The 70,081-nt window shown below is 44.8% G+C and overlaps 7 protein-coding genes across 7 annotated transcripts; 3 read left to right on the top strand and 4 right to left on the bottom strand.

Moving 5' to 3' along the window:
• Positions 1-75: 75 nt before the first annotated feature.
• On the bottom strand, positions 76-2,366 carry LOC127760214 (gibberellin 2-beta-dioxygenase 3). Its single transcript, XM_052284434.1, has 3 exons — positions 1,814-2,366; positions 1,366-1,711; positions 76-678 (listed from the first exon to the last, which is right to left on the bottom strand). The coding sequence occupies exons 1-3, from the start codon at positions 2,206-2,208 to the stop codon at positions 436-438; spliced, it is 984 nt and encodes a 327-aa protein (XP_052140394.1). The 5' UTR covers positions 2,209-2,366; the 3' UTR covers positions 76-435.
• Positions 2,367-24,708: 22,342 nt separating this feature from the next.
• On the top strand, positions 24,709-25,867 carry LOC127765278 (uncharacterized). Its single transcript, XM_052290146.1, has one exon. The coding sequence runs from the start codon at positions 24,862-24,864 to the stop codon at positions 25,441-25,443; it is 582 nt and encodes a 193-aa protein (XP_052146106.1). The 5' UTR covers positions 24,709-24,861; the 3' UTR covers positions 25,444-25,867.
• A 163-nt stretch (positions 25,868-26,030) lies between these two features.
• LOC127765268 (potassium channel KAT3) lies at positions 26,031-28,760 on the bottom strand. Its single transcript, XM_052290137.1, has 9 exons — positions 28,513-28,760; positions 28,187-28,402; positions 27,923-28,078; positions 27,761-27,818; positions 27,329-27,646; positions 26,999-27,238; positions 26,821-26,919; positions 26,703-26,735; positions 26,031-26,592 (listed from the first exon to the last, which is right to left on the bottom strand). Exons 1-9 carry the CDS (start codon positions 28,701-28,703, stop codon positions 26,395-26,397), a joined length of 1,509 nt encoding a protein of 502 aa, XP_052146097.1. The 5' UTR covers positions 28,704-28,760; the 3' UTR covers positions 26,031-26,394.
• Positions 28,761-36,443: 7,683 nt separating this feature from the next.
• LOC127771597 (protein DUF642 L-GALACTONO-1,4-LACTONE-RESPONSIVE GENE 1-like) lies at positions 36,444-40,551 on the bottom strand. Its single transcript, XM_052297530.1, has 4 exons — positions 40,282-40,551; positions 37,883-38,050; positions 37,451-37,786; positions 36,444-37,322 (listed from the first exon to the last, which is right to left on the bottom strand). Exons 1-4 carry the CDS (start codon positions 40,382-40,384, stop codon positions 36,730-36,732), a joined length of 1,200 nt encoding a protein of 399 aa, XP_052153490.1. The 5' UTR covers positions 40,385-40,551; the 3' UTR covers positions 36,444-36,729.
• Positions 40,552-46,718: 6,167 nt separating this feature from the next.
• Positions 46,719-51,471, top strand: LOC127771587 (la-related protein 6A). The gene is made up of 10 exons (XM_052297517.1): positions 46,719-47,112; positions 47,235-47,316; positions 48,700-48,794; positions 48,932-49,003; positions 49,096-49,175; positions 49,284-49,368; positions 49,676-49,723; positions 49,815-50,042; positions 50,291-50,390; positions 51,007-51,471. The coding sequence occupies exons 1-10, from the start codon at positions 46,831-46,833 to the stop codon at positions 51,150-51,152; spliced, it is 1,218 nt and encodes a 405-aa protein (XP_052153477.1). The 5' UTR covers positions 46,719-46,830; the 3' UTR covers positions 51,153-51,471.
• A 5,094-nt stretch (positions 51,472-56,565) lies between these two features.
• Positions 56,566-57,760, top strand: LOC127768977 (uncharacterized). The gene has a single exon (XM_052294653.1). It carries the CDS (start codon positions 56,830-56,832, stop codon positions 57,379-57,381), a length of 552 nt encoding a protein of 183 aa, XP_052150613.1. The 5' UTR covers positions 56,566-56,829; the 3' UTR covers positions 57,382-57,760.
• A 1,486-nt stretch (positions 57,761-59,246) lies between these two features.
• Positions 59,247-61,904, bottom strand: LOC127768333 (basic leucine zipper 6). Its single transcript, XM_052293892.1, has 4 exons — positions 61,152-61,904; positions 60,931-61,021; positions 59,864-59,990; positions 59,247-59,705 (listed from the first exon to the last, which is right to left on the bottom strand). The coding sequence occupies exons 1-4, from the start codon at positions 61,577-61,579 to the stop codon at positions 59,554-59,556; spliced, it is 798 nt and encodes a 265-aa protein (XP_052149852.1). The 5' UTR covers positions 61,580-61,904; the 3' UTR covers positions 59,247-59,553.
• Between the last annotated feature and the right edge of the window lie 8,177 nt (positions 61,905-70,081).

Raw genomic sequence — 70,081 nt, 5'->3', positions numbered from 1 at the left:
ACGAAATACACGCACACATAATTAATGCTCAGAAAGCATGACGAGAAAATCAAAGGCAAGAGGAAAAAAGAAACAACCAAAGGAAGAAAAGAACCCCTTTGTTGTGCTATATTTGGTTAACATTAACTATTGGAGGCTGTTCATCCATCGATCAGCATTCCGAAACAGGAAAGGAGCCCACCTCACCACACACGGTGATTAGCCACACGAGAAAAATCTAGCTATCCATCCAACCTGGCTGTACATTGTGCATCTTGAAGTTATTATCTTCTTCCTGTTTTTATTTTCTTTTCTTTTTCTCTCTTAAGCAGCTTCATCTTCTCGTGGTCATGGTGTACCGTACGTGTGCGTGAGACATAGCTAAGGTAGCTAGCTGCCATGCAGTAAAGTCGTTGTTGCTTGACCGGCCAGTTCTGTTGCTAGGCATCTAGCTAGCTACTTCTTCTCAAACTGGGCCAGCCTGTTGTCTCCAAGCCTTGATTTGTAGGCAGCCTTCTTGTACTCATCCCATGTGAACTCCTTGTACAGGCTCTGCTCTCCCTCCCCCAGCAGCTGTGGCAATGGTGCAATCCTCTGTGCTAACGGTGGCCCTCCAAAGTAGATGAAGGAAACCCTAGACTTTAGGCTGTTGGCCACCACCCTGTGCTTCACGCTCTTGAACCTCCCATTGGTCAGAACCTGTACAGGACCAAGAAACCACATGTATATCTATCAGCATATGTGTAATACGGTTATAATCAGCATGCGTAATACGGTAATAGTCAGCACGAAAAATTAATCAAACGGATCTGTGCTTCTTGTGCTAACGGATAAAGAAATATTGTCCATCTGTATATGGGAAGTGCACAAAGTGTTTAAGAGTGTGTGCATGACGACGCAATGAGATGCCACGCAGGCATAACAGAAGTGTTCATGCCTAACACACACACATATATATGTTCATGTACTGAATCTGCTCGTTAGTGGCGGCAGTTATTGGGTCTCGAGTGTCGTAGTTATCTACGAAACCCAGTCCCTGCCGTGTGGGGCTGTGGCCATCGTACCATATGCTATCATGCAGGTGAACCCCTTTCCTTTTCTTGCTTGTCTCGTCTTAATTGGGTTAGTATATTCGTCCAGATGATGATTCTTTCTTTTTAATACCGATGTGAACTGGAACGATGTCCCGGTTGACCCGCTCACTAGGCGCAGCCATTTCAGCCGTGTCCACGTCATTTAATTTAGTAATTTAATCTACACCATCTAGTTTAATGGGAATTATTCTGGAAAAAGGAAAAAGTATGGTAAAGAAAGAGGAAGGTAGCGCGTCGATGGAATTGGTGTCACGTGGCAGCGCCAAGGGTCGGGGCTGTACCGCGTACGTACCTGCAACGAGTCGCCGACGTTGACGAAGAAGGAGTCGCGGTCGGAGGGCACGGACACCCACTGGCCGTCGCGGAGCGCGATCTGCAGGCCGGACGTGCCGTTTGAGCGGAGCACGGAGACGAGCTGCGGGTCGGTGTGCTCGCCGAAGCCGGTGACGCTGCAGCCGAGCCCCTGCAGCGCGCGGCACGGCGGGTAGTGGTTCACGCGGAACACCTGGTCGCTCCCTTCCGCCGTCACCAGCGCGCTCAGCGCGTCCGCCTGCGCAATGCCCAGCCCCTCCGACATCGCCTCCATCACCCGCACCGCCAGCTTCCGCACCCCCGAGATGTACTCGTTCAGAGCGGCCCTGCATGCATGACGCGCGCGCACCATGTCAAACACTAGGTAAAAAACCGAGAGAAACGGACGGGGCTGATATTATATATCGCCGTCGGTTTTGAGGGCTCACCGGAAGACCGCGCAGGACGGGACGGTGCAGGCGTCGGCGAGCGACGCGTCGTCGAGGGCGAGGAGGAGGTACTCGAGCCACCCCATGTCGCCATTGAACCCGATCCGCTTGCTGCCGTACCCGAACGGGTAGGCCGGGCCGGAGCGGTCCTTGTCGGGCTGCGTCTGGGAGAAGAACCTGACGGCCTCCGACTCGGCCTTGTCCATCGTGTCCGTGGCCACGCCGTGGTTGACGACCTTGAAGAACCCGTACCGCTCGCAGGCGTCCACCACGGCCCTCGCCGCGCCGGGGCTGCCGAGGTCGACGACCGGCACGCCGGAGAAGACGTCGCCGGGGTCCGGCGACCTCAGCAGCGGGATGTGATCGACGGCGGGCGGGCCAGCGAGAACCACCATGGCCAATAGCGTGTGCGAGGGACAGAGGCTCTCACTTAAGCTCACTTCTCCAAGAAACAGGGCAGGAGAGCGAGCGAGAAGCAGGGGAGAGGAGGTTGATGGCCGGTGGTGCGTTGCTGTGGTGTTGTACCACTGACTGCAAGTGCATGTGGGGGAGAAGTGGGAGAGGTCGGGCGTATATATAGAGCGGGGGAGGGCACCTGCCGGTTGGGTGGGCCTCTCCCCCTGCGGCGCGGGTCCCCGCGGGCAGAGTCACGGAGAGGGCGAGACGCGAGAAACGGCGGTTCGGTTTGGTGCTCTGGTTTCTCACGGCGTCGCTCGCTCGCGCGCGCGCGCGCGCTGCTCTGACTCGCCTGGGGGTGGGGCGCATGCACGCCTACTTTATCTGGTGGTGGCAATGGAGCCAAGGCCGTCGTGGAGGGGCCGCGACGTGTCCGAACACGATCCACCGGGGAAACGGCCGGCCCATGGCTGCATTGGTGCATATAAGGTGATCGCATATGCTATCTAGGCAAGCACATCTTCCTCACGTGAAAAACCCACTAGCCACAGTGTACGCGAACACGCAAAAGAAATATCTTTGGTCGAGTATGGTACGGGATATTTGTTGTCAATATTGTGGTTATGCTAAATATTTTGGATATTTTAAAAAAATACAGCAACTTGGGAGAACAACTTTATATTTTTTTAATTTTGATCTTCAAAACTATTAGGACTCCATTGGCTATTGGTGGATCCAGAAAAAAATAGCAGTGGGGTCTGAGCAAACTAGATAGAGTTACAGTCCCCCTCCCATCTACATATGGTCAAAAATTTTAGTGGGGTCTTTATGGGGTCTCTCATAATCTTCACGCCAGTAGTGGGGGCTCGAGACCCCGCCGCCCCTATGCTGGATCCGCCCCTGCCATTGGCTAATGCTAATTATAAGCTGCATGACTAATTAGCAATAGAATGGATGAAACATATGCCTTTAGTGATTTAAATGTCAAATGCTAAAAAAATATATTTCGATGGAGAAAATAGTAATCAAGTTTAAAATTTAAATTTTAGAAACAACTTGTATAACGTATGGTGAATTTCAGCATTCAAAATTAGTTAGTTTGTTTTATACTCCCTCCATTTTTTTGTTTGACGTTGGTTAGCTAAAAATTAAACTAACCAACGTCTTACATTTGTGCAAGGAGGTAAGTAATACTAACCAACGTCTTATATTTGTGCAAGGAGGTAAGTAATACAACAACTCTCATTTAAGTTACAAGTAAGTTTCATGAGAATATGCTTTTAAAACTAAAAGGGTTCTAAAACCAATGAAATTCTGCTTCTGGATCCATCCAGTCAATAACTACATTCTTTTACGTTAACGTGAGAACTCTCTTGAAGTATCCGATTGATACAGATAGATAGATTATTAGCGGCAGTAGCTCACACGCACGATTAAAGCATGCATGGTACCGCTGTGGTCTAGCCAAAATTTCCGGTCGATCTAATTTGGCAAAAGTAGTTTTGATGAGATCGGCGAACGTATGAGAGAGAGAACCCCGCCGATTTGTGCTCAGGTCCGATCGATCCACTTCATTTTCTACTCCAAACCTCACATCATACGTGCTTTATTAGTCCGCACTTCACACTCCACCATACCATTACCGTCCGTGCTTGCTTAGTTAGGTCACCATGCATGCATATGCGTCGTCTGCCTTGTCTGTCTTTTTAAAGGGTTTTCCCTCGTGCTAGAGCCTGCTTTAATCTCTTACTCCAGCAGATAATTAAGCATTGCCGCCATTGCTCTCTTCTCCGGTTCTCCCCGTGGATAAACGATGGGGGTGAAACCTATGGAAGAGATAAAGAGGAGCAGGCAAAGCTTTCTTTCGAAGTAAGTAAATTAATTGACTGCTGATTATATATTGACAGACCGAGACGACCGTACCATTGTTGTGCTCACCGTCTCGCGGTCTCAGCATGAGGGCCGCGAGGGTCACCTATGCTAGGGTGGCAATGGCATCGGGAACAGGGAAGCAATGCTGACTTTGCTGAGGGAACGGTGGACTTCAATAATAGACGATCGGATCGGTTCATCAGTCACGGGGGCGTTCACGTCCATGCAGATGCAGAGAGGCTCGTGAACGATTTCTGCATAATCCCGCTGATTCGGCACATAGAAAAGCAAAGACGCACAGATCGATCATGAGCGGCGCCACGGGCTCGCGGCTGACATCCGTGCCACACGTAACCTTTGTTAATCTAATCCTGCCTTTTTCGCGGCGATCAACGGTGGCGGCCTGCCTGCCTGCAGGCCAGTTGGACACTTCGATCTCATAAAAAAAAAAAGGTCGCCCCTAGTCAATGCCGCTGAAGCAACTAGGCCTTTTTCTCACGCTCTATGGGACAGCCTTTTGGATTATAAAACACATCTGCTAGTACTGCCTTTTGGATTATAAAGTTGGCTACGGTATGTTCCTTGAAGTTGATACGTTCACACATTACATTATAGCCTCCATTATTGTACTCCTCCATTGCACACCTGCCAGAAATGCATGTCTAGCACGCACACATGTAGTACAACCAGACATTCCATGCAAAGTAATCCCCAAACTGCCTTCGTTCGAGATTCCAGTGGTACAGGCCGGGGAACTGTCGTTGACCATATTCCATTTCGAATGACTAGATCTGACCACAGGGGGGACAGAGATCAGTTGGCCAGGAAACCACGGTGTGTACAGTATATTGCATCACTAACTTCTCCTGACGTGGAGTTCTTGGGCCTTGTGCGATCTCATGTGTTCATGAGACTCAACAATCAGCTGGACACCTTCGTTTAACTGCCCTCGTGATTCGGGTACACCTCGAGTTTATTTTCACTACTTTACCGAATTAGTATTATTGTGATATTCATGGGTTAAAAACATGTTTGCTTAAATAATTTTATAGTATTGTATTGCTTAAACCACTCTTATTCTTAATTCTCAAAATATTATTTCTTTAATAAGTAGATAATCTACTGAATCCGTTCAATAATAGATATACATATGTCAATAGCGGAGCCACTCGTCATCACTACTATATTGACTAAAAAAGAGACGATACTATAGGTGCCGAAAAGTCTACAACCGACATCTAAACGCGTGCCTGCGAGTGGTTATTTGAGAGAACCGACACCTATAACCCCTTGTAAGTACCTTTTTTAAAAAAAAAATCGGCACCAACGATATTTGTGCCTTTTCTATAAAAAAAGCTCACTCATATGTAGGACATTGGTGTCGATTTATTAAAAAATCGATCTCTTAGAGGGAGTCGAGCCCACCAGACAGCCAGCTGCCCTACTTTTTTAACACGAGACTCGATTGCATCCACGCGTGACTCGATCACATAATCCGCCTCGCCTCTCTCCCTCACATAGCGTCGTCCCGGACGCGTCCTCCCTCCTCATCGCATCCACTGCCGCCTCAAACCACTCCTCGCATCCACCACTACAACCACTTCTCGCATCCGCCGTCAGCATCGCCTCCTCCTCACTTCCTCATGCCAGCTGATCCGTCGCCACAAGCTCGAGGGCAGGGAAATCTGCTGCCACAAGCTCCCCGTCTCCTTCTCCCAGTCGAGCGCTGATGCAAGCTTAATTAAGGCTAGATCCGGACTATAGCGGATGGGACCACGATGATGGAGGCAACAACCAGCAACAAGCGACGGCTGATCTTGAGGATTTGGGGATCTTTAGTTTATTCGGTTCTCTTATCTGTTAAGGATTTGGGGATGTTGTTTTTCCCTTTGATGCTGCAATGGATAGTTAGGTATTGGGTAGCAGATGTATTCTAATTTGAGTATTATTGCATTATGCCAAAAATTTATGATTCATTTTGTGATTTGTGATGTTGATAATAATAATATGTTTGATGAAGAAAAATTTGGGAAATATTTGGGCTCGAAGCATTTGTTCAAATCAAGCTAATCCAGTTTTTTTTTTTTCAAACCATGCACCTCATCGGTGCCGGTCGGGGAATCCGGTATCCATGTGGGGTTTCCAATAGGCACCTAAGTAGGTATTTTAGTAGTGCCTATTCATTATATGAGAATGGTATAGTGGCAAATGCCTCCCCAGTTTCTAAAAGGTGTTGTTCTAAAGAAAGAACTTCATATATAGTATAAATTACTTTCGAATAATTATCGGAAATCATTCACTATTCATCATTTCATTCTTGCTTTCATCGTAAAGAAACGCTGTAAGATATTTTCTTTGTTTTTCCAGACACCCTGATCCTTAGCGGTGTACTATCGTAAATAAGAGTGAAGCAACATTGTACTACGAGGCTGTGGTTGAAGGCATGAAACGTGCATGTAACAATATCTGAGAAAAAAGCTAGTAGCCCGGATCATCTCTTGACTGCATGCAGAGGAAAAGGGGGTTTCTTCACTGCAGAAATGCGGTGCTCGCACCATTGTTTTATCCGCGGTTCAAGAGAACAACGGATCCGATCCGTGGAACACGTAATCGGACAGCGTGCATGCAGTGTACCGCATGGAGTACAGGTCTAACTAGTGTTTGACTCCGTTCTAATTAAACGCGTGGACGGCTGCCTCTACGTTTCTCGAGGAGACACTACACGGAAAAAGAAATACCCGTACGTTGTGTCGTCGAAGGCGCGTGCAGCTAGCCTCGTGACGGCAACTGCATGCGACCCGTGCCCGAGTGGAGGGGTGGAGCCTGAGTGGAGAAGTTTGCATGGTCTTTGGAAGGCTAGCTACGTACGTGCGCCACTTGATGTTGATCGATGTGTGTATTAGTGTATATATGCGGAGCACACAAATTTTTTCCATCTCTGTAAGGAAGTCCATAGTTCAAACCATCCTCGATCTGCAACAATTTGATAGTAGTTTTAGCGGGATTTGAGAGAGGAGTCCCGGTTCGCGCGCGTATTTAATTTAGCCTTGATTTCGTATAGAGGACTGTCCCTACGTTTAAGATGTGCCACCGTACAAGATCCTTAAAAATATAATTAGGGCCCCCAAAATTATATATTTAATTTATGTCAATGATATGCTTACGATTTCTTTACTCTGTTTTTTTTATATATACTAGCAAAATGCTCGTGCTTCGCTACGGAGCTATGGATAAAAGACAAATAAATTATTTATTAGGCTAAGTATTGATCAGAATATCAATTGGATAAAAACTACTATTGCATATTGATATACTCATATTCTCATAATACTCGCCCTTTCTCAACTATTGTGTAGCATTTCTAAAACTGTACGCGAAATCACGTGCAGACCGATCGTGTCACGCGTAAACGACGGATAGGTGATCGAGGGAGGGGACCAGCAGGTGCCAGTACCTACCCATCATCGACTGAGAGATGGGAGAAACGAATAAGGGATAAGGGTGGAGCAGGTGTGTGCATGGTGAACGATTGGATCGAATTGGTAAGTGGATAGCAAGGCGGGTTAATTCCTTCTAACTTTCGGGGTCCTTACCGAAGCGATTTAATGCGTTGGATGACTCAATCGCGTGATTCAACGTGGTCCACGTAGCCGACAAACAAAATAAAACGTGACAGTTGAAAAAAATATGTTTTTTAAAGTAGGGTGGAATAGAAGTTCTTCAAGCAGTACTCGACCAGAACATCCTTGAATGAAGAACCATCAGCATCATCAACAAAAGCTACCCCGTCCTTCCCGTGTGTTTGGTAGCTCATATCTCCTTAGCCTGGCTTATCTCCCTTATACAACCCGAGTTTAACATGGCTAAGAGGATACGTATGCCTCCTTTGTTTGGTTGCTTGTATTTATTAGCCTGAGTTTGATATGGCCAAGAGGATACGCATGCCTCCTTTATTTGGTTGCTTGTATTTATTTAGTCTAGCTAATATACCATTTTATTTAGTTACTTCCATAAGAGAAACGGTCTGGAAGATATTTTGTTTGTTTGGTTTTATGGATTTGTGTATGAGCACATTTTATTTAGTTAGGTGAGTTATCTCTATACTATCATATAAAATATCATATTAACATTTGAATTAGTCAATTAGAAGTATTCTTATACACGCAAACATGCCGTAACAAAAGATTTTTCTGAAAAGTACTAATCCACGAATTAATCTAATGTTCATATGTCACAATTATACTTTAAGCAGTAAGAGAAAAGAAAAAAAATAAAAAAAAGAGAAAAGAAAAAAAAAGAGCGTCGTTTCTTCGATGGGGTGATTCCCGTCAGCTCGCTGCCTCCGTCCTTATCCGCGTGAGCGTGAGTGGTTAGAGAAAAGAAAAAAAAAGGAAAAAAGAAACAGAATTGCCGCTCCGATAATTTATCGCGTGAGCGGTTCGTTCCCCTCGTCCTCTTTTCTCGTCCTCATCGCCGCCGATATTCCCCTCAGCCCGCCGCCACTAATGCATCCATCTGCGTTGCTTGGTGACTTTGGATTCATGGCCAGCCGATCTGGCAGCCGGAGGGAGGAGAGGATGCCGAATCCAGTGCATGGGATTCTCGGAGCTTGTGCAGGGAGGCGGTGGGGCGGCCTGTGAGAAGACGACGCCGGTAACAACAGGAGAAGAGGAGGAAGATTATTGCGGCGACGGCGGCGTCTCGAGCTTTCGGATTTGGTAATCTCCTCGAGCTCTCCTCTCTCCCCGCCCTCTTCCTACCTTCCGAACTTAGCCGACCGCGAGCTTTTGTGGCTGGATCTGGCAGCTGGAGCTCATTGGTGCCGGTTGGAGTTCTGAATAAGAGGCGCGTTTGTGGAGACTGGAGAAGATTGGATCGGACGGGGGCGACGTGGATCAAGCCCGGATTGGGTGCTGATGGCACGGATCAAGCGAGGGCACTCCCTGTGTGTCCACCCCAGAGAACAGAGCGATTTCCCCCTTCTACAGGATCAGTGTACAATTTATTTTTTCTCTTCTCCGACTCCATTTATCTTTATTTTCTTCTTGATCTTGATTTTTCAAGAAGTTTTTGTTCCGATTTTTTTTCATATGATTAGGCTTTGGGTAGGGAATTTGGGTTGATTTGTTCATGTGTCCGTGCTTGTATCTGATTCGATCCGTTTCTCACGGAGAGAGGGACAAAAGTTGTGCAGGGGACGAAGGGGATCGTGAGCAAGGCGGACACAAGCACGGAGTAATTTTTTTTTAGTATATACGGACGAAAAATTAGCGCGTATACTGACAAAAATTAGGTGACGATTGGAAAAATTCAAATCTTTTAATTAGTTAAGATTTTGCCTTTCTGCTCTATTGAATTCTGCTAGAACGGGCTTCTCTTTGGGATATTTAACTTTTTTTTTGCGGGGATATTTAACTATTTGCTACTTTTAAGATGTGATATTTAATAATTTGCCGCTCATAGTTTATAACATGTGGACTCTCGTATATGTATGACATGTGGATTCGATGATAAATCGTTAAATGACACATATAAGACTGGCAGATAATTAAGGGACTGTTTGGCACGGCGCCTTCAGCTCCACCCAAAATAAAAGTACAGCTAGATCGAGCACTCTTACAAAATAAAAGAGGTGGAGCTGGGTTTAGGCTGCACCATTACTCCACTCCTGCACTTGAGAAAATTTAGGAGCTGGGTGCTACCAAACATGTCAATATATGTGTTTTTTCTTCACTCCAACAAGTGTTTAATCATAATTATGGCTACTTTGAAGATATACATTTTTTATCTTGTATGCAATAACGTCTATTTCAAATAATAAAAATTTTATTTTTCTACTTAACTACTAAGAAAAATTGATGAATTGGTACCACGATTCTTATTCTACCTAGGCAGACGTCATTCGTAGATTCGTTTCTTTGATATAGCTTTTGCTGTGTCGCTAGTACATATACTGATTTATTTTATATTTTGCACAGGGCCCTATATTTCTATGGACAGCCCTGCGTATAGGAGAAATTTATTATGGTTAAACTGACTTGTATGTAAAATTATGTAATATATTCCTGCATTTCCAAATAGTCCGCAGTGACGACTAAGAGCAAGTATAATAGTAGGCTATAAGCCGGCTAAATACTGAGTTGGAGGAAAGAAGAGAGGAGAGAGAGGAGAAGCGGGCTGTAAACTAACAGCTGGCTTGAATACAAGAACCAAGAAACTTTGTGAGAGAGACAAGTGGGCCATATATTAATTGTGAAGAGCTAACTATCATATGGGTAGACTGAGAGAAGGCTATAAAGAACCTTATAGCCAATAGGTCGGCTGTATTATTAGCCATGATCTGATACATTTGAGCTGGTGAAAGTGCTAGCCATGACACTCATGCATGCATGGTCACTGCGAAACACATATGTTGAAATTCCAGGCAAAGAGGCACTCGAATTCCAACGGACGGCTAGCAGAGAAGCTTTTGGAATTAATTCCAAGGTGGTGCATGCACCATGCATGGCCCCGTGACCGTCTGGACGTCCAAATCATCTAGAGAGCAGCGAGATATGGGGTACGGTTTGACAAACATGCCATTCTCAGCTGGTCAAAGAATTAAAAAAAACAGAAGAAAAAAATAAGATTGGAGCGAGGATACATTTTTAGAGAGACGTTAAACTTAACGCCAATCCTACATCCCACAGCGGAGGTCATATGAAGAGTACTCTTCTAATCTAACAACTCTAATTAAACAGAGACCTTTTATAGTTCGAGTAGAGTGGGGTGTGAGGTTTTAAACCTAATATTTCGTTTTCAGTCTCCAACAGTTCACAATTTTTTCTTAAAATTATTGTTTAGAGAAACATCTCTTCCTCTAAATCTTGTCTTTAGGAGGTACCATATCCCAATGGTTCAATTCGTGTGATCTATGGACTAGGAAGGCTTGTGTTTATTGATACACACTATGAAGGAGTTGTTTGGGACGACACGATATAGAGAGAAGATGGGAAATAGATTAGGAAGACGTCACGCGTATCCACGTCGCTATATATCACGCGGGTTATTTCGGCATTCCAATCGTAACTTTTGTGAACGGACGATTGGATCAGAGTACATGGTAAAAAATCAATTGGTAAAATCAGTCGATTAAATAAGAAATATCGTAATAAATATACTGGAGCAGTGTAGTACTCCCTCCGTCTCTAAATATAAGAGATTTTAGTTGGACGTGACATATCCTAGTATAATAAATCTGGACAGGAGCTTGTTTAGATTCGTTGTATTAGGATATATCACATCCAACCAAAATCCTTTGTGTTTAGGGATGTGGAGTACTACTATAAGATTGTTCATTAATTAACATGCTCTTTGACAGATCAGCTTGTTGACGCCGATGTCAAATCAATGGGCTTGCTTGCTAGGATCACCGATTGATCCGAGTACGTAGACAACTCTATTAAGTATAGTTAAGTACTCCGTAAACATGTCTATTAAATGGCGTGGCATTAGCTAACTATAATTATCAGTGTTAGTTTTTGACTCTAATTAAGCTGGGTCTCACGGGTGATACGTATGGAGCATGACCACTCACCCGTGAGATAAGAGGATCACAATAAAAATTGGCTCTTGTTTGGAAAAGAGCCTGTTCTTGCGCAAACATTTCTTCGATGCTTTTCGCAATCTAGCGCGTAGCTGGTGTGGAATATCGACCCTTTTGACTATGTCACTATAGGAAACTATTTTAAACGCTCGGGTGGACGTCCACCCGTTTCTTGCATGTCATCTAAATGGTTATGAAAAAATTTTAAAAAAATTGACATGATAGGTTAATATGTAATATATCACTTCACAAACATGCAAGTCCAAATTCGACTTCTACAAGTTATAACAAAAACAATAAATTTAACTATGAATATACGTATACTAGTTAGAGTTTGATTTGTTATTTTTGTTACAACTTATAGAAGTCGAATTTGAACTTGCATGTTTGTGAAGTGATATATTACATATTAACCTATCTTGTGAATTTTTTTAAAAATTTTTCATACTCATCTAGGTGACATGCAAAAAACGGATGGACGTCCACCCGAGAGATTAGAATCCATCCTCTCACTATATTATTGTTGTTGCACTGCATGTAAACTTATGCATGTGGTGCTTTAGCTTAATCTAGCGCTAGTGGCTCAAGATGAGCGCGACCCCGGCCGTTCTGATGCTCAATTGTGCTTGCGCCACAACTAAGTGGACGATTATATTTGGACTTGGAGGATTTCCAAACTGTTGCTGAGTCGTTTTTTTTTTTGTTGCCCCGCTAAGAAAAGATGACTCTTCGGTATAGAAGAAACATGCTAAGATAGTACATTTTGAAATGCCTCTCGTCCGGGGAAAGGAAAAATAAGGAAGACGTAAATTTAACCTGCAGCTGTATTTGTACATCACAAAAAGTAAAAGAAAAGAAAAGAAAAAGTTATACCCCATACCAAATAGCTGAAAACGTGGTTGTCTGCATGGATCTCATCATCAAGTAGTGTTCGTGACTAAATGGGCACGCACAGTAGATCGAGCTGTCGCTGTCTAGTGGCGACCAGCGCGTTCGCTGTTGCGATCATGCGTCGCACACGGAGGATACGCCGCAAAGGAGGATTCGTCCAGGTGCAGTGCAGCTAGCTATTGAGGCATAGACCGCGCGAGGCCGGCGCCGGCGGGGCGCTTTCCCGACGGGACATCTGTCTCGCCGCCCGCGCGCGCGAGCGGGGCCGGCGATGATTGTGCCATGCGGCGCCGCTCTCTCACCACCTCGCACGCATGATGCCCGTGTCTGCCGTGCGCGCGCGCCATCGATCACCCACTGGAGGCGTACGTGCGCGACAGCACCGATCGATCGACGCGACGCGGGCGCGCGTGCAGGGCAGGGCGGGCCGCGGGCGTAGTATACATCCCGCCATGACGCCATTTCACCATCTGTGGCGATGCACGGGCTGGAGATGGCGAGAGGGCGACGACTTATGCCTGCCACTAACTACTACTCCTACGAGTGTGTGGACGATTGGAATCTCAGCGCGCATGCATGGAACACCACGGGCGCGTGATATGATGTACCCAAGCCATCATCGCCATGCCGGACTAAGTTGAGATGCGAACTACTCCTACCTCGTTAATGCACGTAGCCGACCAAATGTACAGTTCGGTTCGATATATTAGTTCAATCATTACATATACGTGTGTTGTGTGATTCGTGATCGACCCGGAATTGTTCTCTCTCGGAAAGAAAAGAAACAGAAATTCAGCCGCGCGGCTGTTTCCCGATACTAATGACTGAATCCGTCGCCTGATCAAAAGATCCATCACGCTAAGTAGAGATTTTTTTTCCAAACACCTCATAAACAGCTAGCAACTTGCAGATGCGCTCACTCTTATGAACATACCATACCCTACGCATGCATCTCTCGGAGGCGGACCGATACATGCTGAGATTGTGAAATAACAACCACCACATATATGCATCGCTATATATGGATAAGACGATTATTATAAAAAAATAATTAGTCGTAACTACAAGCATTCATGTTCAGTTCGATTCTAGGTAGTTGATTGTTTGCGTGCTTGTGATCAACTATCTTTAAAATAAATAACGTGTTTTCTATAATTGCATAAAAAAGTGAAGTATGTTGAAAACTCTAATATAAAATTTGATGGAATTCAAAATTGATGTTTATTGTTGAGTTAGTCCATATTAACACCCGCCTCCAATTATTGGGGTAGTCTATATTATCCTCTAAACTAAAATCAGGTATTCAGTAATTTTTAAGTTTGTAAACCAGACAAATAACCATCTTGAGCACCATCTTGGGCGGTTTGCTGGATTTGGCCAGAGCTAGCATATATAGTACCATGTGACAATCCAATCAACAAAATAACAAAATATTTCATAGGGCCCACATGTAAGATATTATTTCATCCCTCTCAATGTCTCTTTGTTGAGTGGAGGCGGCTAAAAGCTGAGGTCAATTTATAGTCATAGGCTGGCGATGTAGATTGAGGCGTTGAGCTCATTGAGTGGAAGTTAGCGCTGGAGGTCACAAAGTCTTTCTGGGACAGACATAGTCCTATCTCTTCTAAATTATAATAAGGCTGTGTTCGGAGGTGGGAGTTGGGAACCCATCTTCTATACACAAAAAACGGAGCGGTCCATTAGCACGTGATTAATTAAGTATTAGTTATTTTTTTTAAAAAAATAGATCAATATGATTTTTAAGCAACTTTCATATAGAAACCTTTTAAAAAAAACACTGTTTAGCGGTTAGAAAAACGTGAGTACAGAAAACGAGAGGGAAGAGTTGAGAAAACAGATTACCAAACACAGCCTAACTCCTATATATACCTAGACAAGTACTTTATGCCTCAATACAAACATTGCAAATGCAGTATATCGACCTCTATGGTCGACACGCTTCTGATTTGTGCCGCTTCGCTGAGGCAGACTCCAACTACTTTAGACTTTGTTGTTTATTAATTACTACTCCCTCCGTTTTAGTTATAAAACATTTTGACTTTGGTCTACGTTAAATTGTTTTAAATTTGACTAATATAGTAATATTTATAATACTAAATTAGTTTCATTAAATCAATAATTAAATATATTTTCATAATAAAATTGTTTTAGGTTAAAAATGATACTATTTTTTTATACGAACTTGGTCAAACTTAAAGCAGTTTGACTTTTACTAAAGTCAAAATGTCTTATAATCTGAAACGGAGGGAGTACCGGATAAGCTAACAGACAAATCATATCTACAGAACAAAACAAAGGCAACGTACCATGCATAAGTATGAAAAATGAGACCGGGAGACTTGTTCCACGAGATTAGGTAGTAGCTACCATCTTCTATTATATACTACAAGTCCATTAAACTTCCTACAAACGCTCTCAAGCTACCACGTGGCACTACTACAAACGATCCTAGACCGCCATGTGGCAATGTCTAATCTCGCCGTCGATTTTCACTTAAATTGGTGGATCCGATAATTTAGACCATTAGATTAGATTAGATGTATTTTATTTAAAAAGAAACTAATACCTTACTGGAAAAAAACATAAATACTCCATAAGTACGTACATACTATATAGAAAACAATAAAGCTTAACTTCTCTTCATCGGTTCGCTTGGAAAAGAGCGGCTTACTTACGAATCTACCATTCGTGAGGGAGGAAAAAAAACGTACCAGCGTATTTACGATAAAATAAATAAAGCCAAAAACCACGTGACACTACTACAAACGTTCCTAAACCGCCATGTGGCAATATCTAATCTCGCCGTCGATTTTCACTTAAATTGGTGGACCCGATAATTTAGACCATTAGATTAGATTAGATGTATTTTATTTAAAAAGAAACTAATAGCTTACTGTTGGCAGGGAAAAAACATAAATACTCCATAAGTACGTACGTACTATGTAGAAAACAATAAAGCTTAACTCCTCTTCATCGGTTCGTTTGGAAAAAAGCGGCTTACTTACGAATCTACGATTCATGAGGGAGGAAAAAAACGTACCAGCGTATTTACGATAAAAAAATAAAGCCAGAAAATAGAATTTTCTACTTATAAAAATAAAATATATTATTCCACAAATATGCATCAACTAGACCCGTAAAAAATATAAAATATCAAATCTAACTGTCGATTTTCACTTAAATTGGTGGCTCCTATACCGCCACATGCCGCTCTAATAAATTTAGAATTCTAAAATAAATTTAACAGTTAGTTTTCATTTAATCTGGTGGACCCATTATTTTTTACCATTTAATTTATAATAAAAATAGCCAAGCCGATTTATCTCAAAAGGCCCACATAACCCACATAGGTGCATGTAAGTACGTACGTACTTCATGCATGGCCCCACGTCCATCTTATCTCTTTTCTTTTCTTTTTCGCTCACACCAATAAAAACCAAATTAATTATTCCAACTCATATATATTAACTCCAATCTATATATATGTAAAAATATATGTACGTACCAGTAATATATTATATTTTTTTTTATATATTATAGATATTATTTAGTACGTTGGGCCACACATCCCTCTTTTTCTTTTTTTTCTTTTTGACTCACATGACATAAAACCGAAATTAATATTAGTAATTATATATAAAAGTCTATTAGACTTTCTACAAACGCTCCTAAACTGCCATGCGGCATCTTCAAACGCTCCTAAGCCATCACGTGGCACTCTAATAAATTAAAAAAAACTATAAATCCTGAGAAAAGAAGATCTAACATCCACTTTCACTTAAATTGATAGGCTAATTATTTTAACCATCAGATTTAATCTCATATAAACAAAGAGATGGAAAGAAAGACCACGTACCTTCCCCACCTCTCTCCTCAGTCGTTACGTTCGCCCTCTCCTCACGTATGCCCATCTCTCTCCCTCCCCGCTATGTATAATTCCTTTTTCCTTGTATTAGCTAACAGGGGGAATTCGATTAAAAAAATTTTAACATTCGTAACACCTAAATCATATACCTAAAAAATAAACATCTAACCTTAATTTTTTTTATTAAAATTAGTGGACATAACACTTCAAGCCATTAGATTAGATTTAATTTTTCTCATCCTTAAAAAAAAAGACGTCCATCCTCCCCTCCGTTTTCTTTTAGGAAATCCTCTACGTTTTTTTCCTTCCATTCTCTCTCTTTGAAAGCTTTTGCAACAATAAATTTTAAATAAGCATACTTCTAAATACATATTATTTGCAACAATAAATTTTAAATAATACTAACTTTTTAACTTTAAAATTATACGTTCAATTTTTGATCTATTTGTACAATTGTGTTATTTATGATTAAAATCACAATTAGAATTTAAGACACATGTTGACTATATTTTAACTTGTAAAATTATATTCATTTAAGTTTTGTTGAGACCCTTTACATGTTATTCAAACATATATGAACAATTATTAAAAGAAAGTGACATTATATACTATTTCATCATATATCACTTCACCGGCATGCATAACTAAAACAGATTTATGAACTTCAAAAAGTTCTAAAAATTCTGAATTATGAGAAAAACAAAATATAGATTATACCATAATTTGATGCATCACAAAACATGCATAACTAAATAAGATTTACTTAAAAAATAATCAGTCAGATCCTAGCTGTTTGTCCACCTATATATCATTCAGAGCTTAAGATAGAAATGACCTATTATGTACCAAATTCTACTTGATAAGGAAATAGATATTATATGGAAGTAAAGATAAAGCTAAATTTTCTTTCTGTATAACATGATAATATAAAGGTAATGTTCAACTTCGGAACAAGCAAGCAAAAGCTGCATGTGCATTTGTCCTGTGTACCTATATATTATATATGAAAAATCCATTAAACTTCCTAGAAAACTCTCAAGCCACCACGTGAGACTCCTACCAATGCTCTTAATCTGCCACGTGGCACTATAATAAATTAGATAGAACCTTACAAATTTTGAGAAAAAAGAAAAAAAATCCAACCCTCGATTTTCATTTAATTCGGCAGACCCACTATTTTTAAATCATTAGATTAGATTTATTTAAAATACATCTCATTCTCACATGTACAATACGTACTACTATCCACCGGATTGAGAAAAAAAATCTCCCGAGCATGTACATACTACGCATCGTCCACCCGTCCCTAATAAACTTATCAATAACTAATAAACTTATCAATAATGTTGGATTATTTCTTGAGAAACAAAGTGCGCTCACAACACACGCACACTCACCCCTACGAACGCACACATGCACACTTTACACCCTATGAGTACCTCTGAGAGATTGGGCCGACATATTTTGAGATTGACAAAGTCACCATGAGTGCCTCGCTGTCGATGGGTACGTTGTCTACCACTGAAAGAATTTATCAAGTCTGGGACTTGAACACAAGTGGGCAATTTCCACCACAAGGAACCTAACCAGTTAAGCTATGTTCAATTCAAAATAATGTTGGATATTAAAACAACCATGATTTTTAAGCTATACTTTTAGAATACTCCTATACCTTTTAAACCAGTGAAACCATTATTTTTAATCATTAGATCTATCTTATATAAGAAAAACAAGCGCGTATTCATGGTACATCACATTTCAAAAATATTATTGTGCAATTGTATTCACGTTAGATTGCGTAGAACCTCTTACCCACTCTACATGAAATGTTTATAGATGGATTGTCTCTCAAACTATATCAATTATATTAGGCTATATAAAATTTAGTGGAGCTTTATGTCCCACCAAATTCATCCTCTAATAAACCATGATAATATATGTGTAATAAAAAAAATAAAAACACACTTCTTTTGCTTTACACTTACTTTTACTTTCGTTGAAATATTTTCAAAAGAAAATAAGTCTACTTTCTTTTCAAATGATGAAGAAGATTATAAATAACTAATATTACTTAAATATGATATAATATAAAGCTAATAGGTTAAAAATTATAAAAGTAACTAATGCTAACAAAAACAATTTACGGAGAAATTGGGGTAGATGTTCTCCGGTTAATATATCGCTTTTAGTGTCTCAAACTTAGCGTACGACGCATGCCCGTGTATTTGCGCGGGCTACCTTTTAATAATTAATGTATATATCGTGTATTCCTTTTTGTACTACGACTACCAGAACGTACAAGTGGACTACTTTGGTCTAATCACTATGACTGACGCACTGGGTGACATAGGAGTCCTGATTCTGATGGTTTGATGACTTGATGGTATACAGGGAACTGGATATTTCTCCAAGCACTAGACCACAAGCTGATTGCAAAAGGCACGGTAGTGATGTTTATTCTGACATGACAAGCTATAGCTGACGGTGATAGTTTTCATAATTGTGTGGTGTGAGGAGCTGCTGATTATTCAGTAGATCATCCAGAAGATAGAGAGATAATCATTAAGCGAGATCTAATCTACCTGCTCGATCCAGCTTTTAAGATTAGTGCGTTTTTTTCCTCCTCGCATGCACGTCCCGAGCTCCTCGGAGAAGACACTGAAACAGTGGTTCAGATTCCGGTTAGATACGTGAGCTTCTCAGGTGTGACATCTGAAAACGACCGAGATTTCAACGATTAATTACGCTCTACTCTGATCTCTCATGAGACGTAACCTCAAGACATCTAGGATGTGTTCTTGATCGCTGTGGCATGCATATTTGTAGACATTGTGTCGACCTGTTGTCTGAAGCTCTGATCAGTGCGCGTGCAACTGCTCATCAGTGTTTCTGATTCTTGATAAGATTTGTCGTTACTCATTCTGATGGAGTGCGAGCGCTACGCTACGCTTCATTGGTTCAGACACGGTACGGGCCGGGCAATGCAACTTCCTCCGGTTAACATCGCACGGGAGTCTTGTCTGAACTCTGAAGGAGAAGTGGCCGTCAACCCTGTGGTCACCAGCTAAACTCCTTTCCTCCCTCGAATCGCCAGTGATGTTTATGGCGACCAGTACCGTCAGAGATAGGCTCGAGGCATGATAACCAAAGTCATTCGGCGATCCCATCATATCTGTTAGGGAGTATAGTATATACTACTCCTATAATATATCATCATCGATCTTGATCCGCCCCTGCTAGCATCAATAATTCGCCATTGCGATCGATCGTGCTCCCGTTATCAGGACACTGTTAGGCTTCACTGCTGCTGGAAGCATCAGTAAATAAGTTAGTGGCCGAGGTCTAAAGAATCCCCGGAGATGTTAGCGATGGCTATCCGCGTTTTGCTGCCTACCTGTTGCCGTCTTGTTGGGTGCGATGATTAAATCCATTTGTGATCTCTGCGTGCTAGCTAGCTAGTGGTGACATATATAGGCCAACTGTTATAACATTTAGCTAGCCTGACAAACAGTGTATGCGTGCCAAAACTTTCGTTACAATAATCCCGTGATCCCGTTGAGTAGTGCATTGCATGCGGCTGAAAAGGCTTGCTGCAAATTATTGGTGCGCCAGGAAGGAAGAACACGAGCCAAGCAATTAAAGTGTATCTGCATGAGCGGCCGGGCCGGGAGTCCGGGAGTGAGCGCACGACACTTCATCAAGGCATATATGCATGCGATTGTGGTAATTGATTACCAATGCATGAATCTGAACGAGTACACTAGCTAGCAAGCAGCTAGCAGCTGAATCTGAATGAGACTAGTAGCTAGCAAAGCATACATATATAGCATAGTACAGTATAACACAGTAACCTGATCTGAACTTTCTGGTGATTATCACTACGCGTCCATGCGTCAAATGCGTATGGATATGCTAATATAATATAGGTGTCCAGGAATATGAGATAGAGTTCGCTCACGTGTAAAAAAACATGTGGACGAGTGGAGAAATCAACAGGGCCCGATTCGTTGGAACAGCTGGTGTGCATCTCCTGAAAGTTGCAGCTGCCCGCCCGTTGCCAAACCAAAAACATCGCAACTTGGCAAAGTGGCAGTCCTCGATCCGATCGGCCCTCCAGTACGTACGTATGCGCGCGATTCGTCACAGATAGACGAAATAACTAGACCGTGTCGACCGAAACCGAACGACCGAGCTAAGCAGCAGTGGGGGAGCACAGGGCGAGATCGTCGTACACATGGGGTGTCTCGTCAGCGACCGGCAACAGTACTGGGGGAAAACAGCGGCCGGATATATGAACAGGAGTCAGGAGATGCACGGGGGAGGTGGTTTACTGCTAGCTTGAGGCGCATCACGATTTCGATCGCGCGCGCCAATGCGTGCATGCACAGGTGTTGCGCCGCATCGACGCGGGCACGTGTGGTTGCTATCAAGCTTTGGATGGTGGGGTGGGACGGCCAGGAGAGGGAAGGCGGCCCCGGCTTGATCGGAAGCTGGAATAGCTGGGGCCTGGGGGAGGGGGACGGGACACCACCATCTTATCCTAAAGAGATCCAGAACAAAAGCGCGTTCAACAAAAGGTGCATTTGATCTGATGGGCGATCGCAAATTGGCGATCATCTCTCCCTGTAGATATGATGCGTACAGCCATACACGCTACACTCGGGCCGAGGCATGTGTTTTCATAATTAAACGGGCCAGTCTGTGGGCTTTCTTCTGAATGAAACCGAACAGAAAGTGGGCCGTATGTGCCACGGGCCAGTTGGGTCCGTTGGAGAGCTTAATGGGCCTCCTCTAAAAGAACAAGAGAAAACGGATCAAATTGACAGATCCTGATCGTCCTCGTGTAGTGAGCAATGTTTTTTCCGAGGGAATAAGTTCACTTAGTGACCCTCAAAAGTGATCGAAATCTAATCCGTGGCCCTAAACCACAAAATCGGATATCTCAATCCCCAAACTCTTAAAACCGGTGCAATTTGACTCCCTTGGTGGTTTTGGAGAGCGGTTTTGCTGACGTGGCGCCTACGTGGCGGTATTGACCGGTTCTCCTTTACACGTGGCGTTGACATGGCATTTAGAACTAAAAATATGTGTGGGACTCATTTGTCATTGACACGCAAAAGAATTTGTGGGACCCACGTGTCCCTTCTCTATCTCGCGGCGACGGTGGCGAGGGCCGGAGCGGCGGCGGGCAGAGACGGCGGTGAGCGGCGGAGGCGCGGGCATGGTGCGGCGGCCTGCGAGTAGCAGGAGGACGGGGGGAGGCACATGCGGCGGGGTCGATGACGACGATGTCCTCCACCGTCACCGCCGCCGCCCACCGTCACGCGACCTCCTTCTCCACCTCCTCCGCTTCATCACCATCCGTATCAACATCAAATAGTTACTGCTAACTCTGCGCATTTACAGAAAAAATAACTAATCTTAGCATAGTTGCATCACCCCTCATCCAAAACCAAAATCTACTCCTCACCTTTACATGGACAAATCATTCGCATGCATAAAAAAGAGAAAAGGAAAGAGAACAAAGGAAATAGATCCCCAAATGCTATGCATCTACCAAAACCTCCCATTTGCAGCAAAGCAAGATTCAGTGTATTTGTGGGACAGAAATATCTGGCAAGATGACAGCTACTAGCCTACCGCTGCGGATGGCCGCCGGATCCAATGAAGTAGCAGAGCAAGCTTGGAATTGAGAAGAAACCATTTCTGCGGTCCAGCAAGGGCGACGCCGCTGGGCTTGCTTGCCGCCTCCTGCTCGCCGATGTCGAGGAAGGGGCACCAAGCAACAGCCGTCGGCTTCCGCTGCTCACCGCTTCCTGCTTGCCGCGGATCCTGCTTGGTGCGGCTTGGTCGGGTCACCAATGACGGCTGTTGCTTGCCACCGCCTAGCTGGCGCACCGATGCCTCCACCGTCACCGCTCCAGTGCTTGCCGCCGCCACTCCCGCGCCTCCGCCGCTCGCAGGCCGTCGCGCCACGCCCGCGCCTCTGCCACTCGAGAGAGAGAGGGAGCGGCGAGGAGGAAAAGGAACAGGAGGGAGGGGAGAGAGAGAAGGGACACGTGGGTCCCACAAATTCTTTTGCATGTCAATGACAAATGGGTCCCACACATATTTTTAATTCTAAATGCCACATAAACGCCACGTGTAAAAGAGACCCGGTCAATACCGCCGCGTAGGCGCTACGTCAGCAAAACCGTCCTCCAAAACCACCAAGGGAGTCAAATTGCACCGGTTTTAAGAGTTTGGGGGTCGAGATATCCGGTTTTGTAGTTTAAGGTCACGGATTAGATATCGATCACTTTTGAGGGTCACTAAGTGAACTTATTCCTTTTTCCGAGTGCAGTACCAACGTATTCCGAGTATTTTTGGCCCTTTATGAGCAGTTTTTCTGAGAGTGCACAGGACAGAGCTTATAAAAGAATAGTAAATGAATTGTATTATTCAAAACCATATTCCTCTCTTATACAGGCAAAAGAGAGATCGGCAGTACACAACACCTCCATAACGGACTAGAACAAACACGCCTAAAATAACTATAGAAACGTACAGCAATAATCTCCTCAGATAAACACCAAATGCTACCGCTGCAACGGAAATCCAAACCACAGGATTCCCGTCCCAACAGATTCCGCAAACTACCCGCTGCGCCCTCTCAGGGGTCGAATCTCATCTCAATGCGCGAGGAAGGCCAGGAGCGAGACGACCGCGGCCACGGCCCACGCCCCCGGCGCGACGGCGCCCGCCGCGTTGGCCGGCGCGGGAGCAGGCGCGAGGCCGCCCAGCTCGACGGCCTCCTCCTCCAGCACTCTCACGGCCGCCGTCGCCGCCACGAGCGCGACGAGCACCGCGAAGAGGAGAGCCAAGGCCTTGGTCGACGCCGCCATGGAGATGACGAAACGAGGATGTGTGGCACGAGACACGATCGAGAGAGGGAAGAGCAGCGAGCTGCAAGAAGCCGAGGCCGCTGTGACTTGGCTGAAGCTTCTCGCCGGGCGCCGCTGGACTCTCTCTGTGGTGTTCGTGTGTGAGTGCAAGTGTGGGAATTTCAGTGCGGGGAATGGGCGGCGTGGTGAGGGGGAATTTATAGGTGGGATGTAGCCGTTGGTGGTCGCAGGGAGGGCGAAACGTTCGAATCCCCGGTGACCGGGCGGGCGGGGCCCAGCGGGGCCCGTTGGCGGGCCGCTTTGAGTGGAGTAGCCGTTAAAAGTTAAAGGCGGTCAGGAGTCAGTCAGTCAGTCAGCAGGTAGCCGTTGGTTGTGCTGGAGGCGTCATGCGTGCCGGCGGAGGGAATCCAATGGGGGACTCGTTGGACTCGTTGCCGCGCAGCCGAGGAGGAAGGGGCGTGCGGACGAAGTGGTGGCGTGCGGACGGAGTGGTGGGTGCGCTCGAGTGGCTTCCAGTTTCCGTGGTCCAGTGCCGTGGCCGGGCTTCGGTTTCGATTTTCAAACGTCCTCCAGCGATGCGACGGTTCGCACTGTGTTTCTCGTAGTACACGTGTTAGGCTGTGTTTAGATTTAAAGTTCGGATCCAAGCTTCAGTTCTTTTCCATCACATCAACATGTCATACACACCATTTTTTCAGTCACATCAACTTTAATTTCAACCAAAATCCAAACTTTGCGCTGAACTAAACACAGCCTTAGTGAGAGGGCTTGGTGTGGTAGAACTGAATTTCTCGTAGACCACCAATGGTATTTCTTCGCCAAATTTTCGGGATATTCCATCCGAATTGTGTTTGTGGACGTACTCGATCGGTTTTGGGCTTTTTATTTTTTTTAGAAGGGTTTTGGCCCTTTTGGGACAGTGGAGCGGAGCGAAGGCGGAAAAACGGGGAGAAAGAGTAGTCTGAGTCGTTTAATTTATCTCTGGGCCTAGCCCTACTCCCCTTTTCTTTTGAGAAAAAGGCCATACTAGGATCTTAGACTAGTTAGGCCCCGGTGGTGTGCGTAAAGATCTTGGCCCAAGATAAATCCGGCAGCCCTTGTATTTAGGCCCACATGATAATAAAAATCAAGAAATAAGTTCACCGGCCATCCCTCCACTTTACGTCGAGCTTGTATGACATCCATAATCCCCAATACAAGAATTCTTCACCCCTAAACTATATAAAACCGAGCAAGTCAGGTCCTATAGCAGTATGGATCTCTGATTACGCTGATGAAGCGTCCTAGTCAGCAATATATATATATATATATATATATATATATATATATATATATATATATATATATATAAAAGTGAGAAGAAAAAAAAAAGTGAGGTCTACCAACTCTTCTCCTCTTTTCTCTCTACTCTTCTCTTCTATTATCTTCTTCAGCGAGCGAGGCCACCAGTGGCAGAGGGTGAAAGCCACAACGGGCTAGTGCGGCAGCAGGGGGCGAGCGAGGCAGGAAGAGGGCAGCAAGCGGAGCGACGGCCATGGACACCCGTGTGCTACCTGTACCCATGGGCCGCGCAATGGCGGCCGAGTTCCGGCGGCGCGGGGACGACCCAGATGATGTGTATGGGACCGTGGCACGCGTGCTCTCCTACATCCACTACACCCTCCCCAGCCCGCCCGTCTCCGCTACCACACGCCTCTGCGCACTTACCCCGCACGACGTCGTCGACCGCATCAGCACCCTCCCTGACGAGCTCCTCAGCAAGGTCGTCTCCCACCTCCCCGTCAAGGATGTCGCGCGCACTACCGCTGGAGCCCGGTATGGTGCTCTATGCCGCTCGCGGCGGATGAGCTCCCCACCACGCCGGACTGCCGCCGGGTCCCCTCCGATCCACCGCCCACTCCGTCGCAGGCCCGCTCCATGGCCTGCATGGCCGGTCCCGCCTTCCTCACTGACCTCCGGACCAGTTGACGGTTGCCCAATAGCCTGGTGCTCTCTGCCAGAACCACCTCATCACCTCCTCGGGCCATCTTCATCTACCTCCTACGCCCTGTCCCGGTGCAAGCAGAAGCGCCGGCACCGCGGCTGTGGCATCGGACGACTTCGACATCAACCTTGACAGCCTCATGCGAGAGCTCGCCCACCGCCGCCCCCACTCTGCTCGGCTGGCTCCTCTCTCCGACTGCCTGCTTTAAGTCGCCCGCTACCGCGCTCGCTCGCTGTCGCTCCCCCTCTGCTGCCAGCGACCTCCTGGCGCTCGCCCGCCGCCGCCGCTGCTCCGCTCCGCCCGGCGCCACCGCTGCGCCTACCTACTCCAGCCGCTTGTCGCCGCCCGCTGCCGCACCACGCTCTGCGGCAAGGAGAAGAAAGAGAAGAGAAAAGAGAAGAAAGAAGGGATGCTGACTCCCACGTTTTTATTCATCTCACTTACACGTGGATTCATATTGTTGACTAGGATGCTGCGTCAGCGAAACCACCTATATATACTGCTATAGGACCTATTTTGCATGGTTTTAAACATGAGGGGTAAAACATTTCTGGTATTGGGGAATAGGGATGTCATACAGACTTGAGGTAAAGTTGAGGGACTGTAGGTGAACTTATTGCAAAAATCAATACAACTTTGTTGTGCTAAAAAGGCCCATTCTATAAAATCTTCCCGGTCCGAAAGAAGGAACCAAATATATACTCAATTTCTTCGAGCCATTCTTTACCGGGACATTACAGCTATCTCGTTTGTTACAAGCTTACACAGATTTGAAGTCACATTATTTACTGCGTGAACCCTAAATGATTGGTAAAGGTAGTAGTAGTTTTCTTTGACAGGCAGGTGATATTGTCTCAACGTCCAAGATCTGTCCGAACACAGATCGTTTTTTCACCAGTTACACTGCATGATGTTCTAGTACAGATAATCTTTTCAGTTTTCACCAGTTCCACCGCATGATCTTTCCTCCATTTTTAGTTTTTTGTACAGAAACTATTAGATGCTATCCGCTCAAAACTTAAATGCTATTTTCCAACAGAGGCATCTGTCTTGCGTTGAGCACGCCCAGCGAAGCTAGCCCACTTATACGTTCACTTGCTGAAGGTTGCTTCTGATGATGTCGCCGTCTTCTCTGTTCTCCTGGATGATACCCAACAGCTTGGTCCTACTGATCCTCAGAATCTGAGATAGTTTTGTCGTCCGGAAAGTGAACGACTGTGGCTTGTTGCACAGTACACCTATCTCCCCTAGCAGTTCTCCCTCAGCTGCTCTCCCGTAAACCTGAAACATGAAACGGCCCCAGGTGTCATTTTTTCAAGTGCTTGTCTGATCTTTGTCCGGAAACCCGTTATCTGTCTTTTCAGAAACAGCAACTCAGGAGATACCATTACCTGTTCTGTTCCATCTAGGAATACCAGAATGTCCTGTAAGTAGAAATTCATTTTCCGTTACGATTTGTGCACTGATCATACATATATAGGTAGTATTAAAGTACTAGATTTTACGTACTACTGCTCCGGATACAAGAAGATACAAGTCCGATGGGCTGTCATTCTGCAGTATGATGTCTTCCTTTGGGGCGAAGTACTCTGCTTGCATCTCTGTTACCTGCATATATACAACCAAATTGTTAATGAGGGTCTTCCATTACGCAATTTTTTATGCAAAATTCAGCCTCGTTTCTCACCAACTGCTGGATGAACCTTGAGGAGACTCCCTTGAACAGGTAGGCTCCTTGAACAACCCGGAAGAAGAGGTAGTGAGAAATGCTGGATCGCATCGCCTTCGGGAGGACGTCTAGCGTCTCCTGCTGCTTGAGGCCATCGGTCTTGTACCGGAGGCATATGTGGTTCAGCATCTGCTCCTCTATTTGCTGCGGCAGCTGGTTCCTCGCCGCGAATTCTGAGGCGGCCTGAACCACATCCCTCTGCAAATAACGCACAAGCCATTTCGATCGTCAAACCACAATACAGAGAACAAAAGCACAGAAGCTTTGGTAGGATCGGACAGTACGTACAAAGTCTCGGGTGCGGCTGGTGCTGTGGACGACGAGGTTGGTCATGTTGCCGATGAGGTAGGCGGTGAGCCAGAGGTTGAAGAGCATGTAGCAGATGCCGAACAGCATCTCCCTGGCGTTCTCGGCGTGCAGGTCGCCGTAGCCCGTGGTGGTCAGCGTCGTGATGGACCAGTACATGGCCGTCACGTACCGGATCCACAGCCCGTCCTCCCTGAAGTTGGGCATCACGGCGCCGATCCATGTCCTCCTCGGGTCCGGGTACCTGTCGGCGATAAGGTAGTTGATGCACCCGGCGCAGTGTATCGCGAAGAGGGTGACCTGGTGTTGCCATGCAGATAGAAGTTTCGTTTTGCTCGTTGGTGGAGTAGAACGTACTGATCAGAGGAATAGAACGTACTGATCAGAGGAAAAGATATCGTATCATGGACGTACCGAGATGAGCTTCGTGCAGCGTATCACCGCGTAGTTGAACCGGATGTCCTTCTCAAGCCTATATATGGTGTATCAAAGTATAGTATATATATGTCACATGCTGACTACTGGCTAGCGTATAACCATTTTACAGTGGATTGGTAGGGCACGTGTGGCGTTTACCTCGCAAACATCGAACTGACTCGACGCAACCGCCAGAGCCTGAGAACATTGAGAAACTTGAAGCCAAGGTCATGCCCGTGCTCGTTGAACAGCAGGCTGATGGAGTGGAATGGAACAGTCGAGCATACATCGAAGACGAACCAAGACGACAGGTACCTGAATGCAGTGAGCACAAGAAAATTAAGCTGTGCCATGTTGTCTGTCTGCCTGATCTCCGGAAATTAACTAGCTGTTCAAGTTCTGAACTAACTAGCTAGTACGTACCTGACTGCTATTTTCTTCGGATCGTTAACGAGGAGGTAGGACTTCTTGTCCACGAACGGGACGAAGAAAGTGAGCATGATGTCGACGGCGAAAAACCCGTTGACGACATCGTCCACGACAAAAGGCGCGCTGGGCAGGTACCTCAGGAATGCGAACTCCAGCGGGCAGATCCACGCCGAGTACACCACCAGGATGATCAGAAATGTTTCCCAGACCCTGTAAAAATTAACAAGGAGCATCAAAACGTACATTTCAGTTCTTGATCGATCGATATCCATGAACAACAACAGTCTTGGAGGCATATACGGAAGCAGAGGCACGCGTACTTGTAACGCGGGTCATAAGGCGAGACGAGGTATTTCCTGAGCTTGGGAGGCTGGTGAGCGGTAGCACCGAGCGACGGGAGGAGATCATCGGGGAAGTTGCATACAGTACTGAACCTGTTGCCTGATCTGTCGCCATCGTCGAAACACGGGAAGCAATGCGGCCACAGATTCATACGAGAAGAACGTGGCATAATATTTCGGTCCAGGGCGACGCGCTGGAGACTGGCCGGAGGCTAGCTGCAGGAGAACGGGAGAGGTCAGGTTGCTGAATTCTGCAGAGTCGCCGCGGCGTCGCCGCGTATTTATAACGGAGGAGACCTCGTACTGTTGCTCTGAACTAAAAGTGGATTCATACTTATACATGGAACAGGAACGGCTTTAGAGAAGATGATGATACTCCTTAGTAATCCCTCCGTCCTTATTTTAGTTTTACACTATTCATATTCAACGTTTGACTGTTCGTTTTATTTGAAATTTTTTTATGATTAGTATTTTTATTGCTAGTAGATGATAAAACATAAATAGTACTTTTTGTGTGACTAAATATTTTTAAATTTTTCACAAATTTTTTAAATAAGACGGACGGTTAAATGTTGGATACGGATATCTACGGCTGTACTTATTTTGGGACGGAAGTAATATTACCTTTGGTCTCGTCAGTTGTCAGGTGTTGCCGTGTTGAAGACACAGACACGGTGATGGTGCACTAATGTCAGATGCTTCCTGACCTGTGTCGATGCCAGATTGATCTGTGGCGATGGTGGCGTGGCCATTACAGTAGTGGGGGCGCGCAGAGGTTGTTAAGTTAGTTATCAGGTTAATTCGCGGGCAAGATTAATGGCCTAATGGTCAGCATATTCTTTCAATGAGCTAAAGTGTGCCATGATAATCTGATCAGTAGGGGGACATGCTAAAAATATTGTCTTTATTGTGCAAAGCCTGAAGATGCCAATGCATGTTTTTTCATAAGCGGCGGGAATTAGACATCAACAAGAAGTGAGTGTAGCATATCAGCATATCCGAGATGCGCACAACTAGCGAACTTATAGGCCCTAGTATGATATTGCACCGAACGTATATGAGTGCAGATAGCATATTGTTTTTTTCCCTTTGATTGACTAAGATATGTGATCGTGCGTTGTATATAAACGGAGGTTGAAAAAGGAGCCATCAGGCGTTTAAGTTTTTAAAAAACATACAAATTACCACATTAATAAAAGAAAAATATTATATTGTCATGTATTCTTTTTATGATCATATAAAAAATGCACACGCATGCATATAGTCACACCCCAGGAGTACCGTTAAAGCAAGTTTAATAGTATATCTAACTATTGACTATTAGCTCATATTAAAACTAACATGTATAATAAATTAACTATAAGCTACTCTATTTTTCTCCAAAATCTCTTTTTCCTCATTATGAATTTAATGAAAATAACTTAAAACATATGTATAGCTAGCTCCTACATGAGAGCTAACATTCTTTTCTTTATCAGAACGACTATACGTATGACCCTACCTGTCCAACCCACGTACAACACATATAAACTTGTTTTTGCTGAATCCACATGAATGACAATGAGCTCTGTTACTGTTACTGGTTGGTTCAACACGTGAGTTGGATGATTGAGTCGGATGTATAGCACTACTCTTTATATCTCTATTCCACATATAAGTTTGTAGTTGGTTTATAGCCCACTACTTCTTGCTTTTAAAGAGATAGATGTCATATGCCGTTAGGATCTAAACCCTTATTGGCCTTATAGATAAAGTTATGCACTCATAATTGTATAACCACACCGTCGGCAGGGCCGGTCCTATGATTTTGAGGGCCCTAGACGAGCTCATCGCGATGGGCCCTCTAAGCTATATATAAAATTTATTGATATATATATATATGCTAATTTTTCTTGCAAAACGAAAACAAATACATCCATATATTAAATTTGACATGCCTGATAATTATCAAGAAATAAAGTTGACCAAAATAACAATATATTTGTAACTTGGAACTAATATCATATTCATTAACTTAATGAAGAATAGAATCCCATCACATCCATTGCTTCCTATGAAAAGATATTTCTTCGGGCATTTCTTGATGCAAAATCATCAAGAACGGTATTAAGATCAATAGTGTCCAAGATATCCTTCTCGATTGAGCATATAGCCAAGTCATTTAACCTTTCTTGCAACATAATTGGTATCAAATAGTTCTTCAACAACTTCAATTTCGAGAAACTTCTTTCAGATGAAACTACCGTCATAGGTACGGTTAAGAGAATTCGATAGGCAACTGCAACATTTGGATAGAAATCTGCATCCATAACAAACTTCAGAATCTCAGGCGCGAACATCCAAGAATCTGGCAAACTCACTTGCAACACCTTTAATTCTAAATAAAAATCATTGATCTCAACATCAGATGAGATATTATATTACTAGTATTAGGTGTTGGCACCCCCACCATTATGGGCCCCCTACCATCATGGGCCCCCAGCGGTCGCCTCGGCTGCATAGGGCCAGGGCCGGCCCTGACCATCGGTACTTTCCTACAATAGATCCAGATATACTCCCTCTAAACTATGCAAAGGGTGTTGATTAAAATAAGATTAGAGTTGAGGATAAAATGAATATATCCAATTTTATATACATACTAGTATGTTCCCCTAGCATGTGTAGACAGTAGACTAGATGACACTGATGATTGCTTAAATGAAGCAGACCAGGGAGCTGTATCAAATATTACTGGTTATTAGAGGCCGTGTTGTCTTCTCATAAAATGTAAATTTTATCTCGATTTCTGTTAGCATGTTTCCAAATTGCTAAATGGTACAATAAATTTATTTTTCAAGTTTATAATAATTAAAACTTAATTGATCATACGTTAATGGTTTTCTCGTTTTACGGGCACCCACTTCATCATCTTCATCAATCTCAAACACCACCATAAAGTAGATACTATATACTCCCTAGCTAAAAAAGTACCCATCAAAGGATAAATGTAGTAAACAGGAAAAGTTAATTAAACCATAAAGATATGCCAAATGTCGGTTAGCTAACGTTTTAAATTAACAACATAATGTCCATGCAAAAAATAGGATAGTTTCCCAAACAATTTTGCGCAAAACTAGATTTTAAGAGTTGAATTTGACATGTACAATTCTTACTTCTATTTTTACAAATATGGTATTCTTTTGTATTATACAACTATATCAATCAATCTACATGGATAGAAACCGTACACATTACAATCAAACAATGTATATTTCTCTCTCTCTTTTTATCAATATGATAATTCTTAGGTCTCATATAGTTTTTTTAAACTTATTTTAGTGAATGATTTTTTTTTTAGCAAGGGCATAGCCCTCCATTTCCATTATAGAAAAATGGACAAGGTTCTACAAAGAAAAGAGTCTTTAAACCCAGGGGAACCTCCCCAGGTGCTCACATAACAACTTATTTTAGTTAATGATATAATAGATTGTTAATTATTTAATAGGATTGGCTTGTCCTGGAAATGATATTTTGTTCCTCTCCAGCCAGTCAGCATAGCACGTATGAGGGCACTTTATGCATTTTTCTTTTGGCTCTTTTAGTTTTGGAACCCAACTTTTTGATGAATAACTAAAGTAGTCGTTGCTTTACCGTTAACTTTTCGCTTTTAGATTATTGGATTGAGAAAAGAAAAATATCTTGTGATTCTACGAAACAAGATTTTCCATATTCCGCACCGTACAGTGAGTTTGCACGTATCCATTCTAGCGATGCAAGTGGGACGGATAAGCAGGTTATTTTCCCCCACTTATCATACTTATGTTTTATTTTTCTTTCAAATTTTATACTACTATAAAAGAATAACTGATAAACATGTATATATATATATATATATGAGTATCAGGATTTTCCACTTACACCCCTAGATACATATGATGGTGCTGGATTAGAGTTGTCCATGACATGAGCTCACCAAGCACACGCCGATCTCAAACTCAGTTCAACAGTAAAAATGAAACACAGCCCAATATAGATTAAGCCCAATTATGGCCTATACAGTAAATGTGTATTAAGTGTGGTGAATAATAGCCCAATGCAATGAAAAAAGTTTTTAAGTTTCCTCCAAAATCCACGTGTAATGACTTAGGCTGCGTTCGTTTGTGTGAGATAGGATGAGAAAGCACATCGTTTTCCGCACGCGCGTCTCGCAAACTACTAAACGGTGCGTTTTTTGCAAAAATTTTCTATAAGAAAGTTGCTTTAAAAAATCATATTAATCCATTTTTTAAATTTAAAATAGTTAATTCTCAATTAATCATACGCTAATGGCTCACCTTGTTTTGTGTATCTTCTCAATCTCTCCGATCTCCTTCTCCTCGAACACACCCTTGTTGCATATGGATTTTCTGAAGAAACAAACAAACCAGGCTGCTGCTTAATACACACAGCAATTCAGAGACTACTGGCTGTACTACCTCCCATGTGTCCAAGTCCCGTCGTCGTTCAGATAGATGTACTACCACGCTAGTGCCTGCTGCTGGAACTGAGCACGACCTGGAAGCCATTACTTTTTGCTGATCGATCGAGCGTGCTATATCGTTATATCCAGGCCGAGTGTATCTAGGGCGAGTGGCGATCGTGCAGCACAGCTCGGATCATGCCTTGGCAGCGGCTAAAGATCATGCGCCCGGCGCCTTTACCGTGCACCATCGATCACAACAAACCTGCAGACCTTTGCATGCTAGCTTTGCCCGTGAGAGCAAAATCAGTCAAAAACCGGAGAGTTTTCCAGTGACACCATGACAGCAACGTTTGCTCGGTTCACAGAGCACATGGGAGGGGCTTCACCGCTTCAAGTCTGCATGATGAAACGGCCGAACTCGCTTATGGTCGTCGTCTCGTTGCGCTCAGGCGCGGCACCAATTAACGTTACCTCGCGAATCCATGGTGTGGTCAACTCAGCGAGTCAGACACACAAATGACCCGAGTGGCACCAATTCCGCGTCAACTTGTTCGCGGTTCTACCGGTGACTAGAGTGAGCTGCGAAATTTTGTTTCTTTCTCCCTCTCTCCTTTTTCAGCATCCCAGGCTGACACGAAACACTTGATTTCCCCTAAATTTCCTTCTCACCTTCTCTGCCACTCAATGCATAGATGATTGTTTCTGCTTAGTATTAACTCCAGTCATCCAATGATTGTCTTCCTTGAATGATTTGTTAGAAAGGTTTTAACTGCTGATCGAGCTTGTGTCTGCACCAGTAAGTATACATATCCTGTAAAGTTGTTGTCTCAAGCTAGTGACGACTAACAACAAGCGCGAGGTTTGTTAGTGGCTTGTAGTGGTGACTGGTGGCACTGCAATGGCCAGATGGTAGTGCGCGGTGCAACTAGGATGTTCTTGCCGATGTTCATGAGGCTGCCGCCATGCAGATCTTGTCAAAGCACTAAGATCACCCTCGGGGCGATTTTGTCTGGATCAGGTGGCTCGCAGCCAATCCGGAATTCCAGCGCCCAGGTGCACGCGAAGGCCGGAACGCCAGTACGCCACGCTCATCGTGCTGGAGTCATCTGATGGTATCATGGAAGAGCGAGCAGACGGGAAGTTGTGGATGTGGGAGAGCCCGTCCGCGGCCAACTTGCCGCAGATTATGTGCGGCTCCGCACGTCCAGAGCGCAAGGGAGGATCAATTCTACGGTCCTTGAGTAGATACCATGAGGTACCAAAAATTTATTGTAAAATTTGATACCTCATGATACCTCATAGTACCTAGGTATCAAGAGATACCAAATTTACAATAGAAAAAATGGTACCTCATGATACCTTCTCAAGGACCATAAAATTGCTCGCAACGGAGACGGAAGGACTTGGTCTTAGACGGTAGTGACATACAGGAATAAGTCTACTTTTGACTTTCTTAAAATATCCAATCTGATTTGTACTCCCTCAACCACAATACAGATATTTTGTCCCTTTAACTATTAAAACCGAGGTAGTTTAACTCCCTTAGTACTTTTTGTTGACGTGACTTGTTGACTAGTCTGGCTGGCTGAGTCAGCAAAGGGACCTCAATGTCCATTCTTTATCCTATTGTCCTCTCTCTTTCTCCGTGGGCGACAATTACTTCCTCCTTCTTTTCTATCAGTTATAGGGGGTGAACAATGGCACGCTCTTGCACATCCACCATGAGCTCGTCGACATCGGCGATGGCCCCTCTTCCTAGCAACCCCCCCCCCCCCCCTCAACTCTCTTCTACTTTTTCGGGTTTTCCCCTTTGGTTTTCCTCCTCCGTCGGTATCCTGGTGAACGCTTGGGAGGATGACGGCCAAGAGGTCGAACATCGTGCTGCTGAGCAGGTCAGCGCCCGCCATAAGTGACATCCACATCCATTGTCTCCTTGACAGAATCTGCTTGTTGGTGGCTGAGAGGACGGCGGCGGTTGCTACCCTAGAGCAACGATGGAAGCACCAACCCTTCACAAGAGCTTGGACGTTGTGCTATAGGGCCAGCCAACGAAGGCGGAGTCCGTTTCTACCTCTCTAGTCCTCACGCCGTCGACAACCCAGCCAACAAGAGCACGATTTTTTCTGCCTCCTCGCCGCCGCCAGCCAGCCATCTCGTTGTGTGTCCCCAAGTCCTACTGTTGCGCCTACTTGATGTTCTCCGCTGTGACGGTGGCGTCGCACGTGTCATCATCGTCGTCGTGCTCAGGCATCCTACGCCTTCTCCACTGCAAAGGCCACTGTGCCGCTTGCCACTTGGTTGACCTGCTCCAGCTCCTGCTCCACACATCCCTATTGTTTCCCCTTGCTTACCGTCTTCACCATTATCCTCTCCTGTTGCCTAGTCCTCCTGCCCCTATCATGCGCGCCCTCTGTGCTACCAACCAACCCGCCTTCTCCCACCGCCCTTTTCTGCCCTTGCTGCCATCGGGAAGGATACTCCCCTCCTAATACCATCAGTAACTTAGGACGACGCTGCTAGCTTGGATAGAGAGGGCTGCTTGTTCGTCGGCGCTAGAGGAGAGAAGGTGGCGGCGAGCAAAAACAAGGTGAGGAGCTGGCAGTGTATCGGTATGGGAAAGAGGGGGAGAAGAAAGAGAGAGGTCACTGACATGTGGGCACCACATACTGACTCAGGTAGTTTGATCAGATAAAAAGCCATGCCTGCGACCGAGGAAGCAAATTACACCAGTTTTAATATTTAAGGGTCAAGATATACAATATAACGTTGAGGAAAACGAATTAGATTGGAGCTATATTTGAGGGAGTCAAAGTGCACTTATTTCTAACGGGAAGATGAGGACAGTGCGTTAAAACCGAGGCAGATGGTTATGGTCCGGATCTAGTGTGGGCCAGAACGGGGCCGTTCAGCGTAGGGGGTTTAACATGGATGTTTCGCCTTCTCGGTCCAGCGGCTCAGTTTAGAAGAACGCGCTCCGACGGGAAAACGAGGTACCCCACTGGGGCCGTTTCGTCTTGTACTCTTGTTCTCGCTCCCTCCTCCCGCGGCTAGTCCGGCAAATCGGCCGATGTTTGCAGGCCTGCAGCCGCCTAGCATTGCCGGAAGAGGGCATCGCGATGAGCCATCCTCCCCACCTGACCCAGCCTCCTCTCCTCGCTACCTTCTCTCCCTCCGCTGGAAGCGCGAGATATCAAAGTCGGACTTATCCTTTGGCCACTATCTAGGTCCTACGATTTGGGATCTGATGCACGCCAAGCGATCGGAGCTCAGCGAACACCGTCCAAGGCACTCGCGAGGAGGCCCCGGAAGCAGCAGATGATGAACATGAACTCTCCACTTCTCCAGGCTCCAGGTACAAACCAACCCTTTTGTGGCTTTCTGCTTGTACGCATTGCCTGATGAATTCTGTCAACACACTCCACGCGTACATGTCTGAAACGGCATTCATCAGACTAGAAGACAATGGAGATCGGATCAACTCCTGAAATTTCTAATATATTGAAGGGATGATATTTGAACATTACAAGCTCTTGGCACACTAACCACCACACACTTCCCACAATGGCATGTTACTTTCTGAATCACAAAAGAAAGCAACAGAAACAGCCATACATAGCTTCAGGTAGCTTTAGCCTAAGCTCACAATCTCACATTACTCAACCTAATAGAAACTTCAAGCTTACTACCAAAACTAGTGGCCTCCTCATACTTACAGAAGAGGTTTATATATCTTTCGACCACAATCACTAAGAGATTCAGAACAACATCAGACTGACAATGCTAACAATGCCAAGCAGCAGCCCAATACTTGCCTTCAACCCAGCAGCTCCATTCAAGCCCCAGACGCGCACATCATCGATCACTGGCCCACAGAGCGAGCTGTGGTCGTCGCTTCTCGTGTTGTAATACACACTGTAGAACGCTACCCGCGTCCTCTCAGCTCGTGCTGTGAATGTCACATTCGCAGCCTGGCTTGTGGCATTACCCATGGGCGAGTAGTGGAAGTTCTGGGCCTGGTCACCTGCGAATGCCATGACAGCCATTGGTGGCTGGCATGAATCCCCTGCTGAGCCCAATGTGAATGTCAGGCTGTACTCTTTCTGAGGGGTTGTCTCGACCATCTGTGAGATGATGCCTTCCTTCCCTGATAGAAGCTCAATGGCGCGCTTCCCTTGGGGAACGGTGTATTGGTCAGAGTCGACAAAGCGGACAGCTCGGTTTGACTCAATCATCCAGCCAGGCAAGGCAGACGTCTGCTCATCGAGGTTGGTTGGGAGAAGCACCCCAAAGCTCGTGTTTGGAAACATCCATGGACCCTCCTCAAAGTCTCCATTTGACACCACAGTACCTGTTGAAAGAAGACAATACCAAGTGATGACTTAAGAACCATACAAACTAGAGCACCTCTAGCTCTCTTAAGACATCCTGTAAGGATATACACTCTAATAGGTATAGAGATAAGCAGAACTGTCATACCCTTTGGTTTGTCTGGAGTGAAGAGCTTCTTTATGGCAACGTTGTCAAGGATAGGTCCACAAGTCGGATCATCCTCCATACCAGGGTTCCTGAACTCAAGGCTCGCCTGCTCATCTGTTGCCTGAAAAGCCAATGCATATGCATCCCAGCCTTCTATGTTGTACAATGTCTGCAGGTCCACTGTCTGTGATGCACCACCGAGCACAGACACATTGAGTGACTCTAGCTGTGCACACGTTCGGGCAGCACTGAACGTGATAGCATACTCTGAGCCCTTCTCAACCTGCACCACCTGCCCTATACTTGCGTCGTTTCCAAGACGTACAGCATGATCTCCTGAAATGAAAATCCAAATATTAAACATGTCGAATACAAATCAATGGTGCAACTTGATTGATCAGAGAACAGAAGGAGAAAAGCTCTGTAGGATACCCTGTGGAACAATAAGAATCATGCCACCCTGGTGCTGGCCTGCTGAGATGAGCTCGACTGTCCCATTGATCGTCCAGCCAGGGATCGATGATGCACCTTCAGCAACTGAAGCAGATTTGACAAAACCACCAGCTGGTGCTGTCTCAAAGTCACCATTGCTGAGCAAGCCTGTTGTGCAAAGAGATCACTTGCTCATGTAAGTGCCAAGGTCAATTTAGATCTCCAAAAGTAACACAGCTGCAATCCAAGACCAAGAGGCAGAAAATATATTTCTCAAGAACTCTACTTAATATCTACCCATGTTATATGTGAAAGCGTTCCCATGCAAGTGAAGCCAAGTACATCTACTGCAAGTCTGCAATGCAATAAAACCATAACTATTTTAAGTTGTGTAGCTCTACCCTTTTGTAGGATAGGACGAACCGTAAATATGATCCCCCACTGAACCTAGTACACAATGCGCTGGACTATCTTTATTATGACATATATAAAATAATGTACAACTCAGACTGAATTGAATGGCACTGTACAACTCAAATCAAATGCATAACAGTGACAAAAAAAAATAAATTTCAGATAAAAACCTAGGACATTTACGGGAACCTTTCTACGGAAACATGTGTAACAAGTGAAATGAACCATCACGGTAGAGTTTGGGAAAGTTCATTTCTAGGACTGGTTTTTCTTATAAGTGAGTGACTTCTCAAGCTTGTTTTTATGGCTACCCTCCCAGTTGAAAGCACGGTTGCACAGATAAACTGTACCATAATTAAATCTCCTGTGCCAAAATTTAACAGCTAAAACCTCTAATTCAGTACTATAGGAGAGAAAACATGTCCATGTTTTTCTATTGTACATCCAATGCATTTCATTGGGGCACTGCGGTAGGCCACTTTACTGTGCTTCAATGTCCTTACAAGGACAGCCATGTGACTATGCACGACGATATTATGTGGTGAAAGTGAAACATCCACCAACCCTACCCTATCCACCATCCCACCATGGAGAGCCCCATGCAGTGGTCCAGACTCCAGAGCTGCCCATGTCCGGAGGAAATCACCACGGCCCGTAGCGTAATTCTGGGGAGGTTAAGGTACGAAAAATTAAAGAGACAGGCATGGACCCTCACGGCCATCCTTTTAATAAGCCATTTGACCTTTTTACTGGACGGTTCATTGAACACGTTTGCAGGACACTGGCTCACTGGTTTCTGCTGCTGTGCTGTTCGGCCTGGATCCAAGTTTACTACTACGCCACATTTCATTTTGACTTTCATGCAACTTCGTCCTTGCATAGAGGTTCATAATACCTCCTTTGGACAAGATAGGAAACTGAAACTCTTTCAGTTACAAGCCTGAAGATTTTCTGAATCTTTCAAGTGGTTTTGTTAGCAGCATTCTGCACCCAACAGAATGTCTCTCTCATCATACCGGACAGCTCACTTGGGGGTTTTTAGTCATTTTCAAACATAAAATTGCACGAATCATAGAAAAGGAATAATTTTATAAAGGTATATACATGCAGACTAAACTCAAAGGCAAGTAAGGAAGGGGGATGTGTATTAAGCAGGTATAAATATTTTTATCCAATTAATGTACTTAAAAGAAGTGGTTACACTGGTCACTGCAAAAAACTACATTCCCAGGAAAGCTTTGGCACAAGTGGCAGTATAACTGGTCAGTTTTTGGCTGTTCAGACTTCAGTAACAGGACAGGTTTGGATAATTGGGCTGTGTCTAGTTCAGCGCAAAGTTTGGATTTTGATTGAAATTGAAGATGATGTGACTGAAAAGTTGGGTGTGTATGACAAGTTGATGTGATGGAAAAGGACTAAAGTTTGGATCCAAACTTTGGATCTAAACACAACCTTGGTAAATGTTATCTCAGCTATCAAGGGCCAAGGCTCCTTCCTACTTTCTAGGACCTTTACTTTGCAGGTATACTAAACCATATGCTCTACAAAAAGAGAAAAAAAAATAAATTGGGGGGGGGGGGGGGGGGGCTATCACACTCCTTCCTCACGAGTGCAACCACATCTCTTGATTCCTAGGGCACAAAGCTAACTTCTTGGCATGCTTTACCACACCATTTTCCTAGGGGATTATTTTTCTCTTCTCCTACCCACCCTTCAAATTTCTCCTCAGTGCTATGTATATGTGCTAATGAACTCCGCATTTGTTATACAAATGTGGGATGCGGAGAGGTACTAAATCGCATGATTTCTCTATTTGCTGAGATCTGTGATGCAGAAAACTACCCATCCCCACAAACTCCAACCAAATATTCCACAAATATGTCAAAATACTGCCTTGGATCCTCCAGCATCAAAAGAACAGCAGCACTACTGATCCTCCAGCAAGGGCAAGAAACAGAAACGATCGAAGAGACAGCAAAGCATACCATCCTCCACCGCAGCGGCCGAGGCCAGATGGGAGGGCGCCAGCAGAAGCAGGCCCAGGCACAGCCCCAGCAATGCGAGCCTCCTCGCCGAATCTCCCTCCATCTCCTCCTCCTAGCCGCCTCGAGCTCTCGCCTCCTCCTTCCCCCCTCGCCGAGGAAGAAGAACAGTGGAGAGAGTGAGCCGAAGTGCAGTGTGTGTGCAGCTGACCGAGTGAGCGAGCCGAGCCAGTCCTACTCTCACTGGGCTGGAGGCAGCTCTCTGCTCACGCCCTGCTTTTTATGGGACTCTGATGGCGATTCCCTTTTCCTTTGGCACTTTGCTGGCCACCCCCATTATTCTATTTTTCTCGCAGGCGTGGGGTCTGAAAGGAAAGGAAGGAGGAGCAGTGACCACTGGATGGTGAGAATGGCGTCGATGGTCAATAAAATACTCTAGAGGTCACCCTGCTGCCTTTTGCTTTTTTCGCAGCGTTTTGGTAGCACTTTGTCGAGCACCAAAAAAAGGCGCCGCTGCCCACACGATTGTAGTACAGTAGAACTTGTATGTGGGTGTGTTTAGTTTACGCTAAAATTAAAAGTTTAGTTGAAATTGAAACGATGTGATGAAAAAGTTTAAAGTTTATATGTGTAAAAAAGTTTTGATGTGATAAAAAAGTTTAAAACTAAGGTGGTGTTTGGTTGGAGGGACTAAAGTGAGGCTAAACTTTAGTCCCTAGTTCCTAAACACCCTCTAAACCAGGCCTGTGTGTAGTGCAGTTGCGTTTTGCCCGCAGTCCCTCACCAGTCAGGGAAGTCACGAGGCAATGTGGCTGCGAAGAGCATCAGATATTTCTTTTTTTCTACCAGTAATATGCTCATCCGTGAATGTACGACAAACACCGGGACAGGATAGAAGCATGCTAACTCCATCTCAAAATATAACTATTTCTAGTACAATAATTTATCTTAAAATAAAACTGTTTTTCCACCTACCCTCTCCTATCAACCAATTATAACTATTCTCTTCACTTACTTTATCTAATCCACTAATTACAACCCTCCTTCAATCATCTATACCTATTCCATCTGTTCCAAAATATAAATATTTATATTCAGATTTATAACCAAAAATTATTATATTTTAGAAAGCAGGTAGTACTTTTTAATATCTGTGTCTATCTTAAAAATAATTATATTTTAGGACTCCAGTGATTACTGATTAGCGATGAATGTACAGGTACGGAGCCACGGGCACACAGTGTCTGTTGTTTGAAACAAGCATCAATGGTAAAGATAGCGCCAGAATATTGTTTGTTTACATTTGGTATCACCAATGTATATTTACAGACCAGTAAATAAGGTAGACCCAACAAAAATAAACATCTTTAAAAGTTCCATAATATCTAGCCACAATGATAATATAAAGTTTAACAACAACCAGTAGCATGAAGGGAGAGAGTGAAGATCAGTACATAGCAAAAAAAAAAAAACCAATGTCTTTTTTATTTCTTACAACCGGGTTGTAGTGCTGAGAGCTATTTACTGAGTCCACAATACTTACTACTGGTAGGAATATTAAATTATTGCTTATTTCCTGATTTGGGAGCACAATGTGGATGTTCTTTACCAACCTGAAGAGAAATTGGGTGTGCTTAATGTATAACAGAAGTTGGTCTTAAGGTGGGTCCCACTATAATATATTGTCACCTTCACAATGTAAGAGCGGTTATTAAAGTGAGCCCCTCATTTCAAGATAGAGAGCAAAGTATGAGCGGAAAGAGATGAATGATATATTTGTTTATTCCTTTATGACTAAACCTTATGCACAATGCTAGCTCATAAAAATGGGCAAGCTCAAGTTTGTGGTGTGGATGTATGTTGTAACCTTAGGAGTCGGTCCATGAATAATGGATCATAGTTAAAGTAATCATGTCTAGGATTTAAACACAAGATGACCACATGAGATGAAAAAATGAACTGCTTCGGCTCTTGTCCATCAGGTGAACAAGAGAGAAATATTTTCTTTTTGCTTGTGGTAGATTTTAAGCACAAGATGCACCTTAAGTTAATATTAATTTACATGATGTATGTGATTACTTTTTAAGTGTAATCATTGTTTTAAGATCACTTTCTAAATATACTCCTAAGGGTATCTTAGAGGACTTAGTACTCTTTCTATTTTTACATGGTGCCTTAATCCTAAAGCAGTTTCAGAGTCCATTCTGTTTTGTTTCCTTTATATACGCACCGTTTCTGGGTACATATGATTGTGGAGCACAATGAACGGAAGGGAATTCGGCGACGGCTCAAGTGAGATTGTACCCGCGTATGCTCTCACTTTAGGTAGGTGGTTGCAGACAGAGCGGCTCAAAACCATCAACATCTGCCAAAGTGAGACCCAATTGAGTAAACAAGTGAGCATGCCGGCGATACGGGTTTCTATAATCCAAAGTGTGTTATCCACTATGCTGGTCAGTGGCCAGTGGCCACTTTCTTCTATGGGCTTCCCGGCCTTACTGAGACCATGTTTGGGTCATTAAGTTTCTGGATTAAAATTAGTATCCGGACAAAAAAAATAGTCCGATCCATAGACTAAAAAAATTCAAAAAAATTTCAAATAAGATGTACGGTTGAGCACGGAAAACCATGACTTAAAATGGGATGGAGAGAGTCCCCTAATATAAGTGATTTTGATTTTTTTTACTTGCATTATTTAACCATTAGTCTTATTAAAAAAATTGGAATTATTATTTATTTTTTACTTACTTTTTTATCCAAAGTATTTTAAGCACAATTTTTCGTTTTTTATATTTGCATAATTTTTTTAATAAGATGAGTGGACAAACTCCCGCAAAAAAAAAGATGAGTGGAGAAACAGCGTAAGCAATATTATAGAATGGAGGAAGTAAAATGGACTAAAATAGAGGGACTAATAGATTAGACCCACGAAGCAAACAGGGTCTGAATCTTCGGATTAATAAAGTACTGATCGTGTTTGTCTTTGAGGGGCTCGAGCAGTCGAGTAGCGTTCACTTTTGGGTGCGCACCATGACACGCTGCTAACCGACAGTGAAATTCAGATATCGAAGTGAGGGTGTGGGACGACCGGGCGGGGTGGAACGCTGCTGCACAGTGCACACAGACACACACAGCTACACACCGACACATTTTCTCGCTCACATTTTCACAGCGGTCGGTCAAACTTGGTCAGTACTACTTCGCGTAGAGAACGCGTCGTCGATTCCACATTTCTACTCTACTGAGCCAGGCAGATGATGCAAAATGCCGTATTAAATCAATCGCAAGTCAGCAGATCCGAGCAGTGAAGTTGGTTTATTTGTGTGGACCAACCTATGCGTGTACATCATGCTGTGCAGGATACAAGATATCATACACTATCGAGGATCTCAGGACACACCGTAGGAAAAAAAAACTTACTCCTGGTTCCAGTAAAATGAGTAGACTTCACGCCAATACAAAATGCAAAAGGGAACTAGTGTTACTCCTACTTCATGCCAAATTGGCAATACAAATTACAAAAGTACTGCAAAGGTCCAGCAGGGTGAGAATGAAAGCGCGTACCGTAATAAACTGTTACGGTAAAACCCAGGCGTGATTCGTGAAAGCGCGATAGACAAGACAAAGCTAGCCGGCAGAAATTCCTGGTAGCCGCTACCGATGTGCAACGCATGGACAAAGCTGGCCATGCGTCGAGAGTTGGCGTGTACCCCATACCCCTGTACCCATACGGGCCACACACGTACCACGCCATGATACTTACCATCGCAGGCAGGCAGGCAGGCAGGTCCACTCGTGATCTGCGACCCGAGAGACCGAGCCCTGTGCAGATCCACCGTCGTCATCCGGTGGATTTTCTGCAATGCCGCGCTCTCTCCGAAGTTACGACGTTACGTAGTACCACGACGTACCGCGGCCGCGATAAAGGATCGCCGGCTGGTTGGGCGGGGAGCCTTTACGAGTGGCCGGGCCGACGCACGTTGCGGCGGTGCACGCTACCGGAGAATTCGGCGCTCGTTTGCGTCCCAATTGATTTGGTCGGTTTTCCCTGCACCGTTTTTCTGTCGTGGTAGGTGCCCGTACCACCGGCAGCCGGAGCCCAATCTGTTCCAGGATCAGATCGATCGAGCCCCGAGTCCCGACTAGCGTGCGGTGCGGAACTGCTCCGTTGTAATGCTTGCTGCCTCTGAAACGAAACAAGACCATCCTGAAATGATGTGAAATGCCCCGTCACCTTTTGCGCCAACTTTGTAGGCCTTTTTTTTTTAGGTTTTTCTGTGGAAAAGGCAGGGATTTCTCCGGTTTTCCCGACACAAAGGTTTCTTCACTTGCAAGACTACCTCCTGTCTACGCACCGGTTCCAGCATACTGATTCTGTCTGTTCCATATTGCTCACTAGACAACACAACTATCAGTCGAGATGGCATATGAGCTTGTTAATTAAGAAGTATACTTTTGCCAAAGAAACAGAACACCGGGGTATCCTTCAACAGGGGAAAAAAAAGGAAAAGCAAAACTCAAGTGGAACATGATGTTGCATCTCTCTGGTAGTTGAGATTTGAGAGTTGAATTAAAGCAGGTACAATAGCATGCTACAAACCAGCTGCAAACATATTTTAAGTAGATAAATGAGGAGAGAGAAGAGCAGCGGGCTACAGATTTATAACCAGATGTAGCACGAACTCCAAGATACAGTGTGTGTATGACAAGTGGGACCATGTATTAATAGTGTAGTATGTAATTATTGTATGAATGAGCTATTAGATTGGCTATAGATGAAATTGGAGCTACTAGTTGGCTATACTATTGAACTTGCTCTTAGAGGACATCAAGCGTCGCCGATGGCGCGGGCGCTGGGGGATGCCACGTCGGATTGCAATGGTGCGCGGGGTGGAATTTTTGCGAAAAAGTCCTTCGCTTTTGGTGTAATTCGATACATGTCCTTCACGAATAGTACTTCGAGAGGATGTTTTACGTGGAGACCCTTATAAAAACCGGATATTTTCATGCAAAGGAGAGAAAACCGTAAATTTGGACTGCCCTGTAAAATCATAAGACGAGGGGCTTTTTTGCAAAATGACGCCCACTAACACTAACCACCCCAAACCCTAGCCGCCGCCGCCCCCTCATCCCTCTCGTCTCTCTCTCACCTCTCTCGCTGCCGCTGCCTTGCTCCGCCTCCCGCTTGCGCCGCTGCCTCTGCCTCCCGCTTGCGCTGCCTTCACCTCCGCCTTCCCCTTGCGCCGCCGCCGCCGCCGTCGCGTCAGCATCTCCAAGAGTCTCCCCCTCGCGCCGTCGCCATCGCCGAGCACGAGCTTTGAGGCGAATATGGAGAAAGTGAGGAGGCGAGCACTCCTCTCCTCTTCCCCTCTCGTTCCTCCTCTGCATGTCGTCAACCTGCCGCCGTCGTCGCTGCCGTCATCAACTTGCCTCGGGTTTCATATGGGGAAGAAAGAGGGGGAAAGGGGCTGCCGGCGGCCGTATGGGGGAGAAGCTCCGCTATAGGAGGGTTGCTAGTTGACGCGCGCGCGCACTAGCTGCTCCCCGGCCCACAAGGCCCATCGGCCTTTTATTTATTCGCGATTTTTCCCTTTTTTTTGATTTTTTCTTTTAGCTTTTTTTCTTTTTTTTCTGATTACTTTTTTAAAATCTTTAGCACACGTATTTTTTTTCAAAATGTTTTGAGTTGAAAGTTTTTAAATCATATCTTGAAAATTTTCAAATCTGATTTGAAAGTTTTCAAATCTCGAGTTGAAAGTTTTCGAATCTGAGTTGAAATTTTTCGAATCTCGAGTTGAAAGTTTTCAAATCTGATTTGAAAATTTCAAATCTCGACTTGAAAGTTTTCGAATCCCAAGTTGAAAGTTTTAGAATCTGAGTTGAAAGTTTTCAGATCTGATTTGAAAATTTCAAATCTCGACTTAAAAGTTTTCGAATCTCGAGTTGAAAGTTTTTGAATCTGAGTTGAAAGTTTTCGAATCGGAATTGAAAGTTTTTAAGTCGGAGTTGAAAGTTTTTAAATATGGGTTAAAAGTTTACACATATACGGAAAAATTCGAAAAAAAAAGCTAACCCCGTTTTGAGCCGTATGGGCCGGCACGTGCGCGCCGCACGCGCCAATTAGAATTTCCGCTGCTGTAACCCGCTTCCCCTCCCCTCGAGTCTCGACCCTTCTTCTCCCACTCGTACTAATCATTCGCTGCGAGAGAGAGAGGAAATCGTGAATTTCTTCGACTTAACGCGACGAAAGGAATTAAATTACCATGACTCCAGTCCAGAGCCCACAAACGCGTTGTCGCCCGAGGCTACAGGCGAAAGAAAGATTGACGCCCGTTAGGCCCATTAGTGGCTAGCGGGCCGTTTAACCCTTCCAGAGGCCTCTCACTGCTGAGAGTATATAGCCCGTCTTGCAACCCACGATGAGGACTCGAGCACGCAGTCGCACCTCCCACCCACCCGCAGCCGCCGGCGAGTTCGAGCGGCGGCCACCGGGCGGGCTGCGGGGCGGCGGCTCGGCTCCCCTGATCTCCCTCCCCTGCGCCGCTGCGCGGTATGGACCTCCAGGATCCAGCCGCGGACGCCGTCGCGGCCGAGCCACTCACCGTCGCCGAGACCGACGACCAGCCGCCGCCGCCAGCGCCGCCTCTGGAGGCGGAGGGTGTTGTCGTCGCGGAGGAAGACCCGCTGCCGCATCCGCCCCTTGAGGTGGTGGAGGAGGATGTGGCCCCCGTCGTCGCAGAAGCCGGCGCCGCTGCCGTACCTATGGAGCCCTCCGAGGCTGGCGCGGGTGGTGTCGTGCTCACCGACGAGCTCTGCGACCGGATCGTCAAACAGGTACACCAGTTTCCGGTCCTTACCTCTGTTGGCTATCAGATGTTCTGTTGTATGCTCCTGCAAAGACGACGGATTTTTTGAGATGTTGTGCTATCCATACGTCAAACGTTCCATCCTTGCAGGTGGAGTACTACTTCAGCGATGAGAATCTTCCTACGGATGAGTTCCTGATTAAATTCGTGAAGAAGAACAAGCAGGGGTTTGGTAAGTGGCATGCTTTTGCTTCATGTAGCGAAACCTCTATATATTGTGATGCTAAGTTTAGATGGTTTAGTCTGGTAGTTTAGAAACATATGTATTTGAGACAGGAGCCATGCCAAGTGTGTAGTATCTTTTCTCCCCATTTTGAACTGCTTGTGATGCGCCTTATTATTATTTGCCTGTATTATTTTGCCACCGAGATAATTGTACTTAGGTTTATGACAGGTTTGCTTTTCGCATAAATTGCATTCTAGAAGTCTAGAAATAGATGTGGTAATTGGTCAGTAATATGTATATGATTCAAGTTCTGAAAGCTCTTTTATATCCCTTCTCTCTCTCTTTTATTCTATCCTCCATGAGACAAGGTGTGACTCTTCTAGCTCCTATGTTTCTGCATTATTTTGCCTTGTCGATCATACATTAGTGGAATGGAGGTGAAAATGATGAAATATGACAGGTACTTATGAGAGGCATTTACATAGGTACTCCTGGTGCAGCTTTCTTTAGTTGTGCCGAGAAGCTAGTTTAGGCCTCTGTGAATACTGGTTTACTGTTGTCTGATTCACTCCATTCTGTTTTGAAATTATAATCAGGGGGACTTTTTAATTAATAAACCATGGGGGCTGGCTATTTACTTATTTTTGTTGTTTCTCTCTTTTCATGGTTTCTGTAGTCAGTTAGATTTCCTCACATTTAGTTTGACTGTCGGGCCATGAGGATACATGAAACTTGATCCCATTACCGATGTTGCCTGGTATTCTTCCATGGTAGCTGAGTCAAGCTGTTGCAGTGGGAACTGATATGCTCCTTACTCATCTGAGCTGCCCCTTTTTATTTGAGCTTCACAATTAAAGTAGGATGGATTAGTTTTGAACTCTTTGATTGATCATTTACAGCAATAGTTTGCTGCCCTCATTCATAGATTGGGACAAGAGCTGCAATCGTTTTGCGAGACATGGACCTTTTTTTTTTCTTTTTAGCAGCCTGATGTTCTGTATGTATCATATGCGCTGGATTTTGTACATGCTTGGGAAGTAGCTTGTAAACAATGATCCATGTAGCACTACTTATTGCATGACAACTCAGTGGCATGGTGTGGAATTATACTTTTACCTTTTGTTGATTTTCAGGTATTAGATTCTTTCTGAATTTCTAGGCTGTAACTGGTATATCATAAGTGACTCGTTAGATATAGGGTACTCTTCTGTCATGAATCACTAAATATATTTACATTAGGTCGGGTGAATTAAGTGTTGCTTAGCGAGTTTATAGTGCTCAAGTCTATATGGATTGATGTTCATTAGGGTTAACTTTCATCAAATATTATGTATTATATGAAGTAAAATCTCAAAGGTTCTTCTAATTATGTGCTATCTTTGGTAATAGTTCCTATTGGAGTTATTGCCTCATTCAGAAGAATGAAGAAACTCAGTCAGGATCTCTCTATAATTGAAGCTGCACTTAGGACATCATCTAAGCTGGTAATATATTGCCCATTTATTATCTATGCTTTGGAAGTGGTGCTTTTGGTCAGTGGGAGATAGATATGGTTGCTATGTTAATAGTTATAATTTAAATGTATATCACTATATGCTGTTATTTTGTTCTTAACTTTCAGGTCGTGAGTCCAGATGGGAAAAGGGTCAGGAGGTTACATCCATTGCCAAATAATGAATTGAATGATGTTAAGGTCAATTTCCAGCCCACTCCTTGCTGAAATGCATTATTTATATGTATTGTGGAATATCTGTGTTCTAAGTTTTAACTTTAACTTGCGCGCAGAAAAGGATAGTCGTGGCGGAAAATCTGCCTTCTGATTTCTCCATGGAAAGCATACATGCGAAATTTGAAACAGTTGGGAAGTATGTTGTTTGCTTGTGTTTGTGATGCTATATTGTTCTGAGGACACTTAATGATTGATGCTCATAATATATTGTTTTGGAACTGTACTTTATCTTCATATGTGCCAGAATTGCGAAGATAACCATTCATGATCAACATTCAGTGGGAGAATCTGCAACAATTAAGAACCATGACATCATGCTAAGTAACAAGGTGTGTATCAGTTATTACTCAGCGACATTTTCTTAAAAGATCTTATAGATACCCAAACTACAGCCCTTTTGATTTTACTACCTACTGATTGTAGTCATAGGTTCGTAATCGATAAAATAAGTATTGTAGCCATGGGTTATTTCTGATTGACCCACCATACAAACTACCACTCATTGCCAGTCACTGAATGGAAAATATATTTGATAAATTTAGTCATCTCTAGTTGCTTTTACGTCTCCTGAATAAAATTGGATATATCCTTTCCTTCACCCAGTATTCAAGGTGGTAATAGGTCAGGGTTGTGCAGGTGCATGCTCTTGTTGAATATGAAACAGCAGAGGCAGCTGAGAAAGCTGTGAGTTCCCTTATCTCACATTTAATGGCCCATTTGATTCCCAGCGTATGAATACATCTTAAAGATTGTTGTTTATGTGTGATCAAATTAGGCTATCACCTTAAACGATGGGAGCAATTGGAGGACTGGAATGAAAGTCAGGCTGGCTAAGCGAACCGTAGGATCAGGAAAGCATAACCAGTCTTCAAAAGAAAATCAGGCCATCCAGGGCCAGCCTTCAAAAGTAGAGCAGCAGATGGTATCAGAAAAGAATGGTGGTACTGATTCAGTGGAGAGTGCTTTCGACAATGAGAATGTGAACTCTAATATTTCCCATGAGGTTTGATTTATTTCATACACCTATTGTTTTTTTTCAATTATCCACTTGGCACAATTATGTTTCACTTTCTCTTACGTCCGTCTTCACCCTTTGCATTTCCTTACTGAACTGCACACATGATACAAGCATGAAGTTCAAATGTATTATTCTATTTAGTTTTTTTTTTCATATTTAGATGCTATGATCAGGAGGTTGTGTCATTGTTCTGCAAGTGTCTTTGCTCATAGGTCATTTGTGCATATCTTTAGGACATGCACCAACACCAAAAAGTAAATGCTAAAGGAGGACGAAAAGGTCGATATAAATCTCAAGGAAGAGGTCAGATTCAGCAAAATACAAGTGGGCAAGGTAAACTGTTTACACTATTTTGACCCTACTAAATTTGTAGATTATTTGGGTGATACATTTTATGCCACTGAGTTTCATCCAATATCCACAATATCAGTTTGTTTTGCACTGAGTGAAATGTTTCTCAGATGAACTCCATTTGCACATACAACTTAAGTTAATTCCCATGTCTGTGCATGATGGAGGCAGGAGGCTTCATGGTCAACATGTTACTCTGCTTCTTTATGGAAAAAAATTGAACAATATTTATTATCTTAGGCAACTAATACCATTGTACACATCTCCTCACCTAGTTTTTTTGCGCAATGATATCCTTGTTCATTTCCAAAGCTAAGTCTGTTTTCATCTTGATGACAGTAGGTTCACCAGACTTACATTGATGTAACTAGTTTTTTTTTCCCTACGGGTATCTTTTAACAAGAGCTGAAGAATTCAATCCTGACAGTTCTTGCTGTAAACACTTGATATTCCAAATGAACACGCTGAAGGAAATCAAGATCGATTTGTAGTTCTCTAGTTTTGTACCAATGAAAAATCAAATACCTGTGATTATTTCTCCACATATGTATTTTTTAACTCTATCTGGAATATGCATACTGATGATTTTTCATATCAGGCCATGTCTCATCCCCTGCCACTTCTGGTTCTGATCATGTGAACAAGCCTATTCCTGGACCGAGAATGCCAGATGGGAGAAGGGGCTTTACAATGGGGCGTGGTAAATCTCCTACATTCCAGAAAGGGGATAATGCTGAAGAATAGTGCTTTTGTCCCAAAAAGCCTGGTAACAATCTAACCGCGTGAAAAACATAATTCTGCTGTTATGCTATAAGCTGTCTTGCTTCGTGTAAGAACGTAGGGACATGTCACTGATATAGAAAAGGCTCTTATTTTTTATGTAGTGTCTTTTCTGAATTAACTGGTGCTTTAGTAGGTCTGGTAAAAATTTAACCTCATGAAAAACATAGTACTGCTGTTATGCTATTGTTCTCTGAGTATAAGAACATCGGCACACGACGTTTACAGAAAAGGTCGTAGTGTATTTTGTGAATTCAATTTTCGAAATTACTTCAGCTGACTAGTAAGGTTTTACCGCCAATTGTGAAGCCGTTGTTCCGTCATTATTTCTGATGTTCTAGGTTTTGGCTACCATCTTGTCCTGATTAATACGAAAACTGGATAGAATATTAGAGCAAGAAATAGATGCTTGAAGTGTATGTTTAAACTATTTAGGATGCACAAAGGGTAAACAATAAACAGATCGAGATCCGAAACGCTTTCAGTGGACTTGAGGCTTGATTTTTGGAGCATACTGTGCACCGTGTTGATATCTCCTGGAGAATGGTCCTCTGAACTCTGAAGTGAGGAGCCAGTAGTTACAGTCTAGCTTGTATATCTAAGGTTAATCGGCTGCCGAACAGGCAGAAAACTAAACAGTCAGCGCTTGTTCAGTTGATCCCTCTCCCATGGGGATTGAAGGAATTAATCTCTCAGTTCTCTTCAATCCCCTTTCTCACGGAGATTAACCGAGCAAGTCCTTATGGGGGCTGTAGTACCATATCTTCGAAGTCTTGCTCTCCAGTCTCCAGTCAATTGAGCTGTGCTGTCCCGGTCCAGTGGTGCTGTGCTGTTACTTTTAATAGGTGAAACCCTGTGCATTACTATGGGAATTTATTATGAAAACAATAAAAAAATAACGTGTAAAATAGCTAGATAACATCAGATTAAGTAAATTAATACTGTTTATGATAATTTAGATTTAAATAGTATGTAGAATGGTGATTCAAACGTAAAAAGTAAGGTTGTATAACTTTATGGAAGAAGAAAAATAGGGAGATAGTTTGGACTGTAGATTAATCATCTAAAAGCTAAAAACAATTGATGTGATATGACTTAATTAGAGGAAAAAAGAGAAAGATAATTTGCACCATAGATTAATCATTTAAGCACTAAGTGAGGATGAACTATATATTTATATAGGATATTATAAAACATAATAAAGATATACATCGAAACATTATGTGAATTATGTTGGATGATAATTTAACATGTTTGTATTTGAAAAGCTCTTAAATTATAAAAACTATAAAGATATAGCATATTTTCATGATGTTTAAATGTGATGATTGTTAGTGGATGATGAGTAACATCTTGTTAATTAGTGGATGATGATGTGGCATCTTGTTAGTGGATGATGATGTGGTATCTTTGCATGTTAAGCTTAAGGTATTAGAGCAGGTACAATAGCAGGCTATTAGCCAGCTGTAAACATATTTTAATAAGATAAAAGATAGAGAGAAGAGCAGCAGGCTACAGATCTGTAGCCAGCTGCAACACGGACTCCAAGACGCAATGTGTGTATGATAGGTGGGACCACATATTAGTAGTATAGTAAGCAACTATTGTATGAATTGGCTATTAGATTGACTATAGATGAATTGGAGCTAGTAGTGGGCTATACTATTAAATTTGCTCTTAGTGGGGATAACTTTATAGTAAGATAGGATGTGTTAAGGAATCATCTAGGGACATGTGCCTATCCGACAAGTGAATGGAGCTCCCGAGGGTGTGTTTATTTTGCGAAAAGAAAATTTTTGGGTGTTGCATCGGACGTTTGATCGGATGTCAGAAGAGGTTTTTGGACACGAATGAAAAAACTATTTTCATAACTCGTCTGGAAACCACGAGACAATTTATTAAGCCTAATTAATCTGTTATTAGTACATCTAGGTTAATGTAGTACTTATAGTACTTATGGCTAATCATGGACTAATTAGGCTCACAAGATTCGTCTCGCGACTTGAATGCAAAATGTGTAATTAGTTTTTTATCTGTATTTAATGCTCTATGTATGTGTCAAAGATTTGATGTGATGTTTTGGGGCAAAAATTTTAGGAACTAAACAGACCTGAGTAAGAATGAACAGGTCAGATCCGCTGAAACAAGCCTCATTTTCATGACCAGACTAGTGTCGCAGCGATTTTACTGCGATCTGTCACCAACTTAATACGATGTTGGATCTCGGTTCCTATTCAGAATTGGGATTCCATGAGGGCCACTCAGGCAGGAACAAAGCACTTGTGATGCCTGCGCGCAGGCAGGAGCAGAAGCAGGACCAATCCACTCATTGGTTCCGCAGCGGCGTAGCCATGCGCTCCAACCATGTGACAACGACACGAGGCGTCGCGGGCGGCATGCATGCGTGTTCGGTTCATGGCCAGAGGAAACCAAGCCGGTCTCTCGGATACGTATCCGGCCGAAAGAGTCGGCCAAAGCCCGTGGTTTGGCTACGGCGCTGCGCCATCTCACGCACATCGTGCAGAACGGTGGGCGAATCGTGGCGGCACGGCTGCCCGGGCGCCGTTCGCCTCGCCTGGTTTACGAAGCAGTGACCGGCATGCAGATGAAAGGGGCCCTGCCGGCTGCGTGCTGGCGGCGGTGATCGAACCTGAGGTTTTTTGCCCAAGCGGACCGTATCCAAACCGCCGTCACGCGGGCAAGGCCCAAGCAAGCCATGTGCTCCACCAGGCCATATTCCTCTGGTGACGGCAACCTCGCTGCGTAGGCCGGTAGGCGTAGATATGCCGATCGACTACCGTGCAACTGTCGCCGGCGAGTTGGCGAGGTAGGGCTGTACTTACGGTGAAGTAACGTACACTGGTCGGATCGTGTCCCAATATAACAGGAGATTGCAGCCTGCTCTCTGCAATCTACAGTTTCTCGTCTGCACTCCTGTTGGAAGGTACTTAAGAGCAATGCTACCCGTACTATATTTTTCTTACTAAACTTTTACTAACAATCATCTCAACCGTTTGATTTAAGTAGATGAAAGTTAAAAAAATCTAGATGCACTCATAGCATGACACATCAGTGTTAGTAAGAATTTAGTAAGAAAAAGTCAGTACGTATAGCCTTTATAGGTGTAAAGTTTTAGCGTGTCACATCCTTTATAGGTGTAAAGTTTTAGCGTGTCACATCAGATATACAGACACCACCTAATTACAGAATCCGTTAATAAACTGCAAGACGAATTTATTAAGTCTAATTAATCCATCATTAGCGAATGTTTACTGTAGCACCACATTATCAAATCATAGAGCAATTAAACTCAAAAGATGTCTCACAAATTAGTCACAATCTGTGTAATTAGTTATTTTTAGCATACATTTAATACTTCATACAATTGTTTAAACGCTTGATGTGACTGGGTGTAAAATTTTTGTGTGGGATCTAAATAGCGCCGCAATCTCTCCCTTCCTGGCTCCTAGGCTAGGTGTAATTTTACGTTGCTCTTCGAAACAGCGGGCATTTGATAGCAGAGAGGTTGAGAATGGAAAGAGCGGAGTCAAAGAGGCACCATGATACTACTCTCCGTTTTTATGTTTTTGGTTTGTGCTAGGTTAAATATTTTCAAATTTAACTAGATTTATATAAAAAATGTAACAATATTTTTAACATCAAACAATTATTACTTTCACCATCTTCGAGTTTGACCAAATTTTAAAAATAACGTAGCAATATTTATAAATATTAAATATATACTATAAAAGTATATTTAATGGTGGATTTAATAAAATTAATTTGATATTATAAATGTTGCTACATTCTTTTACGTGATTCATAAATATAAATGATTAATAAATATAAATAAGTTTAACTTAGAATAAAATCAAAATATCTTGAAAACTTAAACGGAAGGAACACAAGTGAGGAGGATGAGAGGTGAGAATATGTTGTTTGAGAAATGGTATATGTATATATGTATCACAAGTACCCCCGTCTCATAAGATATAAAATTACTATAAATCTTAACATACGAGTATCTTAGGTTTGTATCTATCTTTTTTTGTACAGAGTAGTACGTTTGATCAAGAGTGACCATACAGTTTGACTGAAATTCCCTTAAGAGTTTTCATTTGACTAGTGTACAGACAGTCCAATAAAAATATAGTTTTATACCGCTTACACTGCAGTCCAAAAATATAGTTTTGACTAGTATACGCAGCCAGCAGAGAATACCGTCACATGCCATGCTCAGGTTGACCCAGCTGTTGTCAGTGTGTCCTATGGTGGACTGGTCGCTGGAAGTGTGGAGCATATAGACTGTTCCCTCTTTTTTACCATCGGTTTTGCTACCGTTCCACTTCCACCTCCTCCTTTTTTCTTTTACAGAACAAAATCAGGCACACCGCACACGAGATACTACAAATATATCCTCAGGGGTGTCGTAGGTGCTGAGAAAAGCGGCGCCACTGGACACTGGAGTGAGTTGGAGTCTCGTGCAGAGGCTATGCACCTGTGCGGCCGGCTGTGCGATGGATATGGACCGAATCTCGTCACGACGTCTTCAAGGGCTGCACCCAAGCGTCGCTAGCTTGGCTTTGCCACACATTAGTGTTGAACAGGCAGGCCTTTGGAGCTAGCAGGCACCTACCGCGTACCGCGTCCCCTTATCTGCTTTGGACGCTGCTACTGCACAAACTTGGTGAGAGGAACGTCTCGTCAATTCGTCATAGTGGTACCATGTTTAATTTGTGCCACACAGTAATTCATATTTTTGCTCTATTCCCGTCACTGCATCCGTTCTACTAATAGTACTCCTACTCACTACATCCGTTATACCGTCCCAATAATAAGATTGCTCATTTCAACATGCATTGTATTAGATTATATCAAATACAATCTTAAGTTGGTTTTTATAAGGACGGAGGGAGTACTAAGTAGTACTCCTACAATTCTACTTCTTTTGTTAAAAAAACTCAATCTAAGTATTTAATTGGATATATTCCATTATAACGAATTCGGACAAAGTCATATTTAGGTTCATTGTACTAACTAATAAGGGTGTGTTTAGTTCACGCTAAAATTAGAAGTTTGGTTGAAATTGGAATGGTGTGGCGGAAAAGTTGAAAGTTTGTGTGTGTAGGAAAGTTTGTTTGTGTGTGTAGAAAAGTTTTGATGTGATAGAAAAGTTGAAAGTTTAAAGAAAAAGTTTGGAACTAAACTCGGCCTAAGTCTAATCCAATACTATATATGTTGGACTTTTTTAAGGAGCCAGTATATGCTAATTTGATTGTTCATGGTGACAGCTGGAGCACTGGGTGAAATGATTATATTGAGGGTTTGCTCGCGCGAAAAGCAATCCACAATTCGATCGGGGCAAAGCGGCAGCACTAACCCATCAATGCTCGCGAGTGGCGTCCGCCCCACATGCCGCTTAGGTGCGAGACCGGCCCGGTCACTCGGCAGTCGGCTCCCTGTAGAGATGGTACCGTGCCACGACGTCGTCCCGTCCCACCTCGCGTGCGCTATAAAGCTCGCGCGCCCTCTCCTCATCGATCATACGCCATGATCACAGCCACGTACACAACAAACGCGGCCTCAGTCCTCACGCACAGTTAAATCTTGATCAGCGTATCAATCGCAGTATCCAGCTCCCATGGATAGCATCCACGAGGAGCAGCGGCCGCGGCGGCGGCAGCAGCAGCAGCAAGAAGGAGGAGGAGAAGAAACGGTCGTGGAGGTGCCGGAGATGGACGGCGAGCTGCTCGTCGAGCTCCTGGAAGCGTCCCTCGCCGCGGAGGAGGATGAGGAGGCTGTAGCGCAGAGGAAGCAGCAGCTGGGCTTCTTCACGGCCGACGTCGGCGACGGCTGGGACGGGCAGGAGCTGATGAACTCCATCCACCCGCACCAGGAAGAAGAAGGCTGCGAGGACTGCGGCCTCGACGACATCCTCTCCGACTTCGACGGCGGCGGGTACCCGCCGGCGTCGTCGCCACCGTACCTCTCCGAGTTCTGGATGGAGGAGATGGACCACGCCACCGCGGGCCCGTTCGCTGTCGCCGGCGAGTGCCCGGGGGAGGAGTGGTACATGGACGGCATGGCCATGGAGTGGGAGGACGGGAGGAGCTACTACTCGTTCCACTACCCGTCCTACGGCGCCGACGCCTCCTGCACGGATCAACTGTACAGTAGCCCGTTGTGGGAGTGATCAGTGAACTCCGGCTAGCTAGTAGCCCCTACGTTACGCGTTAGCGATTAGTGCATGGCCTTCGCTTAGACTCCAAGTGACTAGTACCACCACCAGGTTCCAGTTTGGTAGTTTGATCTGCGTTTTTTGCCTCAGTTTTGCAAATTTAGCGCGCTCTGAATTTGCTGGAGAGAGCATGAGTCCATGAGTTTTTTTTGTGTTATGGTTTTTACCGGGCAATTCATGCCCTGTTTTTTAGGAGTACTTTCGCACGGTCGTCGCGAATGTTGGTGTATATAGGTGTGTTGAGCTTTGAACAAGTGATGTTTGGCAGTTAGGGTGTTGATGTTCCTGTGCCGATGCCTCAGTCTGTTAGTTAAAGTTGGTAATCTGTCTAGCACTTCCTCTGGTCTAAAAAAGCAAGTCAGTTTTAAATACGTGCAGTCAGCGCGAGTTAAATTTGATTATAAAAACATGTGAAGTATATGTTTTGGGTATAGGAAAATGATATATTCTACACCTATGTAACTTTTGAAGTCCTTTTAAAATTTATGCTAATAGTAAAAGTTGTATAATTTTGTTTTAAAAGATCCAAAACGACTCGTTATTTAAGACCGGAGGGAGTAGTTCCCATCGGAAATATGAAGATTAGGCAGAAGAACTATAATGCGGGAAAGTTTTTTTTTTCTTTTCTTGATACATTTATATGTGAAGAACATCTATAGTGTAGTTTCTATTAATTTCAATCTAGAAATTGTACATCAAAAATTTCAGAGTACTATCTCCTTGGATAATGTACAGAGTCCTGAGGCTCTTCGGCCATCTGGCTTCGAAGATATTACACGGAGATTTCAGATTTCTATAAAGCGAAGCGCATCAGCTCACTAGTCACCGTTCACACTGTCACAGTTTGTTGGAACAAAAAAAGATCGCTTTGTGAAAAGCGTAGTATAATACACGTACAACGAGAAAAATTAGGGCATGCAAAACGAGAAAACCATTAGTGTATGATTAATTGAATTATAATTATTACAAACTTAAAAAATAAGTTTATTTGATATTTTAAAGCAACTTCTATAGATGAACACACATTTTAAAATTCAAGGGCCTGTTCAAATTGTAGCCAAAATAAATATTACCAAGTTTTGGCAAATGCCAAAATTTTGGCAAGATGGCAATATTGGCAGGATTTCTTATGTATTGACCAAATTTAGCAACAAACTAAACGTAGACATTTTTTTTTTGGCAATTTTACTAAAAATGGTATGGTTGAAAATGGTATCAAAGTGAACAGGCCCCAACTCTCTTCAAATATTTAACTAATGACTATTTTATTATAATTAAATTTTATTTGATGAAAATAATATTATTTGATTGTCATTTTATATGATTATGATGTTATTGCTACAAAATTGTAATACTTGAGAAATTTGAAGTCAGTGATCAGTTTTGAAAATTGTGCTATGTTTTCCACGTCTGAGTGAGTAGGATGGAGGAAGTGGAAAGTTTTTTTTTCACGAAACATACCGTTTATCAATCTTAAAAAACGTGCAAACGAAAATTGAGGAAAAATCAGTATCTTGAGACAAGAACACCACATGTAGCATGGTTAATCATCGCTGATCCAGATCCATATACTGCAAATTCTGAATAATGCAGATGTTGTATTGCACGCTTTGCGACTTGTCCTTGAAACTGGAGCAGTAACGGTGTTCCACGATAACGATATGCTGCGCAGGTTTTTCGCCTCCGGTGGTTTCTTTCACCGAGAAGCGAGAACCAAATCATGCACAAGAGGTCAGGTGCCGTCAGCCTGTAACAGGCTAGGACAGCCTGAAGCCATTGTCGTCGTAGTAGGTTCATTTCTTCAAATGTTCAGCAATTTAATTTCAGTTCTGTTCAACCGTCACATTACAGATATTCACGAGCGATCATCTACAGGTGAAGCACTGCTTTCAAAAATCACAGTTAATCTTATTGCAGTTCACATTTTCTTATTGACATCTCCCACAATTCCCATTGTAAACCAGAACTCCAATCAACATCCGAATCAAGAATACACAAGTCAATGTAAAAGAATAAAAAAACAAAAAAAAGAAGAAGAAGAAAACATCCACAGGTTCATGATGCAATGTTCCCTCCAAAGTTAATGCTAAGGCAGACTGCACAGGGGACAGTAGGCAAATTGATCAGCTAGCTCATGAGCTCCTTCTCTGCTCGCACAGGCGGCGGGCCGCCATGGACATGTGCGTGGTCAGCGGCCAGACCACCGGACAACTTGGTGTTCTGCTGCTGGTATACCTGCCTCAGCCTCTCGATTTCCTTCCTCAACGCCTCCTGATGAGCTGCACATGCAGGTTATTGATTAATTCTCATGAGTGGTTTCCTTTTTCAGATAATGGAAAGTAAAGAGATGCTCCTTCAGGCATGATGGGAAGCAGCAGCAACAGAAAATGCAGCATGTTGCAGAGAAGTAAAAAATGTTACTACAAATTTAACTCACCATCCTTGAAAATCTTGTCCTGTGCTAGAGCCGCGATCCGCTGCTTGAGGTGGCTGTTGCCGACGGTCAGGATCGTCCGCTGCTGATCCAGAAACGCCACCCGAGGGGACAGCACGGATACCTCGTTCTGCAAAACATATCACATTTTACACAAAACCAAAATGGCGATGTTTAATTTGGGAATAAACCAAACTGATGCCTGCTTGTCAAAGAAGATCTAGCCGTAGTGGTCAGACACTAATGGCATCCTGAATTACCCTGCATCTAGCTTGTTCGGATACGCTACTGATACACATTTGATTTGTAACTGTCTCGACCGATCCCTCCATGTGCACCCACGATCAGAGCGCTCTATATGACCCAACGTACTGTGCACACAAACGGAGCATGTTACATGGAGTACACTACACAACAGTTGTTAAATGCTAGTACTACTACTTGCACAAACAGTAGTACTACCACACATCTCTTAATAGGGCACTAATTTAATCAGATGTCGCGCAAGCAAGCTAAGCTAGCTAGGAAAGGGACCACGCACAACACACCACTGCCCACTGGCCAATCCATCCATGAAGAAGCAGAACCATGTGCGTCTGGATCATGGCATGACATGCCATTGCCACTACGTCTACGTGGGCTGGTTGGTGCCGTACGGGGGGTGAGGTGAAGTAAGACATCCGCAGGCGTGCATATGCACGAGGGTGGGGGCTCACGCTCTCGCTCATCTCCTCGCCACATTGTGTGCTATTGCCAGCCAACCAGTGTGGCTGTGTCCATCGGTCGGTCTCAAACTGGCGCCACTTCTGTCCGTGAAACTCATCGACGGGTCGCTTACTACATCGCACAGATTGCACAGCCACGAACGGTTGATCTGACGTGAGTTTGTAGAGTTGAGGTAGGGTGTCCGGTTTCCTAGCTAGGATTCAGAATTGTGCCGCGTTTCGAAACGAGCGTCAACTCGGCTTGCTAGAGCTCGAAGAGCGGATTGGTATAGGGTGTGATAACTAGTTTTGAGTTTGGTGTTGTCGTCGTTGATATGTTCGTATGGCACGTATATGTATGTATACCTGCAGGGTTGTGACGCTGCGCTCGAGCTCGGAGATGTACTGAAGCTTCCTCACTCGCGACCTCTGGGCCGACTGCCGATTAGCCAGTATCCTGAAGACATTTCCAAAGAAGAGAACACGGTAATTAATCGAGGAATTTATAGTGTCGTAAAGTGATTTGTAATTGATCACTAGATGCATGCATGGACGCAGTGCCCAACCGGGCGCGTTCGCTCGCTTACCTCTTGACCCTCTTGGGGTCCCGGATCAGCTCCGTCGGCGAGGTGGCCGCCGCCTGCTCCTGCGTCGGCTCCCCGGCGGCGTGCTGCCCGTCGTCGCTCTGCGCCGCGGCGTGCTTGTCGCCGCCGCCGTCGCTGTCGCTGCCGCCGTTGTCGGACCCCGGGGCCGACGACCCGCCCTCGTCGGGGAACATAGACATGAGCTGGTCGTCGTCGAGCCTGTCGAACTCGCCGCCCGCCCCGCACCCCGCCGGCGCCACCTCGACGAACGCCACGGAGTCGCTCAGCGACCGGCGGTGCGCGCCCCGCCGCGACGCCGCGAACTCGGCGAACTCATCCGCCCACGCCGCGTCGCCGGCGCCCCCGGCCGAGGCCCAGTGCTGGTGGTGCCCCGGCGCCGCCACCGGGATCTTGGGCGGGAGCTGCGACATGTACGTGTCCTTAGCCTATAGTAGCGATCGATCTCGCGAGCTTGGGCTAACCACCTAGCTCTGGCGCGCGCGTTGGACGGCGCCGCAACATGGATCTGCCGGTTTTTGTTTTATACTAGCATGCTAGTACTACTACAGTATGCTAGCTGCAAAGCGCTATTAGCCACCACGCCACCTTGTTACTACGACGGAGGGAATTGGAGGGTCACATGGGACGAGACTTTTGGAACATGACGACAGCCTGAGCCAGCTAGCAGCAGCTCTCGTTAATTAGGCTTCGTCGAACGCGACTCGATCGATCGATGTCGATCCATCCCCGTCCATGGATGGATGCATCCATCGGTTTGCATGCGGCGCCCGCGCAGGAACAAAGTTGGTGGAGGGGGATCAACGGTTTTTAAGGCAGTTAAGTAGGTGGGCAGGAATCCCCCCATCCACGTGCCGCTGTCGATCCATCCATCCAACCGGCCGGCCGCGGATCTCTCCTCCTCTCGTCGTCGTCATCATCATCATCGACCGATCGGCTATCATCAACAAGTTGCAGCTCGATCGAGCGATCGCGTACAGTGACAGGCTTCAATTAGCCCTCGTTGTCACCCCGGGATGGACCGGTAGTATGGCCGGTTGCGTGCGCGTCGATCGATCGGCATTCGGCGCGCGACTGACTGCGATGGCCGGTGCCCTCGAAAGCAAGCAGTCGAGCGCGGTGCCGGTCACCTCGGTTCGTTCGGTTATACCGATCGCGCGCCTGAGACGAGCACGAAATTTTGTGGGAGATCGATGGTTGGAGGCGCGCGGCATGCCGTCATTGCATCTGAGTTTGTGCTGCGGCGCAGTGACTAGAATATGCATCGCGTGTCAGACTGTGTCAAAGATAGAATATACTGTCAGGATCGCGTGCGTTTCACCGGGGAAATAGTAACAGCTGCCGCGTATCGGGAGCAGCATGTTCGCAAATCCATTGGGATCAGAGATCTCGCCGCTTTTTGCTTGCTTCCACAATACTACTACTGTACACGGGAATCTTCCGCAACTTGGATCCAGTTAAGCACACGCTTTTCTCACGGCCTCTGTACGGACGACGTGTTGGATCGGTTCTCTCCGTTAATCTTGCAAACGAAAAGCAACTCGTTTTGCCCAATGAAGGCTCAGCAATCAACATAAGAAACGCACTTTTGCCAACTCCAAGGCCCAAACACCACGGCAGCAGCTTCATCAACTAGGCCTGATATTCTATTGGGCTGGGTTTAGCAGTAAGGATGGCCTGATACAGTACGATTGGACTGCCGAAAAAGCTAATGCGCGCGTGCTGGCGGCGCGCGTCCTCTGACTTTTTTTTTCTTTTTTTTTCCGATTTTTTCGTTTTTTTTACACTTTTTTTCTGATTATTTTTTAAATCTTTTAGCATATTTTGAGTTTGAAAGTTTTTAAATTGAGTTGAAAATTTTCAAATCTGAACTTGAGAGTTTTTAAATCTCGATTTGAAAATTTTCGAATCTCGATTTGAAAGTTTTCAAATCTTGAGTTGAAAGTTTTCAAATTTTTCAAATCTGGACTTGAAAGTTTTCGAATCTCGATTCTCGAGTTGAAAGTTTCGATTCTGAGTTGAAAGTTTTCAAATCTCGAGTTGAAAGTTTTTAAAATTTGACTTTAAAATTTAAAACTTAAATCGAAAGTTTTCAAATCTAACTTAATTTTTTTTAATCTGTTAGTAAAAAAATCTCCCAAAAAATCTCCAGAATCTTTCCTAATTACTATCATTAGTGTTAAGTATATTAACTAATATAAGTAGTTAAGACTAAAGAGAAGAGGGAGTGCTCGCCAGCTGGCTTTCCTGGCGCGCGCACGCGTGCTAGCCACCCCCTTGGACTGCCTTGTATTCTTATGTGCTTTCCCAATGGAAAAAGTACATCAAAGGTCCCTCAACTTGTAATTGAGTTATAAAATTGTCCCTCAACCGTAAAACCAGATATATGACATCTCCCAACTTACAAAACCGTTCACTTTAGATCCTTCGGTGGATTTTGTTATAGAATATTATCTCCTGGGGAGATAAGGTCCTTTCCCGTGGACCAATCCGAACCGAAGTAGAGATAATATCTATCTTCTCCTAAGACCCCTATATATAGGGGCAGGGTGTAACATCTAAGGTTGGCTTACACTTCAGATCAGATCTATAATGAAGAGAGAGCTCCACCATATATCTGTGTTCATTGTCTACTTCTTCAATGTTCTTGAGGGCAAAGGAATGGGCGCGGGTGTTTTACATCATCTCACGCCTCTATTGCTGTGGGAGGGACAGGGAACGGATCCGGTGATCCGCTAATAGGCGCGTTGGTTTACAACACGTTATCAGCAGCTCTCCGTTCACCGGTTTGTCGTTCCAATCTGTTCTTATTATTAGATTGATTTCTAAATTACAGATTGATGTGCTGGTTTTTCTTGCTCTCATGTCCCGACGATCTAGCGAGGCTTGCGATGCAACTCGCCGGGAAGCTACGGCGCGGCTACGCATAGGCGTCGATGAGACCGCCGTCGGCCACGCGAACGCCAGCGTTTCGCTCGTGTACGAAAGCTTCTGGAGATCGGCGTGCCGGCGAACCACTGCAGTGCGATCCATCGCCTAGCCAGCGGCTGCATGCCTGCATGCATCACGAGGGGAAGCGCCACCAAGGCTGGCCGCCTCACACACCCTCAACGGGCCGGCGTGGAGCCGCCGCGCATGCGCGCGCGACTCGTGCTCCCGCATGGCGTCGCCGCGTCGGTCGCACCGCAGGCCACGGAGATCACGGTTCCACGGGCGTACAATGCTGGCTGCCGACTCAGTAGTCGGCCTGATCTCCGTTGCTCCTCTCTCTCTCTCTCTCGCTCACTTCTCTGCGCAGGTTGGCGGGTGGAGAGAAGGCCTGCGGGGCGAGGCGGGAGAGAAGGAGGGCGTCGGTGGCTGGCGACGCGGCCACAGGCCACCGCGCGGAGTGAGGAGGCCGGCGGGGCCCATGTTCAACTCGTCGAGGATCTTGTCGCCGTGCTCGACCAGCTTGTTGGAGTACCACGTGAGGAAGAACCTCCCCGCCTCGGTGAGGTACGTGCCGCCGTCCGCGGTGAAGAAAAACGTGTCCTCCGGCGTGTCGTTGTACTCTCCGGCGGCGGCGTCCGGTAGCTCCCACTTCGGGTGCCCGGCTTCTGTCGCCGCCACTCTGAAGTTCTCCTCGAGGTATTTGTCCGATGTCAGGGAATTCCCAACCTTGGCTCTCCGGGTAGGATTGGTATCTTAGCTCACTTGCAGGGCCAAGCCCAACCTCTTATGTCCACAATCAGGCCAGAGTCCAAGAAGCCGGCCATGTTCTCTCTGAATCGCTTCATGAAATCGGCATACAACTAGTGTCGCAGATAAACAATCTATCAAGTCGATTAGATTATCCTAAATTTGATCATGGTTGTGATATGTAAATTTGCAATCTCAATGTCAGTATGTCACAAATTATGAAATCGGTGTACCTGGATGGGAGTTCTGCCGTGGAACAGAGGCCGGTCATCCACGCCGATGGTGAGGTACTCCTGGTTCCTCGCGCCGCCAGGGCTCGTGTAGTGCACGTCGGGGTCGTCGTCGCCGACGTCGCGGACTCAACACGGCAGCGGGATGGCTCCCTGTACACGCGCCACTCGTACCGCGCCGGCCCGGCGCCCTCGACGATGCCCCACTACACGTCCGCCATGACACCGTCGACACCGGCCTCCCGCCGCAGCCGCGTCCTCTAGCTCGTTCTCCGCGGTGGCCACGCGCAACTGCACGTCTGCACGCCACGCCACGGCGCAGCGCCGCTCGACACGATCAATTCGAACGAAAGCTTGAAGAGATTGCGTGAGCTCGGACCTTACCGTCAGCAGGCCTCCTCCCCACCCGGTGCGGTGGCCTGCTGCCGCGTCGCCGCCCGTCGCCGGCCACTGATGTCCTCCTCCTCTCCCGCATCACCCCGCCGGCCTTCTCCCCACCCGCCGGCCAGCCGCCAGCCCGCACACAGAAGTGAGAGAAAGAAAGGATGAAGGGAGAGAAGAGGGGTAAGAAACAAGGGCTGACATGGACACTCGACATGTGGCTCCCACGCTGACTCAGCCGCCACATCAGATAAAACCGGGGTCAAAACCACTGAAGGATCTAAAGTGAACGGTTTTGTAAGTTGAAGGATGTCATATATCTGGTTTGCAGTTGGAGGACGATTTTGTAACTCGATGGCAAGTTGAGGGACCTTCGGTGTACTTTTTCCTTTCCCAATTTATCTCCAACTTTTCACATGCACGTTTCCTAAATTGCTAAACGGTGTGTCTTTTGTAAAAGTTTTCTATAGGAAAGTTGCTTTTAAAAAAAACGTTGTTGGCTTGATCAACCGGTATGATCGCGAACAGACTTTTGATATGCTTGTAAGTTGAGTATGTGTTGCTATTTCTCAACGGCATTAGTAGAAATATAATTCCCAGTAATGGCGTATAAACACTCTTGGTATATTATGGTTGCAGACTTCATCCGCAAGCGCACGGATATACTATTGTAGCATTTCACCGAAGAGTATTCCAAGGGTATCGTATTTATTCAATCACATGGGAAGATTATATTAGAGAGAACTATACTAATAATTTATATATTACATGTAATAATCAAAGTTTAAGCAGGGGTTAAAATTATTAATAGGGTAGAATGACACACAGAAAGAGAATTATATACTCTCATTATAATTTATCTAAGCTAAGTGGGAAGAAAATAGAAATAATCTATTCCTATACTTCTAATATACATGCATATTATACATACATCCAAGATATATGATTACTTTGCTAATACCCTCTTTTCAATGCACTCCTGGTGCTTCGAGAAGCCACCCCTGATTAACGAGTTTCTTACGATAATCCATCATGACCATCCAACCGGGGCTAAATATGGAGAAGTACCCTCCCCAGAAAAGTAACTTAGGATTATAACCAGTGCTGAGCTGTCACCATCAGCGGCCCACCTCGACGTATCCGCAGCATATAACCACAAATAATGATATCCAATAATCTAAACACCACGCTTAAATTACCAAATACTACTCTAATATCATCGTCATGACATAGAGCAATCGTATGCACGATCATTATACCCACACCATTGCATTTTCCAGATAAGCTAGCATCATAATCAATATAGTTTGAATGTATGATAAAGTTGGTACTCATATACTCGGAAAGTAGTATAATACCAGAGTAGTATCTCTACTACTTAAAAAGTCCGTAGTGGTGGTGGTGAAGCCATTACAGGCAAACACGCGGAATATGAACCATTCGATCGTCAAATCCATCGGTTCAGAATAGGCAGATGCGCTTCTCTCCGCATCCTTATCGAGCGACGCCTCCCATCGCGACGCAACTCTCCTCTCCTTTTTCTCCGCCTATGCCGCCCACTCCACCTAGCGCCGCTTGACGCCAACGCTCGTCGCCCGAACTAGCTGCCAACCCCCGTCCTCGGCGCTACTCCGCCGCGCATCGCCTACCGCCGACGACCGTCGCCATCGCGTCCTACCATCGGCGACCGCCCTGCCCCACCTGTAGTAGAATCCCTGCCTCCTCCGCCCGTCACCCTCGTGCCCGGCCGCCTGTCGCATCCGCTGTAAGATCGAGATGTCAACTAGAGGGGGGGTGAATAGGCGATTTAAAACTAAATGACACCTAATCAAAACTAACCTAAGTTGCTAGGCTTGGTGAGGGTCAACTCTAACTAAGCAACTAAGTTATGTTTTGCAAACCTAGGGTGATAGAGGCTCAAATATATCTCTAGGAAAGTAAATCACACTCCTATGTCAATGTTTAGAAATCCTAGGGTGATATGATCTCAAGTTTGTCTCTAGAAAAGTAAATTGCACAAAAGTAAATACGACAATCAAATGAGACAAGGAGACAAGAGATTTTTCACCGAGGTTTGGAAAGTCGCCGATTTCCTACTCCCCGTTGAGGCGAGCCCAACTCCACCGCTCAACCACGAAGCCTCCGCACGCCCCCTTCGTCAAGGGGTGGGCAAGGCGGGAGCCGGCCCACGGAGAGGACTACCCAAGCCTCGATTACTAGGGTAGTTCTTCCTTCACTCCGAAGGTGATGAACTCCAAACCACTCACAAACCGGCACCGGGCCTCCTCCACAATCTTCTCGGAGAGGTCACCGGGCAACTTCTCCACAAGCCGTCTAGGAGGCGGCAACCTCCAAGAGTAACAAGCAATGACCCGGCGTGGAGATGATCAAGTGCCACACTAGCTCTACAATGGAAGCAAATGCACTTGACTCTTGGCTAATCAACCCTCTAACACTAGATGGATGAACACAAAGCTCAAGTGAGTGTGAGAGAGGTGCAAGGGGTGTATGGAATTGAATTGGGTGCCAAGAGAGCCCCCTTGCTGCTGGTGGGGGAGTATTTATACTCCCACCCACCAAAACTAGCCGTTGGGGGCGAAATCCCCCAACTTTGTGCTCTGCCAGTCTGACCGGAGGTATGTGGCCGGTCAGACCGTGCTACTCTGCAACGGCTAGAAAACTAGCCGTTGTAGCCCTATCAGAGGGCCCCATCGGCCTGGCCGGTCAGACCGACATGGGGTGGCCGGTCAGACCGGCCTCGGCTCGGTCAGACCGCCATCAGCTCGGTCTGACCGACTACGGTTCCGTCGGCTCTGTATCGGCCATCCCGAACAGCATCATCTCGGCCTCCAGGAGGCCGGTCTGATCGGGAAAGTGCCGCCGGTCAAACCGCCACTATGTAGCCGGTCTGACCGGCCAGGGCACGCCGGTCAGACCGCCACTATGTGGCCAGTCTGACCACCCCTGGTCAGGCCGAACCCAGTGAATTTGTGTAATGAAAAAGAGAGCACAAATGAAAATGCACTTTCACCATTTAGAAAAGCACTTTTCACATCCATTTCAAATAGTTTTATATCAAAGCATGATGCAAATGCAAGAAGGATGCGAATAGCCTCAAGTCTTGCCACGGGGGCAAAAGTTTCACCAAAGTCCAAACCTTCAACTTGTGTGAAACCTTGCGCCACCAACCTTGCCTTGTTTCTCACCACCAATCCGTTCTCATCTTGTTTGTTCCTAAGGATCCACTTTGTCCCTATGACATTGTGGTCTCTAGGTCTTTCAACCAAAGTCCACACCTTGTTTCTTGCAAAGTTGTTGAGTTCTTCATGCATAACATTCATCCAATCCGGATCACAAAGAGCTTCATCTACATGTTTTGGCTCAAGACAAGAAACAAACGAGTAATGTTCACAAATCGAAGCAACACGAGATCGAGTTTGAACACCCTTACTAATGTCACCCAACACTTGGTCAATTGGGTGATCCTTGGAAATAGCGGTGTGTATTCTTGGAGGCATAGGTGGATCTTGTGTCTTCTCCTCCTCCACTTCAACTTGAGCTTGACTTGGCGAAGCGAAAGTAGATGGCTCATCTTGAGTGGAGGTGGATGGCTTGTCTTCCACTTCAATAGGCTTGACATCTCCAATAGATATGTTCTTCATAGCTCTCATCAAGCCTTCATCACCTACATCATCCAAATTCTCGTGCCCCTCTTGGGAGCCATTAGTCTCATCAAATTGAACATCGGCGGTTTCTTCCACAATACCTTTGTTCTTGTTGTAGACCCGGTATGCATTGCTATTTGAGGCATAACCTAGAAGAAACCCTTCATCACACCGACTTTCAAATTTGGTTAGTCTAACACCCTTTCGGTAAATATAACACTTGCAACCAAAAACTCGAAAATAGGCAACATTTGGCTTCCTCCCAACAATTAGCTCATAGGAAGTCTTTTTCGAGAGACGATGCAAATAAAGCCTATTGGTTGCATGGCAAGCGGTGTTTATGGCTTCCGCCCAAAAGGAATCGGAAACACCATATTCATCTAGCATAGTCCTTACCATCTCAATCAATGTAAGATTTTTCCTTTCCACTACACCATTTTGTTGAGGTGAGTAGGTAGCGGAAAGTTCGTGTTTGATACCAAGATCATCACAATAGTCCTCGATATTGGTATTCTTAAATTCGGAACCATTGTCACTTCTAACTTTCACAAGAGTGCAACTAAATTCATTTTGGGCCCTTTTTGCAAACTTTTTGAAAAGCTCGGCAACAATAGACTTATCATGCAAAAAGAATACCCAAGTATAGCGAGAATAATCATCAACAATCACAAGACAATGACTATTACCACCAATGCTCTTATAGGTTGTTGGGCCAAACAAATCCATATGCAAGAGCTCCAATGGTCTAGATGTGGACATGATACTCTTAGTAAGATGAGAACATGCAACTTACTTGCCGGCTTGACAAGCACTACAAAGCTTATCTTTCTCAAACTTCACATCTTTCAAGCCCACAACTAGATCACGTTTTGAAAGTTTGCTCAATTGATTCATGCCAACATACGGTAGCCTCCTATGCCAAAGCCAACCCAATGAAGTTTTTGCAACTAAACAAGTTTTC

The sequence above is a fragment of the Oryza glaberrima genome, chromosome 1, assembly GCF_000147395.1.
Source record: "Oryza glaberrima chromosome 1, OglaRS2, whole genome shotgun sequence".
In the NCBI taxonomy this organism is placed as follows: Eukaryota; Viridiplantae; Streptophyta; class Magnoliopsida; order Poales; family Poaceae; genus Oryza; species Oryza glaberrima.
Note: the sequence above shows the minus strand (reverse complement) of the source record. Positions and strands in the feature narration are given on the sequence as shown.

Bases quoted from the DNA above. Each gene is read 5' to 3' on its own strand.
- LOC127760214 (XM_052284434.1), bottom strand. From the start codon at position 2,208: ATGGTGGTTCTCGCTGGCCCGCCCGCCGTCGATCACATCCCGCTGCTG. The intron at 1,712-1,813 runs GTGAGCCCTCAA...TCATGCATGCAG, and splicing joins CCGTCCTGCGCGGTCTTCCG to GGCCGCTCTGAACGAGTACA. The intron at 679-1,365 runs GTACGTACGCGG...GGTCCTGTACAG, and splicing joins ACGTCGGCGACTCGTTGCAG to GTTCTGACCAATGGGAGGTT.
- LOC127765278 (XM_052290146.1), top strand. From the start codon at position 24,862: ATGGACACCCGTGTGCTACCTGTACCCATGGGCCGCGCAATGGCGGCC.
- LOC127765268 (XM_052290137.1), bottom strand. From the start codon at position 28,703: ATGCCACGTTCTTCTCGTATGAATCTGTGGCCGCATTGCTTCCCGTGT. The intron at 27,647-27,760 runs GTACGTCCATGA...TGGCAACACCAG, and splicing joins GCTGCACGAAGCTCATCTCG to GTCACCCTCTTCGCGATACA. The intron at 26,593-26,702 runs GTAATGGTATCT...TTCATGTTTCAG, and splicing joins TCCTAGATGGAACAGAACAG to GTTTACGGGAGAGCAGCTGA.
- LOC127771597 (XM_052297530.1), bottom strand. From the start codon at position 40,384: ATGGAGGGAGATTCGGCGAGGAGGCTCGCATTGCTGGGGCTGTGCCTG. The intron at 38,051-40,281 runs GTATGCTTTGCT...TTTGCACAACAG, and splicing joins GGCCGCTGCGGTGGAGGATG to GCTTGCTCAGCAATGGTGAC. The intron at 37,323-37,450 runs GTATGACAGTTC...TTCTTTCAACAG, and splicing joins CACTCCAGACAAACCAAAGG to GTACTGTGGTGTCAAATGGA.
- LOC127771587 (XM_052297517.1), top strand. From the start codon at position 46,831: ATGGACCTCCAGGATCCAGCCGCGGACGCCGTCGCGGCCGAGCCACTC. The intron at 49,004-49,095 runs GTCAATTTCCAG...ACTTGCGCGCAG, and splicing joins ATGAATTGAATGATGTTAAG to AAAAGGATAGTCGTGGCGGA. The intron at 49,369-49,675 runs GTGTGTATCAGT...AGGGTTGTGCAG, and splicing joins ACATCATGCTAAGTAACAAG to GTGCATGCTCTTGTTGAATA.
- LOC127768977 (XM_052294653.1), top strand. From the start codon at position 56,830: ATGGATAGCATCCACGAGGAGCAGCGGCCGCGGCGGCGGCAGCAGCAG.
- LOC127768333 (XM_052293892.1), bottom strand. From the start codon at position 61,579: ATGTCGCAGCTCCCGCCCAAGATCCCGGTGGCGGCGCCGGGGCACCAC. The intron at 59,991-60,930 runs GTATACATACAT...TATGTTTTGCAG, and splicing joins GCAGCGTCACAACCCTGCAG to AACGAGGTATCCGTGCTGTC. The intron at 59,706-59,863 runs GTGAGTTAAATT...CTGCATGTGCAG, and splicing joins GGACAAGATTTTCAAGGATG to CTCATCAGGAGGCGTTGAGG.